This window comes from Notothenia rossii (assembly GCF_949606895.1).
Source record: "Notothenia rossii genome assembly, chromosome: 4".
NCBI lineage: Eukaryota > Metazoa > Chordata > Actinopteri > Perciformes > Nototheniidae > Notothenia > Notothenia rossii.
Genome location: NC_136902.1, coordinates 62,632,773 through 62,704,861, shown reverse-complemented (window position 1 = coordinate 62,704,861; position 72,089 = coordinate 62,632,773). Strand labels below are relative to the sequence as shown.

Here is a 72,089-nt window from a genome sequence, read left to right as displayed (position 1 = left end):
GAGAATCGCTGTCAAGGGGGCTACAACTACAACAAGATGAACATATTTGACCGTGATTTAATTGTAATACACGTTTCAAAATGATGCCGAAGTAACAACATACTGATATCGGTTAGTAAAAATCATGAATTAAGGCTTTGACAAGTCTGCAGACAGACGGCAGGCGAAAAACCTTTTAAAATGCGTGTTTTCTAATGGAGATTTGGCTAAGCTAACGTTGTAAATGCTCCGACCGTCCACACTCACAACAACGGCCTATACAGACATAAATAAACCAGCGACTGTATTCGCCATGACACAGACAGTATGTGGTTTGTACTTGTTTAACTTCTGTCTAATTTCTGAACAGATATGAAGAGCTGTGAGCTCTGAGTGCTAAGAGCTAACGGCTGTGTTGTTTTTCTGGGGAGCTCATTGAAGATTACGTCACGGCTCCGCCTACACTGCGTTACTATAGATACTACCCCAGTTCCTCACGGGTCTAAAAAACAACTCACGTCAACGCACGTAAGCAACGTGGGCGCCAACGTGAGCGCTCTCGTGACCAAAATATTTGACGGAGTTGATTGGCTGAAATTATGTTTCGGCGGCACAGTTTACTATTGAGACTTTTGCAACGTGCTGGTTGCTGCTGTTTGGCTCGGTGGCAGCGCCCCGTAATGATAAACTAATGCTAAGGGCAAGGCCAGGCAGGAAACATGTGACTTATCAGTAACTTTAGACATCGTAACACAATTTTAAACAAGATTTTATTGTAGATTATACATTTTACTGATACCAATTGTATGATATTTACCTTGTTCATTAAAAATAAAAACTATAAAATATATATATTTTTTTAAATATATATTTTTAAATATATTTGTTTTAATTTAATATTTTTTTTAATATTTGTTTTTTTATGTGGAAAGAGGTGGGGCGGCGCCCCTAGCGCCCCTATGGGCTGGCCGCCACTGATTATGTGATCCAACTGAACCGAATCTCCCTGCGGATGTAATTTACAGGCGAATACAGCGATGTCCTCTCACAGTACCATGGAAAAGTGAAATTGACCAGAGAGGAGGAGATTGGTTAACGCGGGGTAACATTTCAGGGTAAGCCAATCAGAGACAGAGTTGGGCGGGTCTTGCCTTATGGGGAAAATACACAGACACACAAACACTTGCTAAGGATAACACACACACATACACGGCAACGCCCACCACCAGCACACACACACTATGGCAGATGCAAGTATCAGCGAGAGCAGCAGCGCATTTACAACTTGGAGATATGACCACTATTTTCAATTTGTGGGGATAAAGGACGCACAAAATATTACGGTCAAATGTAAACTGTGTGCAGGACAGAAAGCATTGTCCACATCGAATAACAGCAATGCCGATCTCCTGAAGTCGCCAAAGACCCCACCGTCTCAACCACCGGCAGTGACCCAGATGGAGCAACACTATCTAAACAGCCAAAAAACGATTTTTTTAAATCGCCACATGTCACCCAGAGTCAACCAAACAGATTGATTGCTGAAAATAGTTTGTTTGTCTTCAGTGTCAGTCTGACCGTTTATTATTTATCTAATTGTTAATGCCAAAAGAGTGTAGTTCTTGTTTAATTGTTACACTGCCAAAATAGTGTAGTTGTTGTTAATGTGTACACTGTGGTGATTGACATTATTCACCCACGGATCTATGGTTGGGGTATTGTTCTGCACGGACATTTTAGTGAACCGGACTTCCTGTTTCCGCCGGTCTTCGCTTCCCGGGCATGAAGTTGTTTACAATGGTTTTCAGATGCTAAATAAAAGTCTAGCTTGTACCTTTGATACCCCGCCTCCGACTCCCATCTCTTGGCACCACAACACTGCCAAAAGAGTGTAGTTGTTTTTATTTCATATTGCACTACTTAGAACTTGATTGTTGTTGAAGCCACAATAAAGATGCCTGCTTTATTGTTATTGCACAGATTACAGGTACTGAGACAACGAAATGCAGTTTAGCTTCTAACGGTGCAACAAGCAGTAAAGTGAAAAGTAATGTACACAATCTACAGAATAAAATATAGAATTAATTGAATGATGAATAAACATTGAGGGGTATGAATACACTAGATATACACAGCAGCCTGTGAGCAGTATTAACCGTGTGTGTGAATATGCTAAGATATATAAAGTATGAAAACGGTAAGCAGTGCAAGTATAGCCTACATGCCAACCTTTCCAAATCCAAAAGAGGTAGGTTTGCGCGTGGCAAATGTGCACGCCCAAATTAGGTAATCAGAAGAAATGGAACCCCAGTAATCACATGTATAAACCATGTATTTAAAATATATTGCATCATTTTATGCATTTTTCTGAAAAAGTTGTAGTTTGGTAAACAGTGACAACAACGACATGTCTGGTCTGTAAAATGCCCGAAAAGTAAAAGAATGGGAGATAAATATCCCAAAGTCTCCACATTTTATTATATTTTTAATGTGTTTCTGGTCCTCTTTCAGTTGAGACAGTGTAGAAGATGAAGGATGTGTCAGGATGTAGAACTCTTGTGTGAACATTGGATAAAGCCAGGTTCATATTCTTGTTTCATGTTGTTGACATATTAGAGTCAAAGGTTTGCACAGAGCGAAATATCTTTGTGTTGCGCCATAAATCAAAATACTGCATTAAAAAAGTCATTTCCTGCATTTTTATACTGATAAAGTGTAATATAAATAATGTACAGGCTTTCAGATTGCTGTAGTTCACTAAACACATTAACGACATGTTTGGTGTTGAAAATGTCAGAAAAAGTGAAAGAATGGGAGATAAATATCCCCAAATCTCAAAATTGCATTATATTTTGTGTGTGTTTGTGGTCCTCTTTCAGTTGAGACACTGTAGGATGCTTCCGGAAAAGACTAAACACTGGATGTCTTTCAGTCGCCAACATGTGTTTTCGAGACACTGATATTAACGGGGAAATCCTGCAGGACTCAAATGCCTCGTCGGGGGTAACGCTGCCTTTCCCGCAGCGTTACCCCCTGTCTGCACGTTGTTTCTCTTTTAGAAACACAGAGGACTACTGTTTGTATGATGCGATCACGCTGCAAACGATGTCCACCAAAAGTCGAGTACAGTGTCTATGGAGTGTCATTTTTATTTGTTATAGTTTGGGAAGATTGAAAATCGGTGGGAAAGCCAGCTAAGTCGGTAGGCGGTAGAAACATGTCAAAAGCGGTAGACTACCGCCCAAATCGGTAGGGTTGGCATGTAGTATAGTCTACAATATATGGATATTAATTTCATGATAAACATTGTGGAACAATTATGAAAAATGTGAATGGAAGTGGCGACGTAAAACTGACACAAAACAACAACAAACTTTTGCCGAGCCAATGGAGAGTTTCATCAGCAGCGGGTACAAACCACCAATGAGCGCTCAGCTCGAGATACCAGCGAGTCGAGAGTGAATTATATCTGCATTTTCTCTCTTGAGAAGCCCCCACCCCCCATGTTGCAAACTCTTTGTTTAAAGCTAATTGGCCATCAGAATGTGTGGAGTAAGTCTCCTAAGGGGGATGCTCACATTCCACAGCTCCCCCCCCCCTCCTATGATCTCCCAACCTCCAGTCTGTAGGTTTGTGTTCGCTGCAGCATGTCTGTTAGGCCCCGCTCCCCGCACACAGAGCGACACAGGGAGATCGCTCTTCTGGAGTGAAGAGAGCGGAAATAATGATATTGCAAGTTAGAAACGTAAGATGCATTTTGACAGACAAAATGGCCAGTCCGCCACTGCACCCATCCCAGCCCACGTAAACTGTCAACGGGGGGAGCCTCGCTGCTGGGGGAACGGTGGACCTAGTGTCCCGACCGGAGTGGGAATAATAATAATAATAATAATAATAATAATAATAATAATAATAATAATAATAATAATAATAATAATAATAATAATAATAATAATCCATGCATTTTATCCATTAATTTCCCCAACATTGTGGTAAAAAAAACACACGTGTAATCCATGTTGGTGTACTACAACTACAAAAAGCATCGGTTTGTTTTCTGATCAGGAAATGCAGACCGGCTCAAACAAACGATTTTTAAATCATCTTCCTCACGATCATTTAATGTATCATATGTTCGCCGAATTGACATGAAAGCACTAATAAATGTAGTTTCATCCACTTGAGTTTACAACTACAAAAATAATCAATTTGTTTTTATATCACATCCTACGGGCGGAAATTCAGCAGCTCTCACTACCGGTTTGTAATCCTAATTTAATCATCATCTTCACCACGATCATTTATGTTTATGTTCCCCGAATTGACAGGAAAGCACTGACAAATATGAATATACTGTAGTCAACTTCATTAAAACGTTATTAACGTGCCTAAACTCAGTAATTCACCATTTCTACGAATGACAACAAACTTTGTCCGTGTTTGGCTCTCTCGCCGCACAGTGAAGCGTTCCCGCATTGACGTCACTTCCGGCTTCCCCCAAAACTTCAAAATGAGTCGAAGGAATTTCCGCGCAATATTCGAAATTATTGATTTTTATCGGAACGGTATCGCACCTTCTTATTTAAACTGACGGTTCGAGATGACTAGTAGCCCAATATTTAATTGCACAACCGTTGTTGGGATGCTGTCACAGGCTCTTTAAACTGTCGCACTTTCTGTTGTTTCTATCGCACATTGCCGGTATGAAAGGGTCTGTGCCGGAAATATCAAACATTTAAGAAAAGTGAAAAACAACGAACAAGACTTAACGTATTAATAATAATTAATTATATTTATTCCGTTTGGATGTAGGATTTTTGACTTTGTTTAGAGCAGCAGTGATCTTCAGCAGAGAGCTAAGACCGGACCTAACCCTGAAAAGTATTATCATCTGAAATTAATCATTATGTTATTCATATTAAATACATATTGTATTTTTAAAACTTGTATTTAGAAATACTCTGTTGTAATTATTGATGCATAAATGTGTTCATCCATTCAATGTGGCATCTGCTATAATGGGGTTAATGTATGATATTACTTAATAATACAATACATTATAATATACGATAATTATATTTTAGTTTTATTCATTTCTTATTTCATAGTTTCTCATTATTATTATTTTTATCGCTCATCTTACTTTTTGATTTTATTAATCTGTGTGAATCTGTGCTATCCTGTTTTTCACTCTTACCCTGTTGCTGTTTGAACTACTGAATTTCCCCACGGGGATTAATAAAGGTCCATCTTATCTTATCCTAATGTATAAATTGATTTACTTCAATCTACTGTACTGTGTAAAAACACCCCATCAATATTACAAAAAATATACTGCATAAAGCAAACTATATACTTTATTTGATCTAAAATATTGATGTTTTTTCATTATAGTAGCCTGTGAAAACCATAACAAATAAGTGATTAAATGCTACAGTATTCAGCAAACACAACTGCAGAGCTGCAAACATTGCAAACAGAATAAATTCTACAACACCCAGTGGTCTTTGTGTATTTGTGAATGAAGCGCCATCTCATGGTTAAATCCTGTAATTGAACAAATGGGGAAATTTGGCAACGCCCTCTAGCAATTTGGCAACACCCCCAGCCACTGGGATCCGCTGGGCTTTTGACTCGGACACACCCATGTAAGTCCTATCTGGAGTGCTACATCTGTAGTGCACTGTATGGCAAGCCATTTGAGTATTTATTCCACATCCTTGATATCAGACGGCAGCTGTCTACACTAGTTGGCTCTTTGATTCCACTTGTTAGAGATATGGTCAAACTAGTTTGGCATTCTGCTTTACGAGTTCAATAAAACATTACACTAGTCAGTCTTTTTCAGCGACTAGTGGCACTTTTGTCCGACTAGTTAGCACATAAGCCTTACTAGTGACGCCAGGAGCAGCACTAGTTGCACCAAAGTATCAACATGTAAGCTTTTTCATGAACTAGTGACCCTCTGACCGTACTAGTGACGCTAAAAGTCTTACATGTTAACTAGTGCGCTGCAAAGGCTCTGACATGTTAACTAGTTACACAAAATAAGCACAACTAGTTAACTAGTGGCATACATTTGTCTGCACTAGTTAACTAGTCGCACCCAGAATCACTCACTAGTTAACTAGTAAAGGCAAAAGGTTCACTAGTTAACTAGTTGACGCGTCTTTTGGCCTTACTAGTTAACTAGTGGGGCTCAAAATGTCTACACGTTAACTAGTGAACCCTTCGCCCTTTACTAGTTAACTAGTGAGATACATTGAAATTCCACTAGTGAACTAGTCGGGCTTAAAATGTTCACTAGTCGCACTAGTGGATCCCAAATGTGCACTAGTCGCACTAGTCGCACAGAATGCTAATGAGGAGGAGGGGAAATAATGCATCGAGGTCTCCTATTGGCCCTAAGATATAGAGCGCCACCCAGCCCAAATTGTTTCTTTAAGAGCTTAAATACACTGTGTTTTAAAATACAGTCATATGACCATATTTACAAAAATATAAAACAAAAGTATTGTTGTAATTATGATCATATGACTGTATATCAAATGAGGTAAGAACATTGAATACTTTGTTAAAATTAGAAAGTTGCCTTAGGACTGCAGACAGGAATATAGATCCTCTTTAAAACATTTTATTAAGCTGCAATTTGAAAGGTGCTGGATTAGAATAGAACTGTGATAACAGAAGGAGGGACATTAGTGATGGATAGAAAGAGGAAGTAACCCTCTTCGGATCACAGCTTTGAGAGATCGCCGTGACTTCCGTAAATATGGAGAGGTTGTTTATCATCATACGGATCTATCGTTACCCTGGTTTTAAGATCTGTCCAGTGTTTCAGCTTTATTCATTTCGTGGGCACCGCTGATAATATGTCCTACGATCATATCCGCTACTTTTGTGTCTCGAGTGCCGGTGTTCTCTCACACAAGCATACGGACACTCGCACCAACAAAAACACTCACAGAAAGCGGAGCAAAGCAGAAACAGAAACATGTATTTTTCTAGGCAAAACACACACTGACTGACTTCCCACGGACAATATTTTAACAGTAGGCACTGAATACCCGACTGATGCACCTCACTTCTTCGAGACGTTGCTAAAAACATTGCAGGAGAACGCCCCCTAAGGCTCTCCCTCACAGAGCTGAACTGACCAATCAGAATCTGGGTCCCGCCTGCTTCATTTGCATATGGCTCACTAGTGAACGTGTATGCCATACACGTTCACTAGTGAGCCATATGAACGGCGACTAGTTAACTAGTGGATACATATTAAAGCTTACACGTTAACTAGTGAAGGCAGAATGTTCACTAGTTAACTAGTTGCCGCCTCCTTTGACCTTTTGCAGCGCACTAGTTAACATGTAAGACTTTTAGCGTCACTAGTACGGTCAGAGGGTCACTAGTTCATGAAAAAGCTTACATGTTGATACTTTGGTGCAACTAGTGCTGCTCCTGGCGTCACTAGTAAGGCTTATGTGCTAACTAGTCGGACAAAAGTGCCACTAGTCGCTGAAAAAGACTGACTAGTGTAATGTTTTATTGAACTAGTAAAGCAGAATGCCAAACTAGTTTGACCATATCTCTAACAAGTGGAATCAAAGAGCCAACTAGTGTAGACAGCTGCCGTCTGATATCAAGGATGTGGAATAAATACTCAAATGGCTTGCCATAGTACCTAGCAAAGCTAAATAATAGTTTTTCGATGATGATTTTTTCGTAATTGTGGCAGGCCAAAATCGTAATTGTGGCAGGCCAAAATCGTAATTGTGGCAAGCCAAAATCGTAATGGCGATTAAAATACGATTAATTGCACAGCCCTAACACACACACAAGCACACACAGAGACACACACACACACACACTTTTTGGCTAACACAGTTCTGTTATGCTGTTATGTTCAGTCATTGTTATTATGTTGAACATGAATACATTTGCTTTGTAAGTAATTATGGGACGTATTTCTTCTTTCATAACAATTTTCCTTCATACTTTCTTGCTGTGAAATAGGTCTTTAAATTCTATTCAAAGTGGTCTTAAAAAGGTCTTAAAAAGTCTTAAATTTGAGTTGGCGAAACCTGCAGGAACCCTGTATGTGGAATCTCAGCTTGCTAATCGATATCTTGTTTGTGCAGATCCGATAAGTAATAAGGGTATTTTATCGTGAATTCTGTGCTAAGTGTGTTAGCATTGTTTCGCTCAGGGCTCATTTAGACGCTTCTTGTGAGACTTGTGTTTTTGTTTCGGTAAAAATTGTTTGTATTGTCAGTTAGCTGAGTTTCTTCCCGTTAATCAGGTATGATTAATTCTTTTTAAATGTTAAGAAGCCCTGAGACACAGTTTTGTGAAAAAAGAATTACAGGTGTATTAGTTAATTTTTGTAATGGTGGTTAGACATGGGCGTGGTTTAGGCCCCGGCCCCACGAGGACGAAAACGGTCGTTTGCGTTACTGTTTAGTGTCATAGACCGTTCGGCCACACGAGGACGACTGAATATGACAGTAAACAACTGCGGAAACAATAACGGGTCCCAAGGTGGATAGAACGGCATACGCAACGCTGTGGGGGGTCCAACGGCTCCGTGTGTGCGCCCTATAGAGAGGCGAAGTCACGCCCATATACTTCCGGTCCATGGGACCCCGGAAGCGAAAAATTATACATTGAATTCAATGGAGAGAGAAAACGTATCTTTTGATCCCGTTTGAATTGTGCCACGAACTACACATATGATGTTTGTCAATCTTAAACAATCATTTCCATGTCAAAAAAGTCACATTTTGTCGTAAAACTGTTGAAATATAAGACTATGAAAAATACGCGACTACAAAGACTACAAATCCCAAATCCCATTCTGGGTCGCGAATGTGATGTCACAGGCGATAATGCTCCAAGTGGTTGCGACTCGTAATTAAAGCGAAGAAGAAGATTTCATAACTGATTTATTCCCTCTAATAAATATAAGAGATTGCTCCAATAAATTAACTTTTACAAGATGCCTGTGTGCTTTGTACCATGTTGTAATCACAAAAGTGATCATACCACTTGCTCGTTCTATCGCTTCCCCTCTTATGAAAGGACCAGGAGTCGCTGGATCAGACATATCAGGTAATATCATAGGTAATATACATGTTGTGCATGGAACATAGTCAAGTTAGCTACCTAGCTAGTAGCGACGAGTAGCGAGCACGTTAGTTAGCATTACATTACTTAGCCTTGTCATTTTTAGTAGCCTTACCATTAAGTTATTATTTTATTACATGAAGTACACCAAAATGTTAAACAGTAAGAGTAGTCATCATGGTAAGTATTTCGTGAAACATTTGAAGAGTGGCCTACTGCGCCCTCCACCGGGTGCTAAGGAAGCAGTTCAGGGAGAGTCGAAGGAAGGCAGGCAGGCAGGGAGCTTTTCATGACATTCTTCTGGACATGTGTCATTGTGATGACAGTGAGGGTGAGTCAATCTGTTGGTTGGAAAGACAGTAGTTGAGTGATTACTGAGAGAAAATTATTAAAATAGATAATTATTCAGTGTTGTTACTTTAAAGTGTTGTTACTGACCTTTTTCTCTTTTATTTTCTTTACCTCACCTGTAACTGCTGAGACCCTGAGGAACATGCACACTGGACTGACCGACTCTGGCAACCTGATTTCCACTGTACGTAATAGTATTTGGTTATGGTATATTATTTATATACATCAAAGGCACAATGCACCCCCCAGAGAGACACATGTATTGAGTGTGATATTTATTTTTTTACACAGTTACAAATAAAGTCAATGTATTGTATGACATGAAGTTGTGCTTCATTCTGAGTCAATAATAAATTCATTCTGCCTTCAACTGCAAAATGATTGTGGACATCCATGTAGCTGCCCCCAGTAAGATGAACCAAGCAAAGCTGACACTCAACATACAGCTGTGCTCTTAAGTTGACATGAAGAATTTGTGAAATATTGGTAATTATTTGGAAAAAATTACTGACGATGCAGAAAACTTTTTTTATTTAGGAACAGTGGTCAGGTGAAGCATTTATCACTACATATGTGTCACACTTAAAAGGCCAAACACACTGGCCAAACACACCTCGTTTACAACTCCCCAGTTGACAGCCATGACTCCGTCTAAATTGTACCCCCCAAGCACCCTCTTCATGAGGGACGCGCATGGAGTGGATGAAAGTCCGACCTCAGCACAGCACCAAAATTGCTGGCTGTCAACCTGCCCTGCCTGTGTAACTGCCACTGAGGATTTGTCCGCTGTCCTACGGTGGCTGTCTAGATGGCAGCTTGCTGGTCTCTGCTCAGTCGCATTGAGGCAAGAATTGCCTCAAGCCCCCGACCCCCACGCTCCTTCACCAGCTCCGGCACGTTGAAAATGGCCTGATGTTGAGGCTGCAGCTCTGGCTCAGGTGACAAAAGCCATGCCATGCCACGCTGCGCCCCTCAGTGCAGACCTGAACAAGTCTACTTCCTCAGTGGCGATGTCTCTGGCCAGTGGGTTGTATGTCTCCTCTTGCTGTTGGTAGAGTTGAGACACCGGCTGGACTACTTTTGAAGTGCCAGGCTTCCTCCACTGGCACTCAACTTCTGTGGAGCTGATCTGCCACATGGCAAATATTGCCAATGCTGCAGCGTGGCTGCATTTGTACATCCCCCGTGCACAACCACAGACAGCGCTCTGCATCACGCCATCCTCTCCCATGTAGATCTGTACAAATAAAGTAAGTACCATGTTTGTTAACATGCTATAATAGATTGAATGAGCAATACAAGGATGGTCCAGATCTGGGGGTGGGAGGGTTTATTTTTCCATAGTTTTGTCCTCTTGTCTGATTGTTGTTGTTTGTTTTTTCTGAATTTTTTGTAATTTGTGTTGTATTGGTTGTGATTGTACATTGTATTTTTTTAAATGTGTATTACATTTTTGAAAAACATTTGATCAACAAAAAAGGATTTGGTCAGGATCTAGACTCAGTGAGTAGTTTATGAATTAATCAATGCTCTCTACATTAGGAAAACATACCAGTGTACCAGAGGGAGTCACACACAGCTGTGCCTAGATAACCAAACAAATTGACAAGATAACCAAAATCCTTTAATCTACACACAGCAAATAAACTCAAATGACACAACGAGATGTAAAAAGGAGATCACACATATAGTCGATATAAAACTGGCCGCTTCAATCTGAAGAGCAACTAAAACAAAACACGGGAGTGTACCTTGTTCTTGTGAACACTAATGTTATCCACAGCATACACACCCGTATACAGTACACCCGTTCTAGGTTCTGATTGGCTCTCTAGGTTAGCATTCTAGCTTCTGACTGGCTGTCCAGGTTGTCAATCACAGCCGTGGTTCATATTATGCTAGTCGACTCGTAACATCGCTAAACTTTTTTTCTTGACGGTTTTCTCAGTCAACTAATGCTATTGATAACAGTAACATAAATTAACACAGCCCTGCACACTGCAGTCATTATATGCCGGGTCTGTGGTTCATCATCTTCTTTTTCATTCTCCTCCTTATTGACTGACATTAACCTTAAACATTGCACTCATATTACTCACCGAAACCTTGTAAAGCCGGTCCCGCATGCTGGCTCTTACAGAACCGACTAACTCCCCTTTCGTGTATGTACAGCTCTCAACGTGCCCAGACTTGTAGTGATTTTCACCTCGTTTTATACTTTTATTCTCATTCTGAAAGAATGAGGTGAAATGTGCCAACGTGACGGTCATCTTTGTGTTGGTGACGCGTATTGTGCGGGACCAGAGACATGTAGTTCACTGAGCGGCTTAACACAAAAAAATGTGTTACTTCACAGTTTTACGACACATTTTAATTTTTTTGACTTGCAAAATGTTCTTTTAAATTGACAAACATCCTATGTGTCATTCGTGGCACAATTCAAACGGGATCAAAAGATACGTTTTCTCTCTCCATTGAATTCAATGTATAATTTTCCGCTTCCGGGGTCCCATGGAGGCTCCCGGAAGGGGAGGGACTTCGCCTCTCTATACGATCATTTTATGATAAGGATGACGCAATAGCCCCGCCTCTGCTGCTCACCCCCGCATCAAAGTAAACTGCACACTGAATTCAGATTATTTATCTTTCTCTCGATATGGACATAAACGCGAGTGAAGTCCAATCTGACAGGACGGAGACACGCACCTCTGCTCACCTTCAGCTCCTCCCGCTGTGATGCAGCGGTGAACGGAGCAAAACACACACTTCAAGTCAGATCATCTCCCTTAGCTATTTTAATTACCTCTCAAACTACCTAAACTAGTTATAAATATGTTTATTTTTACTGTCGGCCGGTTCATTCATTACTGGATCAACTGCTGCATGAGACAGACACTGACGCTGTCCAAAGAGAGGGGGGAAAAAGAGAGGCTCCATGTATTTTATTATTATATTATATAGATTCGTTATTCATTTGTTGTAAAGCTCAATAAATAACAAAGAAGACCTTTGACCGGCACTTTTATAATTTTGTCCGGAAGATTTAAACTTTAATACACGTTGACTGGCGAAAAACTCTGCCCGGTTCCCTCGGCCCCCACCGCGGAGAATAAACAGAAGGGCAACCATGACAACCATGCTTCTTCGCTGTTTTTGTGGAGGAAGTTACAGCGCCACGTACAGGCTCCTGCATATGTACTGCAGCTTCTCCAGCGGTTGGAGCTAAACGGAGCTGTCTCGTGTGGACAGACACTATCCGGTGAATATTGCGTGTGGACGGAAGCTTTTTTGCGTTTGCGTTAATCCTATGCGTTTAGCCCTATGCGTCCTCGTGGGGCCGGGGCCTTAGTCACATGGTAGGGGGCAGGATCAGCACTGATATCACACTTTGAGGGGTTGTTTGCAAACTCATTAGCCTGTAGTGACTGGCCCCTGTCCAGGCGCGCCGGATTCATTTTAGAATTGGGGGGGCCAAAAAAAGTGCGTGTGTATGGCCCAATCCCAAACTACGCCCTAGACACTCCCCCTCCGTGACGGAGTGAACTCCGTGGAGTGACACATGAGGCTCCCTCCTGTCAGATGGAGGGAGTAAATACAGCGGCAAGCTTTGGGACAAACTCCCCTCTCTCCGGCAGAAACAGGAAATGCCGTAACGGCTACAACGGTTTCAAATCAGCATCTCTTTGACAAAAAATGTAAATGAATAACTCAAATAAAACTCCAAACATCTTTAATTGTGTTACTTTTTTGTAAAGCTCTTAGTTTTAAACCTGATGTTTATAAGCTTCTTAGTGTTTGCAACAGTCTGTAAATATACACAATTTTATAATAAAATGCACACATTCACCTTTTTCTAGACTAAACACAGGTATGATCCTAAGTAAAAAAAAAAATGAGGTTATCATGAGGTTGTTAACATCGCAATTTATCACTATCATTTAGTGGTTTTGCAAAGAATTAACCACTCTGTTTTTGTACCATTCTGCATTGAAGTACCTTCTCTTTGCCCAAATAATCTACTAGCGGTCTCCTTTTTTCTGATAGTTAGCTGTACAGCTTTAACCGCCTCAATGTCCCGACAGCAAACCTCCATGCAGTTGGAACCAGCCTGTTTCGGTTCAACAACGGCGGCGGTGGGGTCGGCGGCGGTTTTGACAGTTTCTGCGGCCGCAGACTAGAGCTGCTGCTTTTGGGTTCATCTGGCTTCGCTGTTTGAAGAAGGTCCAGCCTCCGGAGATGTGGTAGTCAGGGATGTGACCTTCCAGTTGTTAAATTTAAGTTTAGATTGACCGTATTTAGTTTTCTTCTGCGCTGGTTCTTCTGACATGTTTGCAAGTGTATATATGCTTTATATCTCTAGGTTAACGGCTGACACACACAGCAGAACAACGTAACAAATAAAGTAAACAACGTAACAAATAAACAAATCTAAGCTTTTTTATTGGTTGTAATTTACATGGATACATTTGAATGGTGTGACAATGTCCTATTTGATTGGGTTAAAATGTACATATTCTTCCTGTTATGTCTGCCTGCTTTATTTTACCTAATGCAAAGTGACCTGCTCCATCGAAATCGTTCGCATTGACCCGAAGACACATTTTGATTCCTAGCTTTCTAATGAGATCAGGATTGTTTTTGTACTCCAAATATTAAGCAAAATATGTCACATTATATAATGACTGTTACAGAGTCATCGTTTTGAGAAAAAGGCCTTTAAAGTGTTTCTCTTCTCTGGAATCCATCGATCTGATTGATTATTAGCGGAGCAAATGATCAAAAATACTACGGAGGGAAGATATTTTCGTTTGGATTACTGCACTCACGGGAAACACCGGCTGTTGTTATGCCTGTTGTGACGTTAAATTACTCAGTTCTCCGCTTGTAATTATGCCATTACAAACTTCAAACCTGTATTTATCATCTGCATTTGCCGAAACAAGTTTAATATTCTGAAAGCCAAGACTTTGTTTATTTGAAATCAGATGAAAACGAACTGTAACGGACCCTGCCGTGTTATCTATGATTACTATGCCTTACATTCATAATTTCAGCGGGAGGGAGGGGGAGCGGCGCTGCGGAAGAGCAGAGTGGCCAGTGAGAGGCGAGCTGTGGTCTTCCCTTTACAAGCTTAAAAAATGCGTGTAGCTAATGAGATTGAATATATGTAGCGTGAGACATTTCTGCAGCACGTTATATCAGTCACCAATGTGGTTAGCTAGCTATATTCACGGAGAGAAATCACACACAACCATCATCTCTTTGGTCGGAGTTCACAAGACCGTTTATTGTGCGCATGCTCGCAACAGCATCCCAGTGTGCCCAGTGTGCACGCAGGCAACACATGTTCCAAATGTAACTAATGTGATTGGCTTAACATGGCTTTGTCATATAACTAAATATGCTCAACACTCCCACTCAAAGACATGTGTATAGCTCTCTATAATGGTAAATAAAACCAAAAATACAAAACTCCAAAAAAAATAAAACATTTGGCATACTGGCAGTGTTCTTAAGACTTCAAAACATTTACATCTGCCAGTTCACATTACTCTCCAAACAAATATCCCTTGAAACTCTCAAACTTAGCCTTTGTCACTGGCTTGGTAAAGACATCCGCTACCATGTTTGCAGTAGGACAGTATTCTATACATATTTTCCCTTCTGTGTGTGCAGACCGTACAAAGTGATACTTTATGTCAATATGTTTGCTTCTCTGTCTGCATACTGGGTTCTTAGATAAAGCTATCGCCCCCTGGTTGTCCTCATATATCTTGACTGGTACATGCTGGTTACAACTATCTATTCCTCTTAGTAGTTGTACAAGGTACATACTCTCTTGAGTAGTGGCTGCTAGTGCCATATACTCAGCTTCGCAGGTGGATAATGCCACCGTTGGCTGTTTCCTGCTCTTCCACGATATAACTGGACCATTCTCAGTTAAGCTGAAACAGTATCCAGTTGTGCTCCTCCTATCATCCCTATCGGCTGCCCAATCAGCATCACTGTACCCCTCCAGCTTTAGAACGCTTTCCTCACATTTCTGGTAGTGTAGCTCTTGATCTATAGTACCCTTTAAGTACCTCAGTAGGTGTTTGGCTGTAGCCCAATGCTGCTGCTTTGGTTCTGCTAGGTATTGAGATAGTTTACTAACCACCCAGCTCAGGTCAGGTCTAGTACATGTCATAATGTATATCAAGCTACCTACTATCTCTCGGTATCCTGTTGAATCAATCACTTCACCCTCACTGTCAAAGTTTAACTTTTGCTCACATGGGGTGGATCTCGGTTTGCATTCAGACATTCCAAATTTTGCTAACATCTTCTCTATATGTCTCTTTTGAGTCATTTTGATCTCTCCATCACTCTGTCTGAAATCGATACCCAGGAAGTGTTTAAGTGGACCCATATCCTTCATCTTAAAACTTTTGTTCAACATTTCTTTGACATCAGTGAGTAAGGTGTTGTCACTCGCTGCTATGATTAAGTCATCCACCCATACTAACAGAATCACTTTCTCATTCTCAGTATTTCTGCTGTAGACACAATGATCAGCATCATTTTGCACAAAACCGTTCTCTGTAAGGTGATCATGCAGTAACATGTTCCAGTTACGTCCGGACTGTTTTAAACCATACAATGACTTGTTTAGTTTACACACTAAGTGTTCCCCTGTTTTTGATTTGATTTCAAAACCTTCCGGCTGCTCCATATATACCTCACAGTCGATTGGAGCATGGAGGTAAGCAGTCTTCACATCCATTTGGTGTAAAGTAAGATCCTCCTGTACAGCCACCTGCATTAATGCTCGTACAGAGGTCATGTTGGCTGTTGGTGAAAAGGTCTCTTTATAATCAATCCCTTCAACTTGACTATACCCCTTTGCAACATATCTGGCTTTACAAATCTCAGATCCATCTGGGCTCTCTTTCACTGCATATACCCAGCGACCTCCCACTGCTTGTTTGCCTCTTGGCAGTGGAGTCAGAGTGAAAGTTTCATTCTCGGTCAAAGAATTAATCTCCTCTTTCATCGCATCAGCCCACATTTTTGACTTCTTAGAGTCCATTGCCTCTTTAAGTGTATTAGGTACACCATAAGCTACTCTGTAGAAATAATCTACATTCTCACTTTCGTCACCATCACACTCAGCTTTACACTGGTACTCATTAAAGTATTCTGGAGCCTTTCTCTGTCTCGTAGGGTATCTCCTTTCTCCCTCTTCTCTCTCAGTACTATCTATCTGGGTAGGACCTGCCTCAGCAGTCTCTTCACCACTGGACTCTTTACGCTCCTTAGGCTGTCCCTGTACCTGGTTGACTCTCTTTGGTGGTGTATCTGCATAACTCTCAAAGTCTTCCCCCATGTCACAATCTGTCTGAGTCTGTCTATCTGCGCTACCTTTGGTGATGAATTTCACCAGCCTATGTTTTAGGACTTTTCCTGTCTCAGGATAATACACATTGTATGCTGGACTGTATTTGTCATAGCCTACAAGGATCCCCTTTTCACATCTAGAATCCAGCTTCTTTTTATCCTGCTTATATACATAGCATTCAGAGCCAAATATCCTCATGTTAGATAGGTTAGGTGTTTTTCCTGTGAAAACACAGTAAGGTGTCTGCTCTAGCCGCTTACTGTAGCACCTGTTGCGGATTTGAGCTGCTGTCTGTACAGCATATGTCCATAATTGCTTTGGGAGGTTACTCTCCAATAGCATGCATCGTGACATCTCAAATAAGGTTCTCCAACCTCTTTCGGCAGTTCCATTCTGATGAGGTGAGTAGGGTGCACTCTTCTCATGCCTTATCCCGTTACTCCTAAGTAGAGACTGGAACTCTTGTCCCGTAAACTCTGTGCCGTTATCAGACCTTATGCACTTTATCTTTCCATATGGCGCTACATCTGCTATGAATTTTTCAGTAGCTTTTGTCGCGTCACTCTTTGCTTTGATAAAGTATGGAAAAATCATCCCACTGTAATCATCAGTAAATGCTATTGCATATCTGTACCCATCTTTATCTGCTGGTTCTATACGACCGCATAGGTCTGTGTGAACTAGCTCTAACACAGTTGTAGCTTTAGCATCTGCTTGCCTGTTTCTGCTTTGTGTAAATTTGCCCTGTGTGCATATTTCACAGTTTTGATTGGACATGTCATGTTTCCCTTTTATAGACATCCCTTCAACCACCTTCTCTAATTTTGCAACATCATCAAAATTGCAATGACCAAGTATCCTATGCCACGTTTGAATGTCATGACACCCATACATTTCATCAACATTTTCATCCTCTACTGTGCTAAGGTAATACAGCCTACCATACACGTCCATTTTGAACTTGGTACCATTCTTGTTGACCAGCCAGTCATTACCGTCCTTGAAGTGGACCTCAGCTCCGTTGGCTGTCGCTGCTTTGACTGAAAAGATGTTTTGTGGAAAAGATGGGATGTAGAGCGCTTGCTTGAGCCTCGTTTTCACCTGTCGTCCTTCGCTGTCCAGCAAACAGACTTCAGCGTCTCCCCTCATCTTCGCCATCCCGCTCACCTTGGATCCGTCGGCCAGCTCGATCATGTGGTCCTCGGGTCTGAAGCTCTTGTCAACTGTTTTGAACTTTGTGGCGTCGTTGATCATGTGTGCTGTGGCGCCGCAGTCGACCATTAGACCTTTCTTGTTCCCTCTCTGTGTAGGGCAGTCACTCATCCTGAAGAAACTGAAAGATGTTGGCTCTGCCTCCGTCTCTTCATCAGCTTTCTTCATATGGTCACGGCCTCGTCCTCGACTGCGCCCCATTCCTCGCTGTGGTGTGTCCCATTTTCGTTCCTCTCTTCTCACGTGGTACCCGTCAGGACATATTCTGGCCATGTGTCCCTTTTTACCGCACGTGTAACACTCAACATCAGCCAGGTCCATTTTCTTTCCTCTTCCTCGTCCTCGTGACCTCGTTGCCCCGCTAGATTTCATCACGTTGTCTTCTTCAACATTCACGTCACTCTTCCCATATTTTTCTGTACTCTCATAACTTCGCAGTTTCGTTTTAAACTCGCCAAACGTTACAGTGTCATTCGTCTGGGTGATGTGCACGACGAATGGCTTGTATGAATCAGGTAGCCCCTTAACTACCATAGCTATCTGAAGCCCATCACTAATGTGCTCTTCTGCTCTTCTCAATGACGTGAATATAGTTTCTGCTCGAATAATATAGTCAGTGACCGTTTCATTGCTAGCCTTATGGAGCGAGGAAAGTTCACAGTACAAACTCACCACGCGGGGTTTGTCTTTTCCTGCATAGTGCTCGCGAAGAATATTCAGTGCTTTTCTTCCATCACGTTTCGCGTCCCTCATTACTAACGACAAGCTCTTGTTGTCCAGACATTGCACTAGCTCTGCATATGCCTCACCGTTCTTGGTTTCATCTTCCGCGAGAGTTTCTTCGTCATACCCATCTATCTCCGGGTCTTCCGAGATAACTTCTCTGAGACCACGTAACTCCATGTGCGCGAGGAACCTCGTCTCCCAGAGCTCGTAACTTTTCTCTTCACCGTCGAATAAAAGTCTGAACCACCTTTGGCCTGCATGACTGGGCCCATAACCTGTAGCGTGAGACATTTCTGCAGCACGTTATATCAGTCACCAATGTGGTTAGCTAGCTATATTCACGGAGAGAAATCACACACAACCATCATCTCTTTGGTCGGAGTTCACAAGACCGTTTATTGTGCGCATGCTCGCAACAGCATCCCAGTGTGCCCAGTGTGCACGCAGGCAACACATGTTCCAAATGTAACTAATGTGATTGGCTTAACATGGCTTTGTCATATAACTAAATATGCTCAACAATATATATAACAATACAAAATAACAAAATATACACAGCTAGATCAGATCGCGTTTTAGATGCGACTTTAGAGTAGAGGGGAATTATTGAAACGGGATTTGTACAGTGTTCCGCGCCGCGTGTATATACGTGTGTGTTTGTGTATTTTTGCGTTTGTGTGTATTGTGTTTGTTTCCCGGGGAAAAGACTCACGAGAAACACCGGCTGTTGTTATGCCTGCAGTGACGTTAAGTTACTCCGTTCTCCGCTTGTAATTATGCCGTTACAAGCTTCAAAGTTGTAGGCCTATTTATCATCTGAATTTGCCGAAACAAGTTTAATGTACTGAAAGCCAAGACTTTGCTTATTTGAAATCAGATAAAAACAAACTGTAACGGACCCTGCCGTGTTATCTATGATTACTATAGTATACACCTTACATTCATAATTTCAGCGGGAGGGAGGGGAGCGGCGCTGAGGAACAGCAGAGTGGCGAGTGAGAGCTGTCATCTTCCCTTTACAAGCTTCAAACATGCCTGAAGCTAGTGAGACTGAATATAACAATCAAAAATAACAAAATGTACACAGCTAGATCAGATCGCGTTTTAGATGCGACTTTAGAGTAGAGGGGAATTATTGAAACGGGATTTGTACAGTTTTCCACGGCATCTGCTGCTGCGAAAATGTGGGGCAGGGCTGAAAAGTGGGGGGGCCAATGGCCCCCTGGCCCCCCTGCTTCCGGCGCCCTTGCCCCTGTCTGACAGAGGCAAGACCTTTTCACCACCAACATTGTGCACACCTTTTTAACACTGAACGTACACCAAGTACCGGGCTGTCCAACCCGACTGAGGGATCTGCCTTCAAGAGGTGTACCGAGGAGTTGCTTGATCCCTGGGCTGGTTTGAGGAGAGCGGTGGTCTGACTGAGAGTCAACCACACTTCCCCTTTAGGGGCACTACTAGAAACATCTCCAGGCTTGCTGGCCATTTAGTATTTAATCGGGTCTCGCTAAGCCAGGGGTTGGCAACCCGCGGACCTCGAGCCGCATGCGGCCCTTTAAGCCCTCTGCTCTGGCTCCCTTGAGCTTAGACAAAAATAAGAAGGAAATAAAATAAAAGTATTTGTAGGACTATTTATATTTTGTTGCATGGTTGAAAATGTTTTGTATCTTGTATTTTGAGGTGATACTGTGACACATAAATAAAAAACAAAACGGTTTTAATTAGGTCAACTAAAATATGCGTCACATCCTGCTACGGTCCCGCGCGAGCGCCTTTTCTTGGAGGCGAATAACCTGACCCCCGGCTCGATGAGCGAACTATGGATAAATCAAAGAAAAAAAAAGTATCGGAGGAACACAGGATTTAATTCTGCGTGGACAGAGTTATATGTTTTCATAGCAAACGATGCTGGTTTATCGGTATGTTTGATATATGTAGAGAGAAGTTGTCAACGGTGCTGCAGCCTTTACGTATTGGGAGAGGAAGACAGCTGACGATCTTCAGTCATAATTCAATGGGGTATGTAATTTATTTCAGAAAACACTTTTTGTTATATTCCACGGAATGCTGTTAACGTCCCGATAGCAATGAATATATTAAAAGCTTTAACAATAAATACATAACAATTTTTATCTCTGGAAGCCGTAGCGCTGTAAAAAGCACGACCAATCATTTTAGCCGGCCCGGCTAAAATAACTGGATGGCCTACCTGCCTGTCAGCTTTCCATCTGTGCACAAACTTATCTCGTGCCCTCATTGGTCATGTGCACGTTCGTGTGTGTTGGAGTAGGGGCTCTGTAAGGAAGTCTGAAGGAAGAGGCAGATTTTTTCCGGTTGTGTATTTTCAAATTCTAGCGCACTCGAGCTGGTTTCTCAATTTTTACCTACCCTACCTTTAACTCTTTTTAGGGTGCAGCTATATGTTTTATTTATTTCAAAGTGGGCCCATTTTAATTATATTTTTTTTCCTTCAAATGTGCAGAGGACTCCCCAAGTGCTGTGTTTAATTTATTTTAAAGTAGGCCTGTGTATTATTTTTAATTCTCCTTTTAGGAGTTCTTTGTTTCTTATTAGACGTTAACAGTTTTATATAATGTAATAAATAGCCTAATAAATGCAAAACAACTGTAGTTTTTGTCTGATATAACAATAAATACAAATGTATAAGCTATCAAGCTATGAAATATGTTTTACGGTTCCAGACAAAAAATGTTTTGGGAAAAAAGGAACAAAATGGCTCTTTTGGTCAAAAAGGTTGCAGACCCCTGGGCTAAGCAGACGTAAGAAACTTACACTCAACGGGTGGACAGACACACCACTGCAAATGGCTTTGATTATACTGCTTTCTGCATGGAGGTTGTGTAGCAGTTGTTTAGTTTTCCTGCTAGTTAACGGCCAAAACTATCAACCATAATTTCAAAAGAAGATGAAGGAAATTGGTTCAAACACAGGAAAGCACTGTCCTTCTTTTTCACCAGATATATCAGCAGAGAAACACAACCACAATCTCACACACACGGTGGTGCTCCGAGACAAACAGAACAAAAAGGCCATCCCGAACAGTTCCCTGATCTAAATCCTAATCAAACATCATTTACAGCTTGTTTTATTTGGGCCCCTGGAGAGAATGTCCCTCCCCGCCTTTGCCATGGCAACCCGGCTCTCATTTCAGAAGTGTCATGCCACATTATCATCCGGCGGGCTCACATACACTCCCGCCTGACAACTTCACCATGGACCCTGCTGAAAAATAGCCCAGCTTTTACACTGCCTCTCCACCTCCCCTCCCTCTCTATTTCACTCCCTGCTGTACCTCCTCCTCCTCCTCCTCCTCCTCCTCTGCGCTCCTTTCTTCTCTCTGCAGGTAACCGGGGAAGATTGGATGCGTGATATATACCTCTTATAATTGGAAACAAGTCCGGGCAGTGGCATCGGTAACAGAAATAGATAAGGATTAACCAAAAGATGGATTGGACATGTATGGTGTCTAATGTGCATGACAGTGTAAAGATTTTTCATCAAGGTCACACTGAAACGGTGATAATCACACAAACATGCATACAATACAGTGCATGTTGTGGATTCATTCATCAATGCTAGAGAATAAATAGCCCACTACAAGCCTGTTTGGTGTTGTCGTATATCAACCTGAAAGTCTAATGCACAATAAACCTCAAATGCATGTGAACCGTGTTGTGAGGTCCACTTTTAATTTAATGACTTATCTAAATATAGAGGCTTTTATTCTGAAATCCCCATTTTTTATCCTTTCTGCTACCAACATAATTTCAGTCTGACTTAAAAAGGGGTTCTCGGAGGTAATGACAATACTCCTTAAGTTTTCTGTCAGACAATAACAAAAAAAACGTTTACATTATGCAATGCCTGAAATCCTTCATCTTTAGTTTGAAGAATTGACACATTTTAATATATTTCAAATGTATTAATGGTGAGCAATGATGGGTTTATTTTTTAAATATTTGTAATGTCATTCACTTTTATATATTCTCGATAACTTTGTGTAACTTGAGGTACCTGTATGTATGGACAGAATATCTGCTCTTACTGACCCCATGTTTTTCAATGTGAAAAACGACATGCCTTACTTTTCATGTATATTTTCTTACATGCTTCCTCTAAGAATATAAGCCTGCCTTCTTCCTCTGGGATTCCATCTTGTGTCTGACCAGCAGTCTTTTAATAATAATCAACTTCTTCTTCCATTGATCAAATATGTAGACCCCATGCCTTTGCATGTTCCATCATGCTAAATGTCCAGGATGATCGAGTGAGAGGGCACAAGATTAGCAATGTGTTCAAAGTATAATATAACATGGCTATGTTCCTACTGTATTGCTCAAATCATTCTGTACCTTCTCAAAGTACATTTGTATTTGAGGCAAAATGGCACAGTCCTGGCAATGGCAAATTTGTGGCAGCATCATTTCGTTCCATCCTTTGAATTGAAGTATATGATGTGTTCACTCAGAATTTGTTCTTGTCTGAAGCAATTTTCTATCCATTAAACACATTTTGGAGCTGTAATTTTGCTCTCCTTTTCCTGTTACATAGTTCCTGCTCCCTACCAGGATGTCTGTGTTCAGTCTGTAATGATGGTGAAGGTGCGGCAGCTTTAACAACCGGTCTTGTTGTGAGTATATAAAGATTTGGGAAAAGCTCCTATTGTAATATATTCCTGCTGAGCTACAATACAGTATATTCCTATACTGTAAGTGCCCAAGGAGTTTGAACCATTTTCTATTTCTAAGACTCAGAGTAACTCACGAGATACTAACCCCAAGTTTTGCCCGCCATAACGATGATATCAAAATACAGTGATTCTACATCATGCCTTGCTAAAAAAAATCATTCTAAATGGACAACTCTGGTATCAAGAACAACAAAGTGGATATTTTAAATAATAGTGCAAGAACTTTGAAGAGACATAAATATGTACACCATCAAATAAGTTGAAAATAGCTAAACTTTTGTCTTTAACTTATTTTCTTAAATACGTCAACAGACCGTCCCCCTAGTTCTCTTTGAACTCTTGAAGCAAGAGTCCCGAAATACAGTATGCATACATTTCAGGTTTAAAGGTCACTTGCTGAGCCTCCCAGTTGAAGAATTTCCTTTTGTGCAGTTGCAGATGATTTCATTATTTGAAATGCGCTATGCAATTTTATATGCCTTGAGCAAGCACCTTGCTGCTTAAAATCAGTGTTTTTAAAGAGCCAAATATTTACGTTTTTTTGCATAAGTAGTTCCGATCTGTAGTCAGCACCTTTGAATGATACGGCACATTTGTATTCTTCATAGCTGACTTATTTTTGCTTTACCTCCTGGAAGAGTGCCCACTTTGAGAATCACTGTTGTTGAGCGGCAGGTATATAAACCAATACTTTGATGGTAAATGGACTACATTTATATAACACCTTCCAGTCTTTGCAAATCCTTAAATGCTTTTACATTTTACATTCACACACCATTGGCCATTGGGAGCAATTTGGTAGTATATTTCCCAAGGACCCATTGACATGTTGACACCAACCTTCCAATTGGTGGTCACCCAAACCGTTCAGGCTTGTTTTGTTAATGAACCCTCAGCTATAGAAAGACTAAGATACTCAGAGCCAAAACACATTTTGTATTAGTTACCAACCCAAATTGAAAAACATATTAAAGTTCACACGCAGAGCTACAGTGAGACAGACCTTCGGGGTTTTATTTCCCTTCTCAGTGACATGTAGAGCAGCTGTCGGCCTAATCGTTCTGACAGGCTTTCTTCACACCAGGCTGCAGCACACAGAGCCAGCTGGGATCTCCATTCCAACAATCATCACGAGCGTCTAACAACGTGGGCCTGTTTGCGTGCATGTAAATAAATAACCATATTCACTTTCAGCTCTTGTATTGGCCCCATGACAAATTTACTGTAAAATCAAGCGAAGGTGCTCCCGGGTCGGCCACAATAAAGCTGGCAAATTGCATCGAGATGCAAACATCCCAATAAAAAAAATCTAATTTCACCCCAAATAAACCACAGGTTCCATTGATTGCAAACCACCACTGTTTTCATATCAAGCAAATCAAAAGATATGACAGCCCCCCTCCCCTCGCTTTACAACCAAAACACAGCACGGCCCCTCCGTTAATGGGCCCGGTTCATGCATTTCAGCATGCAATGCAAATTAGGGGAGGGAAGGACGGAGATGGGCTCGCTCTTCCTCGTCTGCTGTTTTCTAGCATCATTGCAGGTTAGAGCCTGATGAGAGCCAATCACTTTAGCATAACAGTTGCTTGCATGTGGATCAACCACATTGTGTAGCTCTCATTCCACAGTCACGCTGCTGAGCTGAGGCGTGTCAGCATGGCGGCCACCTGGAGGACGCCATCCATCCATGTCCTACCTCAGGATACAGGGTCAGGAAAGAGCCTGGCAGGAAGGACAGAGAGGAAGGAGCAGGGGGAAGAGGGGAAGAAAAGAAGGGAAGATTTAGGGTTAGGGTTCCAGGAGGTGTGTGTGTGTGTGTGTGTGTGTGTGTGTGTGTGTGTGTGTGTGTGTGTGTGTGTGTGTGTGTGTGTGTGTGTGTGTGTGTGTGTGTGTGTGTGTGTGTGTGTGTGTGTGTGTGTGTGTGTGTGTGTGTGTGTGTGTGTGTGTGTGTGTGTGTGTGTGTGTGTGTGTGTGTGTGTGTGTGTGTGTGTGTGTGTGTGTGTGTGTGTGTGTGTGTGTGTGTGTGTGTGTGTGTGTGTGTGTGTGTGTGTGCGCGCGCGTGCGCTCCCTCCCTCCAATCACCCTACCTATAACAATGTCACATCTCATCATTCTGAAAATGCTATTACAATCATTGACATTGTTTTGTCTTTTACACACCAAAAAACCACACACATTGATAAACATACTCACACACGTCTGCGCAGTGCGCACCATATCTGTGTAAACTGTGTTTCAGTGTTAAATAGTGTATTGGTGCGTATATGTACTGTGTGTTTGTCTGTCTATGTTGTATTGGTGTGTGTTTATAATGTGTTGGTGAGTCTATATATTGTGTTGGCGTGTGTACATACAGTCTGGTGTTGGTGTATATGATGTGTGTTAATGTGTTTATATACTATGTTGGGGTGTGTATTACAGTATGTTGGTGTGTATGCATTCCCCCATCATATACAAGGCACGTTGACTTCTTGTGACACCCTTTTCCTTTGTTTTTGTTTATGTCTGATCTTTCCCTTTCAGCAAATGTACACTCTGGCTGCGTTCCTGCTCCTTTGAAAACACCAAAAAAAGAGCCCCCGATCCCCCCCACCACCACCACCCTCTGTCGTGTTAGCAGGTGTGGTCTTACAAAACACCAACATTCAGGTGAAGTTGTACAACATCTTCTGCCATCTCTCTCCCAAGCTCTGCAGATAAAATATTTTACCAAAAAAAACACACCTCAAGATTTTAAAGTCATCCAGCCACAATAAATATATATACGTAAATGGAGGTAATTTTACTATTAAAAAAAAGAACCTCTTCTACACAACATCCTCATCGAAAGGACAATAAAGCAGAACAGCTAATATCCCTGAGCGTAACCATGCACATTTACTTTAAATTAGAGTCTCCATAAAGTTCTACACCATGGTTATTCTTTATGAGACAATTGATTGATTGATTGATTGATTGATTGATTGATTGATTGATTGAAAATTGTATTCACAGATTGCAGAATGGGTACAATATAGTACAGTTCAATACCCACAATTGTTAAGAGGATGCAGACCAGAGAAAGACTTTCGTCTTGTTTACATCCGGGTCCCCCATTTTGATTCATCCTAACATATATGACATACATGACATATACAGATAGATTACATTTTCATTTTAGATTCATTTTCAATTCATCATAACATATATGACATACATGACATACACAGATAGATTACATTTTCATTTTAGATTCATTTTCAATTCATCATAACATATATGACATACAAATAGACAGTACTGTTACATCTAGACATTTATGACATACCAGATCTACAAATATACAGTACTGTTTGTGAGTACAAAAAGAGTCTAAGAAGAGAGTATATACATTGGGGGGGGGGGAACTGAACAATAAGTCTGTAACTTTTGTTTACACTATATCAACCAACCTTTTTTCTCTACACTGTAAAATATTACCATGATTTCACAATATTTAGCTGTAATATTTTACAATAAATTACTGTTTTACTACTTTACAGTCTTTACCTGTGATTTTCACAATATAATACTGTGATTTTGAATTTCACAGTGAAATAAATACATTCACAGTTCGTGAGCAAACGGCTGATTATCAATAAATGCTCATTATCAAGTACCGGTTATTGCGTGTATTCTTTCATGTTGCGGGTCTCAGCATGAGCCACTACCGCGGAGTAGAGGTTTGGGCCATAACAACATGTCCAAGACACTGTGAAATGCACTTTGCACATCAATGGAGTAATAAAAAGTTAAAATGGGCCTTTTCTTTGTTGATTGAGCTGATTGAATTGTGTCGTTATTGTAAAATCCCAGTTAACTAGTCAAATGTACAATATATTATCGTATTATTTACATTTTTATATTTACATTAAATTACTGGCTACTGTGTTGCATTACTTTTACACTAAAAGTGTGAAAATACAGGTAATTACTGTAATTTATGTACAGCAAGGTACCATCATACCACAGCCCTGTACTGCTATATCACATTAATTCCATGGGCATGGCAACTGTAAAGTCACAGTATTTGGTTGTACTTTTATTCTAATTTACTGTAAAATATCTACAGTAAATTACTGTGAAATATTTACAATGAATTACTGTGAAATATTTATAGTAAATTAGTGTGAAATCCATGCAACTAGTAGCCAGTAATTTACTGTAATTTTACAGCCAAAAATTTTACAGTGTATACAGGAGAATATCACAAAGTAATCTTATCTGCAAAATAAATGAGAACTTGTAAATACAAATAGTTTAACTCCCCAGCCTAGGGACTGTCCTTATGAAGTATGTAGTAATGGGAGTTGCTGATAAACTTAGACTTTTTCACATTAATGAAATAATTATTTATTAATTAACCCCTGGATTGTATTAGCTTGTGATTCATTCAAAGGATCTCTGAGTTCTTCATGGTTTTGACGTAGGCTGAAAGACACATTGAGTATCCCAGATTCCCAGTTAAATATAATTCTGCCATTTTTTTCATCTTAAGCTCTGAATAATTTGTGGCTGTATTGAAACATCTTTATTGAAAAAAAGTATTGCTTCGGACAATTTATTTGTCACTGTATTTTGGTAAGGACATATCCTTACTGCCCCTACCCAATTCTACTGAACTTCTCTGATATGAAGTTCAAAATCCATTTAACTCCTATTCTATTTCTTTGTAAGCTGTTTGTTTTTGTTTGTGACATTTAATAGTTCGATAATTAAATCTGTTGGTAGTATACTGATTGGAGATATATTAATATAATAATGATGCTGGACAGAACATTAAACCACAATTGGCCCTACTGTAACAGACACCCAATACAATGCAACATTTTCAACTAAATAATATGCAAAAAATAAGCATTGCTAATATGAGGTTTCTGTATTTGATGTACTTTCTTGCCCACAGTAATGTAGGAAGGCATGTTGTGTTAAAACAAAAGCCACGGCAATTGTACAATACTTAATTACCCAGAGAGCCTTTATCTCTATGCAACAGGTGAGCTGAACATGCAGAAATTATAGAATGTAATTTCACATGTATAAAGAGCATGGAAAATTATACCTGCTTATGGAAGAATTAACAAAATTGCCCAAATGGTGGCGCTAATCTCCTTAAACTTCTATCGATACAGCCAACTGACTGACTCATTTGTTCAGACTGTGTTTGGATTAACCTAACGTTACTATAACCAGAACATGATGATAAACTCCCATTTAGTTTTGTTAGAGATATTCTAATAGGCCTACTACTATTTCTTGTTCTTTAGTTTCAATCTGTTGATACAAAGTATGATGAGGAATGGATCTAGTCTCTAAGATTTATATCACTTTAACTAAATACATTGTGTTCATTTAACATTTCTGCATATCTCCAACCTCACACACATGCGCCTAACCAGTAGGTGCCCATCAAACATCAAATTCCATGCACCACATTTAGCGAACTCTTGACACCTCAGTTCACTCATAGTGGTTAGAAATTTCACCCCGGCAAATTAGCTAATAACTCACGGCCCGTAATGAACCAGGGGGCTATCATGTAAAATGTATTCTGTATTTTCAAGCGTGTGTGTGTGTGTGTGTGTGTGTGTGTGTGTGTGTGTGTGTGTGTGTGTGTGTGTGTGTGTGTGTGTGTGTGTGTGTGTGTGTGTGTGTGTGTGTGTGTGTGTGTGTGTGTGTGTGTGTGTGTGTGTGTGTGTGTGTGTGTGTGTGTGTGTGTGTGTGTGTGTGTGTGTGTGTGTGTGTGTGTGTGTGTGTGTGTGTGTGTGTGTGTGTGTGTGTGTGTGTGTGTGTGTGTGTGTGTGTGTGTGTGTTGGGGGTGGGGGTATTCATTTAGCTCCAGGAGAGAATGGAGGGGTGACCAGGTTTATTAAAGGAGCGTTGTCTTTTAAATAAAGGCATCTTCTCTTCTAGTGTATAACACATAAGAGAAACAGACAAATGGTGAGTCATAGAGGCTGCAGAACATGTCTGTGGTTTCACATACACATTTAGAGGGGGCATTCAGAATCTTGAGTTTGTTTACTGCCATTTAAGCCAATAAGTGGAACAGAAGATTGGAAAACAGAGGTGCCTTTATCGGTGCGTTGAGGCATATCCCCAGAGAGAGATTGTTAGCATATGTTAGCTTCCTGGACACAATTTGGATACATCTATAAGTACAAGGCATGTCGTACACAGTAAACACTTGCACAGTGTGAATTTCTACCATGTAGTGTCTCAAATCGCACACAACTGTGACCGGGTCCTCAGAAGTGACAATTGCGCTGTAAGCTAGCTAGCTAGCTACTGTAGCTAGCTTTTTTAATGGTAGCAAATTAATCCAGACAGCTCAATTAACGGGGGCTCCTCTTTACATCAGTAGAGTCACATGTTTATTAAAGGTCCCATGTCATGCTTTTCCGGTTACTACCCGTCCCCTTGTGTGTTATGAAGGTTTTTATGCATGTCAACGGTCTGCAGAGTCAAAACCCTCAAAGTACACCCTGTAGCGAGTAAAACTCTAACACAGAAAATACCTCCCCAAAACGCCTCGTTGGAGATACGTCACTGTCCATTGATTCTTCCGGGTAACTCATGATGTCATGCGTTACCCGGAACCAAATGGACCAATCCGTGGAGCCGTTACGTTACGTCCACGGAGCCGTTACGTTAAGCCCCCGCTGATTGGTCCAAATTGACCAATCCACGGACTTCCTCACACACACACTCAGTGCATGCAGCTCTGCTGATCTCTCCTCCCTGGCTGCAGGCTGATAACAGACAGTTGGGATCGCGGCGAAATTTTCTCTGCAGACCCATTCTCACAGCGTTTATCAATTTTTTTCTTACTCAATATCAAGCCACACTTATTGTTTTTACTTCGGCTGTGACTTTGTGTGTGCTCAGGGTGAGTTTGGCTGTGTTTGGCTGTGTATTGGTAAACAAGGAAACAACACCTCCACGGAGCTCAGCGCGATTCACAACGTTCCGACCAATCAGAGCACACTGTGCTGACAGGGGAGGGTGGGGGCTGGAGCTATTGGAGCTACAACGAGCCGTTAAAGGCAGAGAGTGAAATTCAGTGAATACACGTAGTTTACAGAGATGCTGTATGAGAAACCAAAGTGATTTTGGAAAATTGTACAATATAAATCTATTCTAGTAGACCTCAACAATGGAATTATGATCAGTGGAAATGGCCATGAAATGGGACCTTTAATGTTGTACAAGAGGGAGTTCTGCCAACCTCTACAAGACAAGAATTCCGTAATCTTTACGCTAATACTAGCTATTGATATTGTAATTTTGTTTATATTTGTCAATTTCATTATTAACCAGATTTCCCGAATTCAGTCTTGTATGACAATATTTTATGAGACTTCATGATCCAGCTGGCTGTCATTTGGCTGTATACAAGCTGATGCCCTAAGTGAAGGGATTTAATGTAAGTCAAGTCATACTAATTCATAGAATAAATCATTATATTGATTATAATAACTAATCAATATTTGGATATTTATTAATTCCTTCTGTTCACCATTTGTATGTACTTTGGTTATCAAACTTTTTTAACTCTAGTGCCAGTTCTCGACAACCCCTATATATGATTTTCCTATATAAATAATTGTAGTAATATGAATTATAATTATTTCATTACGAATAACTAGATTTTGACACCGAAAGTGAAGTGTAAAACCCCAACACAATACTATAGCATGAATGCTGCTAAATGGCATTGACAGATGATGGCTGCTGATTTGTAAAAGAAAAAATGGATTAATGTGGACAACAGATGCAATCCTCCTGAAATATTACTTTTCTAACTCATTACCCTTACAAAGAACCTGACTCCCGGAGAAATGTGGACACCTTGTGTGAGAGTGTTTATGTTTAAGGACAATACTGTCTGAACTGGGAAGCAGATTGTATTGTTCTGTGGCTGTTTCTGCCCTTATAGTGTTCATCAACTGGCTGATGCACATTTACTCCGTCTGAGAGCCTCGGACAACACACAGTATATCAGTTTGAGAGCACACAGACACACACACACAGACACACAGACACACACACACACACACACACACACACACACACACACACACACACACACACACACACACACACACACACACACACACACACACACACACACACACACACACACACACACACACACACACACACGCAATGTATAACTGTGCTTATTTCAATCAGGTGACATTTGTTAGCAACTAACATGAGGGAGGAGCAAAGCGCACCACTGGCTAACCTTTCAGCTGTGAATTATGGGAATTTACCTTCACGCTTCAGTGCGTTTGCTGCCGCTCTGCCTTTCGTGTCTAAATCAAAGGCGGGGATCTGCAACATCGGCACTTTCCCCTTCCTACAAGGGCACATGCTGCACAAACGCCTGATGACGGGTGACATTTACAGCATGCCGGGTCTCAGACTGCCACCGCAAACACTATGCACAAATAAACACACACACAAACACATGCACACAGGTACCCACAACATTGTGTGTTTCATACATGGACCTGGTCAGCTGATATTTTTCTTTACCACGTATCATTCAGAGATTACTTGTTCAATCTTAATGCAAACATTTACAAACATGCTAATATTACCATAAAATAAATGGAACATTTTAAACATAATGTATGTTTAAAGTTGAGTTGTCAAATTTGATAAGCATTTTAGCTACAAATGTCACTAAACCTCCAAATTTGGAATAGCACAATAATGTATTATGCTGGTTAATAAGCACGTGTTGTCTTGGTGTTGCTTCACGCTTATACCAATATATTTTCAGAAATGTCTACGATAGAGAATGGCATTATTCTAATGTTCTGTTCAAGACATTTGTAAGTAAGGCAAAAGATCACAGTTTATTTTTTAAATGATGCATTGATGACCCGTGTAGCTCCTTTTCAACATTACTAAAAGTAATCCACGACCAATGATTTCAAGAGGAGAGCTGTGAGTCTAATGTGTAAGGCAGAACAGCCTCATTTTTTACAGCATCAAAAGGTGCTAAAAAAGCGAGTAAAGCCATAAATGAACAGTGTTTCGGGGAAGGGGCGGAGGTAAAGAAAGAGTTCCACAAACGCAGGCCGAAAATAGGTGAGATGATTTCTTTCCCTCGCGCCGCCTTGGGAAAGCGAGGCGACCGGTGAGCCTGACTTTGCAGAGCTCTGCTTTTCAACCTCCCCACTTCAAGACAGGGCTCACATTTATTATTTGAACAGCTCAACAGGTAATTTTCCAGCTAAAATCCTGATTTGTGCAGACGTCTGCTTCTCTTCAGCATGTATTCTAATTACCGGTGGCTTGCTTTGATCTGAGGCCCCTTTGCCGCTTCACGACTTCCCGTCCAATCGCTTTTCATCAGGCCTCCTAATTTCTTTTTGACACAGTTTTTTTTTTGTGGTAATGGTGGATACGGAGGTACGGTTACATGGGTGAGGTAAAGACAGGGGGGTGGGGAGATAACCAGCATCCCACTAGACGTGGACTTACGACAACAAGAGGGTATTAGGGTTTCAACTAATTAAAAGTGTGTACTCCAAGCTTCTGTGAAATTAAGCATCTTCCTTTGAAATCAATCATATGACTTATTTTTCCGGGTATGATTGGCAATGAAGGAATAAATTATCCTAAGAGCCAACATGGTTTTGTTTCCTTTGAGGTCTTCTCTGTCAGTTCAGGGGAAATCCTTCCAGCGGTGGATCTTCGCTCTTAGTGTCGAACATCCATTGTGACTCTTTTGTTTTTCATCTGCAGGCAAGCCCGGGATAACAGGCCAGATCAAAAGCTTAACCTCAGTCAGAGTATTGGGCTCTCGGTGCAACGTGGAGATAAAGCCAGGTTAGACCTTGTCTGGAGACTGTAAAAGGCTCTGAGGATGAATTCCTGTGCATACTTATTTCGCTCTTGAGTCATTAGCTCCGTCTTTTCTCTCTCCAGCCTACAAGCCGGACGGCCATTGTCTGAGCACAGTGTCCACTGTCTCCAGCCCCATGTCAGGCCGCGCTCTCTGAGGAACGGCTTATCTCTCGGGGACAGTGCCGTTGCCGAGCACAGCATGCCACAAACCTACGACCCCGAGCTCCCCCCCCCACCACCACCACCACCTCCCTCTTGCTGTGCACCCATTAAGGCAGAGTTAATTAAACCACAACTCATTGCCTCAGCAGGAAGGGGGGGTGGGAGGAGGAAGAAAGAAGGTTGGAGGGGAGCACAATTATACATTGGCATTTACTTACCATTTTCTATGTAAAGCGCTCAGCTGGCGGTCACTTCTCAATGCACATGCCTCACTTTTCCCCTGTGCCGCTCGGCGCCAATGGAAGTCAGCGTGCTTCGCTTTTAACTGGACGTGGAGAGATGCAAGTGACGATGGGGAGAACCATTTTCTGTTGAACGACAATATGTGGAGGGACTGTCCATCTTCCTGTCTATCCATACAAGGTCATCAGGTGAGGAGTTGGTGTGTGTGTGGGGGGGGTTCAAACACTGTTACCGTGGCTGGCGACTATTGCGCTTCTCCATTCGTCAGATATGCAAGCCCGCCTTTACCTGCTGCGATTTCCATTACCCGGCTGCCTGTTCCGGCACTCCAATGTTTCTGTAGCATATTAAACAGATTAATAGAACAATGCTCCAGGGAGAGAGCAGCCTGTCAATCTCAGCTAAAAACACAAAAGCAGAAAATTAAAAAGGCCCATGGCTGAACTCCAGCGCTGATAAAAAAAAAAAGTGCTGGAATTTTGCATGGTGGAGAGAGAAAGAGGGAAGGGAGGGGGAAAAAATAGATGGTAAATATTTATTCTCCTATCCAGTTTACAGAACACGCACACTCGCACGCACACAAACACACACACACACACACACACACACACATATGGGCCACAGTGGTAGCTGAAATGACAATGGGGGAAATTAGCTCTGAAATTATCACAGAATGTCGAAGCAAACACAGAGCGCTTTGTTCCTTTTGTGTGACTATCTCTATATTGAGGATCAGCTATAAGAAGTCCAATCTAGAAAACCTGCTCTCTGAGGATGCTGCGTTTCATGCCAGATGGACTTTCTTTTGTTTATCTGCGAATTCCCACTGTTGACTAGATGTAAAATCGAAAGCGAATCCAGAGCGTTGCTGCTTTACGGCCCGCGCTTTCGTTCCCGTCTGGGGAGGGATATCTGAGGCGTCCATCTATAGGGCCACAGCAGGAGGCGTGGGGAGGGAATATCCTCCAGTGACGTCCGCCCGCATCCTGGGAGACTCCGGAGAAAAATTCAATCTGGTCTTCTGCTTGCTGAGATATTGGGAGATTGAGTAAGGTCTGCAGACGGCTGGCTCTTTACATTCATGCTTGTGTTGCTTGATGGTTAGTAAAGGCTATGAGACGAGGCCTGCATCACAACAGCTTCAGCACACGACCCGCTGGAACTGACGTCTGGATCTTTGGTAGATACATAATGTCATGCACAGAGCTTTGGAGGTTTTATTTATAAGGAATGATTAAGAATTATTGTGATGTTTATCATATTATTATTTATAATCCTAACTTTAGGGTTTTTCCAAGAGGAAAAAGGAAAGCTAGGGATTTATTCATGAATTCATGAATAAATCATAAAGTATACCTTAAGTCAAGTTCATTTGGTCGAACTGTAAAAAGGATGTGGATGGGGCAATCCATACAACTCAATTTCAAATGTATTTTTCTAGTGCAGCATGTTTTAACAACAGCATTACTTATTTATTTTTACCTTTACCTAAAAATGCTTGGACATTGTTGCCTCGCTTTTTTTAAGTTTCAATGAAAGTAATAGTTGTTTGAGTACAGGTAAACCACATTAGTAAGTTCACCCAACTCAAAAAATGAAGAGGTTCAGCCTACTCCTAAAATTGCATGGAAGTTGTTGCCTCAATTTCTTAAAGTTAAAGCTAAGGAACAATTTTATACAGTCAGTCACTTCCTTATCCACAATATTTTTACAACATGACATTTTGCACAAAGCATCTTATATTTAGAATGTGCATACACTACTGTTTCCATTTTACAGCCATCATATCAAATTAAATCAATCGGGGAATAAATTACATCAAAGGTGGCAGTCAAGTTGCTTTTTTGTCCTTTGAAATGTCTAAATCTCAAAGACATTCAAACAGAGAAGAAAATAATCTTACAATTAAGAAATTGTTGAAGATTTTGCTTGGCTGACTCAGCACTAATGAACATGTAGCCTACCGTGAGAGTTATTTAAGCAGCGCGCATAAAACATTTAGAATGTTTTCTTTTATAAAGCATTACTTATATTGTACACTAAGAATACACATAATTAAAAAGAGTTATAGGGGAATATAAAGAAAAAAGGAAAAGAACATATACCATATATATAATCATACTGTATACACATACATACATATTTTAAGTAATTACATATCACTACAGTAAGCACCCGTACTGCATAATCAGTGGCAGAAAAGTGGGCTGAATTTCTAGGTTTTAATAACATATTTTGAATAAAATATTTGATGAAAGCTTAAGATTTCAGTTAAAGTTTTTACATGTTTTTTCACAAATATTTGTTCACAAATATTTTGTATGGTGTGTAAATGTATAAATGGGAATATTTTGTCAGTCCATAGCAGATGAATAATTTGAATCCCAATAAAGGAGGTTCTAACATGTGTCAACACTGTGCAACAACCACTCATATTTAAACAATTGTGTCCTTCTTGTCTCTTCTATTGTGGAAGTGACTCAAAGGTGCATCAACAACCCTCAGATGCATGCTGGGAAAGTATGGGTTATTGATCTACAGTAATGTAGCATTTCTCCAAAAACAAACTGCATGCTTCAAAACTGTGCGGATCTACTTGCTCCACTTATCAAGTCCTTCCTGTCTGAGAAGGAAACGGGCCTCTATGTTTGAACCGGCCAACGATGAAAGAATAAAAAGTTAAAAGCCAGACTCAGGTGTCTCTTCCTGGCTCCTCTCTGCACTGGAACACTGCAAATCATCTTTAATAGTCGTTATCTTGATTCTTCATTACGTTAAACTGTCTTTGCTAGCATCGTCTAATGCAATGGCTCTCCTATGGCCTGAGGGAGTGTGTGCTTGGGGTGTGTGTGAATGTGTGGAGGGGGACTTGTGCTCATTGTATTATTAGCAGGTTAATTGCCCCGGTGCAAAACGGATGGCAATAAGATGCTATTTTAGTTGAATTGTTAGCAGTGCTGTACTGTAAACCCAGAGTTCTGCATCAGAAACTGGCAGCTGTGTCATACTGTATATGATGCAAGGCACATCATCATGGTGTCAGAGAGAGGAGCTGGCACACAGCGCCACCTAATGGCAGCAGGAGAGGACAGCATGTCTGCCGGAGCACAGAAAAATCCTCTCCAAGTGAAGAGAAGAGTAACTTCTGAGCAGCAGTGTTCATCTATTTTGACATCTTTTACTGATGAAAAAATAGATGAACACACACATTTTACATGTAATACCACTCTGTTACAACTTAGCTCTACATTTAAAATGTTGCAGATGTTTCATATCAGCGTTATATTATACATTCAGTATAAAAGGTCGTCGTTTCTGATTGTTAGCTGATATGAAAATGAAAATGATCTGCTGCAGCTGTATGTTGGGAGGTTAAAAGCACAATATGTCCCTTTAAATCTTAGAAGCATAAAATGTAAAACTTGAGTAAAGAATTAAAATCTCAAAGGGTTAGGGTTTTAAGGACATGCATACATATCTTAATGTATTCATGTCCTAGACAGAACAGCGATACGATGGCAAAAATGTTAGAGGTTTGTATTAATACAAATCTGCAAAAAAAAGTCTTCACAAAAAAAAACGTGTTTCAGAAGAAAACACATTACACCATCTGACGATCATAGACTACTGACAAATGTTTGCAAAAATTAACTTGTAATAGAGTTATTTGATAGTCAAACTCAGTACGATGTCGAAAAGCCTTCAGAAGGTTGTTGAACATTAAATGTTGCAATAGTTTTAACGTATTCATCAAGTGTGTCTTGCCCTTTAGAATACAACAAACATTTGGCTGGGAAGAAATATAAGAATGTTCTCTTATTTGTGTCCGTATCCACAATTAATTACTTTGTAATTGGTACCCACTTAATTTTCTTTTAGTCAAGAGTAAAGTGTTAACATAAGTGGGTCTATTTTGACCGGTGAGGTGGTTTTCTTGAAGTATCTTTGTAATTAAAATGTTTTATCATTTCATATTCCAGCTATTCCTCAAAAAACTTGTTTTGGATGTCATGCCATTCACATTTTTTATTTACATTTTAAGAAATTGTAGTTTTTGTATTTCTACCCCAAGCTTCCATAAGAGGGTCACAAATGACCAAAATATAATACTAAATATTATACAAGTGATTTTTCTTAACCAAAATGACAAAAATGGCATGAAAACACATATTATTCTAATACGGATCCTTTTTGACCCACTTATGGAAGAGTGTAGGGTCCAGTCACTCGTGCATCTAAGGGTTAAGGTTTCCAAGTGTTCAGAAAAAAATGTTTCAGATATTCTTCATGAGGCCCATTTTGTGTAGCCTTGGATGTGCTACGTTCACTGGTAATTTTACCGGAGGAAATACCCTCTGAACTTTCTGAGCCACAACTGATCATGATACAGAATAGGACTTGATGAGGAACCTGAGAGAGAAACAAACAATGTAAGATGCTGTTTTTATGTCTCATCAAATTGAGAAAAAAGAGGGTCTCTAGAATTAAGCACAGCAAATTAAATTTGACAAATAACAGAGGGTCAAATGATGAGAACTTGTCAAATGTAATTTTCCTTTACATTGTGCCTTTAAAACATCATCCCTAAAAATTACATGTATTTATTTAATGATACGCGAAAATGTATAACCACAAATCACAAAATAAAGCATGCATGACTGGTGTTATTTTAAGTCACTAAACATCTATACTAATCTCAGAAACACTTTCCGTCACTAACTTAGACTTGATTGATGTTCAGTTCTAGTGTATTTGTATTAGACACATGACATAACCATATCAACATTGTCATCAGCTCAGGGCTTGTCTCATCAAGATTAGGGCAGTGAAAGAGATGTGAGTGTCTTGTTGATCTCCGTAATCATTTATTGGGTGTATTCCATGTGATAAGCTGTCTTAGTTTTTCCTTTCAGCCATTGTAGGGATACTTCCTGGTAGTTGTAAGCCTCTTTAGCCAGAACCGGCTGACTACAAGTCTAGAACTTTCTTACAGTGGAGTCTATTCCTACCTAAAATAAAGAACAGCTACACTTAAATGCATGAAAGGTGAATGCTCCTTGGGATTTGTATGATCAAAAAAAATGTACTGCCTCTTGCTTATTAGTGAGGATTTAAAATGATAATCATGAGACATGAGAGCCTGTAGACCAGTGACCAGGCCACATCGGGCCCGCCAGACATTCTCATCCGGTCCCGCACAGCGGGGGTGACTGTGGCGTAGGCGGAGTGGTTATTGCGTTCGCCCCCTACTCATCTTTTTTTTTACAACGTCTCGTGAGTAATGTGCAGTACCGGAGTCCAACAGAGAGGCAGCAGCTGCGGGACAGTAGACTGAGTACTGAGTAGCCTTCCCTGCCCTGAAGAGTCTGCTAAGCTATATGCGCTCCACAGTACGTGAGCGTGCTCAACTATCACCCCCAGTCAAAAGGCAGGGGCGGACTAGGAGGAAAAAGTGGCCCGGGGATTAATTGACAGAACCCACTTAATGCGCGGCATGTATCAGCCGGCCGGCGACGAAAGTATGTTACTTAACAAAAAACCCTATGCATTTAATGTTATTTTGGACCATTATTCATATAGTAATCACATTACCTGAGCCCTTGAGTTAAATAGAGCAAAATAGTTACAGCATATATTTATTCATTGTAATGTTAACAGATCATTGATGCAATAACATTTGGACCCAATTTGCCTGACTTGGCGAATGGAATTTAACATGGACTTAGGAAGCATCCTCAATGTGGGTGAGATAATTGAACAGTGGGTGTGGGCAGGTGGTGGACCTCACATCCTCTAGGGGGGTCCGGAGGCATGCTCCCCCGGGAAGAGTTTTTTTTTTAAATGTTGAAGTTAAATGCATCAATCTGGTGCACTTTGAGAGCAAAATTAGGGACTAAATCTATGGATATATCTCTCAACACCCATATGAACAGATTTACTTTTTCTTCCAACATTTATTTGAACAGCAAGTGGGGGCGAAAGTGACTGCACCCAAAACAATAAACCTGCTAGCTAACTAGCCTAAACTCAGTAGCAGAATGTGGGCAACACGTTCTTCTCCACAGCCGCGCGAACTCTGAGTCAGACGTCACTTCCCCCTTTTCTATCCTACGGGTACAGCCACTCCCCCTGAACCCTGTTTCCCTGCCAGCCAGCCCCCCCTCCCCTATGCAAGCCCCTCCCTCTGAACCCAGGGCTCGCTACAATACTGTATACTCCTGTATACACAAACTATACAAAAACGCCTTTACGCTTTGGAGCTTGTTTATCCATCTGTAAGCAACTGCCAACTAGGTCTCTCAGTCACTCACTCCTGATCGTTCACTGCGCAGTGACAGCTGCTATGGGCCTGATGTGTGAAAGTGAAACTATCTGATAGATAGAAGTGGGGCGTACAGCACCGGCCCACCGGGAAAACTCCCGGTATTCCCAATGGCCAGTCCGCCCCTGGCTAAAGCTAACGTTAGGAGGGCCTAGCTAGCTAATTGGCTAGATTAGCGTTGTATTACATAGTACGCCCAAAAAGTATTTTAACACATTCACTTCACCTCGTGTCCTGCTGCTAGCGTGCACATATTACATGCTGAATAACCACATTTTTCATTCCATCAGTGCCCCGAGTTTATGAAGGGTTCAATTTGTGCCAAGGTCCGCAGCGAGGGACTATTACAAACGCACCTATAGAGACAGAATCACGTTTTTAACCAAGTATTTTCCAGAGTGTCTTATATGTGTGCCTTACTAATGTAAATGTGTATCTTATATTTTCTTTAACGGGTATAAAAACACATAGATACATTTTCTCACCATAGATTATGATTCGCAGCTGAGCTTCTGTCACGGGCACACAGCGGATATGAAACCTCCATCTTGCATTGAGATGCTCAACTTTTATCTTTGGGACCTACAGTAGCTTGAGTTTGACACCTTTACCAGCTCCTCTCTCTCCTTCTTTATATTTCAGATTCTCAATCCTCTCTGGGTGGTTGGCCGGCCCTCCCAGGCTCCAGGTGCCGGGCCGGCCCTGTCTGTTTTCATTCCCCTCCTGGAGGACAAGTCATTTGGGGGAGAGAGAGGGAGAGCAGATGACCACTGGCTCCTGACCTTTTCTCCCTCAATTCAACTCCTCGCCGCCTTACCCGCCGAATGTGGCAATCAGGCTAGGCAGAAGTGACAACCTCATCTGAGCGTGGCCAGGCCCCACACACAATCAAAGTGTCACTTTCCATCTATATGCGGGGGCTGCAGGCAAGTGGTAGTACTGGAATAGGGGAAGATGAAGGTGAGGGAGGAGGGAGCTAAATCCAAGCTACATCCCTGTTAGCATACTTGCTTTCGTAGCGCTGCCAGTCATGCTTGAAAACACGCTAAAATATTTAGGGGTTGTTTTTTATCTCACTGTCACCAGTTGTACTAAGCTATTTTTCCTTTTAGCCATGTTTGTGTTTCATTTAATCGTTTATTTGGCAGGGACAATGCACAGTGATGAACATAAAATATGTGTCAAGCGTAACAGTGCCAGATTTAGCTTTGAGCTAATTTCCATCCACAGTCCCTCACATAAAACATTTAAGAAGTTTACATTTTACAAACATAGCAAAAACAAAATACATGATATGCAAAAAGTGCAAAGGAGCAAGAGCAGCATATACAAGTATGTACAACATGGCAGTACAATATAGCAGCAACGACATAATGTGCAAGAGAAGATACCCCTGTGTTAAAGTGCATTTAGCGGTGATTGCATGTTTGTTTCTCAACCATTCTTTGAGTTGTCCTTTAAAACTGTTCAAATTGGGACAATCCCGTATCTCAGTTGGGAGGTTATTCCAGAATGAGCTGCCTTTAATGGAGAGTAAATTTTGACCGAAAGTTGTCCGCCTACGGTGGACTACAGTCTCCTCTGGTTTCTGACCTAGTGCAGCGTCCAGTGTTTTTTTTTTGGATGAATGTCAAAACACTGTCAAACACCTTGATAGCTCTCTTGTACAGCTGTTCTATGGGTTTCAGGTTTGTGGCACAAGCAAACGACCAGTTTATGAAACAGTATTCAATGTGGGATAGAATCATACAGTGGAGGTATGACTTTGCAGCATTGACAGTTAAGAAAGGTCTAATTTGTTTGAAGTTGAATTTAATGGTATTGGATAATTTCTTAATATGTTTCTTAAAAGTCAAGTTCGAGTCCAATATGAATCCAAGATACTTGAACTGGTAGACTATATTTCTGCTCCGTTTAAAAACACATTGGATCCTTCGATTGTGACTGGTCGTTTACTGAACATCATGCATACTGTTGTTTTTTTACGTTTAACTGTAAGCAAATGTTGTTCAGCCAGTGTTGAACCTTGTCCAAAGCTTTTGAGGGACAACCTTAGATCATTTCAGTGTTATTCCCGTGTACAAAGATGACCGCATCATCTGCATACATTTGCACATTCAACTCAGGAGATACATTAGGCAATTCATTAATGTACAGAGAAAACAATAACGGTCCAAGAGTGGAACCTTGTGGAACCCCAACAGGGTTCACAAGGTAGGGGGATTTGGCACCGCTGACCAAAACACACTGTTTTCTGTTAGATAAGTAAGACTTAAACCAATGTATAGAAACTGCAGAAAAATTGAAATTAGTCAGCTTTGTAAGGAGCACTTGGTCAACTGTGTTAAATGCCTTCCTCAGATCAAGGAAGAAAGCACCTACATATGGGCTTGTGTCCAACATACATTGAACCTTTTCCACAAAGACACAGTTAGCTGTCTCAGTGGAGTGGTGAGCACGAAAACCAAACTGCATTGGGTGGCAGTGTTTTGATGCTGTTAGCTTTCATGCTAAATGGGACGTTAGCTTCTCCTCAATCTCAACTAGAGGAGGATTCTTTTCCTTCACTCTCCAGCATTAGATGAAAGTGTCTATATCTATATTTTACACATGGTTATTTGAACCAATTACACAAACCAAGAGAGAAGTATTATTTTGTATGGACCTGCTCAATGTGAGGCAGACTGTTAGCGTCAAGCGATTATAGCCGGCGTAAGCCAGTGTGAAATACAGTGAAATGTAGAAAGCCGAGGAACATGTGTTGGAACATGAGCTGCCATGTAATAGACTGACTAAGAAGGAGGTTGAGAGTGGAGGATCACTGGGAGAGGCGCTTGGTTTGGTAAGTTAGCGGAACAACCAGGCACGTGCACTCATAGACATCAAAGTGGGCTTGAGCCCCTGCCCTTCTTCTCCCTCCAGAGAAAGTGCCCTTTTCATGGGGTGCTTTTTTTTCCCTCCAATAAATGAATATATGTCTACTGCTGTTTGCGCAGTTTCCCTTTCCAAAAATATATTGATTGAATAAAAAATAAAAAATATCAGGTCAGGAGATTAGACTGTGAAGTTTCGTTGCTCTCTCTACCATTCCTCCCTCCCTCCACGTTTCGATGCTCTCTCTACCATTCCTCCCTCCCTCCACATCGGCAGTCACTTCAGACAGACAGGTAGCAGCACCTCCCACCTTACAGTCCCACGTTATGCCGGCTTTTCTTGGCTTGTTTGAAGTTGAGTGGAGATGAACAGATGACTAAACTGCCAGTGCCTCGAGTTTACAGCTAATTAGCCAAAAGACAAAAACAAATATAGTTAACTACTAGGGTACTAGCTAATGGATAAGTTAGTTCAAGGTTTAGCTAAGGCAATTTATCATGGGCATACAGGCTAATGTACTTTAGGCCTACTTAAGGGGAGAAACTACCGGTGAATACAATAAAATGTGTATCTAATAACGTCATCACAATCGCCACATTGATATGAAAATTAGGCGTTTACTAGGCCTAATTAAAATGCTCACATTTGCATGCAGTTACCAAGGCATTGCAGGTGAAAAGGGTAAAACAAAAAACAAAACAAAAACATAGCACCTCACAACTTCCCCAGATAGTTACTAACGTCAAGTCAGTAGTTTCCCCGGAAATGTTATGTTTAAATGCAGATTAGTTTTATATCTATAGATTAATTCAGACAGGGTAGTAAGACGAACACTATTTAAGTCCCTTACACACCAAGCCGATTTCGGCCGTCGATAGATGTCGGGCCGTCGATGAGCATTGTGTCGCCCTACTCAGATTGGTGTGTCTGGTGTGTCCCGCACCGTCGTGTCTTTTCGGCCGTGCCGACACCTTCCACCGTCGATTCGGCTAAAGGCCGTCGGCCAAAGAAATCACTCTTGGCTGTTCAGCTTAGCGAATCAGTGCATGACAAGCTAAACGTAAGTGAGGGACACAAACAAACTATTAAGAAGGCAAATCTGAGATTTCATTTAACTCCAGCTCTTGACACAGGTTCGGGAAAGCCCCATGAGCTTCTCGCTGTAGAGTGAAAATGGAACGCACACGCTATTTGTTGTTTGTTTATATCACGCAGCCTGTTCTTCTTCTCTCGGTGTATCACGCTTTCTGTCTTCCGGTTGTTGCCTCTTTTGAATGACGAATACACACTACTGCCGCCTGCTGGTAAGGAGAGTTATTGCCACTCACGCATGCGCAGTTCGTACGTGCAACTTGGCCGCCGGCTGAAGTCTCCATGGGAGCCTGCCTTCAGGCGCCAGTCTCAGTACACCTCCATTCTGAGAACACCTCCACTCTCAGGACAGGAAGTGCACGCTAAGAATTACAAAATAAAATCGCCACTATCAGTACAGCGCCACTTTTCCGAACAGGAAAAGCACGGAAATACAAAAAATCGTACTGACACTTATTATATACATATGTATATGTATATATATATATATATATATATATATATCAATTTATATATATATATATCAATATATATATATATATATATCAATATATATATATATATATATATATATATATATATATATATATATATATATATATATATATATATATATATATATATATATCAATAGGGACACCTTACAATGTATTGTTTACTGCTCTCAGTAGCCTACAGCACCATTTTCCAAACAGGAAATGCACGCAAATACAAAATAAAATCGCACTGACACTTATTATATCGATATAGATATATTTATATATATAAATAATGACATCTTGTATTTTAGTTACACCCGCTAGACAGCAGTGGAGGGTTCGAGAAACAACCGTGTTTGCCGGGTGCACCGCGGCGGTGGTGGGGAGGTTCCAGCCGGGAACCTCCACCCCGCTGCGGGACCCGTGGTGGGACCCCTGAGTCAGACGGTGCGTCTTGGTCACGCTTCATATCGGCCGGCCCGGGAAGGAAGAGACACCCAGAGTTGGGGAAGTCCCCGACCCCAACGCAGCACGCCCAGTGGCGGAGCCAGGACATTTTCAGTCGGGTGGCCAGGATGGAACCAGTGATCACTTTGGGGTGGCCTTGAAATCACTATTATATGAAAATAAAAATACATCTCACTAGAAAAGAAGGAGTTATTTAAGGTACCTACAACACACCTCTACATTATTTGGGATTAAGTGGTAGAATAGATCAAATAATATTCAGTATATCTAACATTTTTTTTCATATTCCCGCAACAAAGCTTACATTATACAAATGTAATGCAATATACAGACTGTTTAGCTTATGATGATCAGCAGCCCTATGAGCTCATTCTCTCAGTGTATCATCAGGAATACAGAGACACACACACATCATTTAAATAAGAGTTTTTTAAATTGAATGATAGGTTAAGAATAAATATCTTAAAGTAAATAACAATAAACAATAGCCCATAACCCTGTAAGGCCTCCGGTTGTACTTGAAGCTATCCTAAAGAAGTCAGTAAATGTTTATTTTTTTTAAAAGACTACATTTACATAGACAAAAGGTCCTTTTGTTCAGCCTCACAATGCTATTGGGTAGTAAATTTGTTATAGGTCCTGCCCTCTGGCCATACACGCCAGGGATTTTGGGCCCCATGGAAATATATCACATTGGGCCCCACCACCAGGCCCAGGCCACGGCAACCAAGCACAATTGCTGCAACCACACCTCCAGAACCCAAACCACTTATTTATGCTTTAAATAACTCTACCTGTACAGGCTTGCATCTATCTTGTAGTCTAAAACTAACTGCACAATGTTTACTGACTCTGAGCTGTGAAAATATAACACTTATGGGGGGACAGGGCTGCTAAGTCTAGAGATGGATCTGTTGGTCCTGGCACCAGGGGGAGGGACTACTGATTTAGTATGAATAGCTGCTAAAAATGTACCTGCATTTACTAAATGTCAGCTAAAAGAGGAGTGAAATTAAAAACCTGTATAGATATTAACATTAGGCCTACTTAATGTCAGCTTACTAAAAAAAAAAACATAACAATTATTATTTACAATGGACTACGCGTAGGTAACAGAAACATTTCCACCACTCATAGACCACACCCACCTTTTCTTTGAAAATCTGGGTGACATACTGTCGCCCTTAAGTCCCTCTCTCATGTGTTTCTTTCCTTTCTTTTCTCTTTTGAAAGCCTGACTTTCTGAGTCGTTGAGACATGGTACACATGTAAGTACTAGCATCCCTGCTCCTAACATGCTCTCACTCTCTGCTAGAAAGTGCCGGCGGTGCTGCACCGCGTTTGGAAGCAGGACCAAACCATTAAATGTAAATAGAAGGGGGTGTACAGAGGCTTTGGATGATGAACTTTTGGAAGAAAATAAGTTAAACGAATTGTAGGTTTAGTGAGTACATTATCAATATAACGTGCTAGTATTAATGTTAATTATTGATGAATGATGAAAGGTTACGAAACATTTTTTTCTTAATGTTCTAAAATAGTTTGGGCCCCCGTGGTGAGGGTGTTTGGGATGGCCAATAGGGTGGCCAGGATTCAGCTGGGGGTGGCCCTCCGATGGTGGGTCGCGTTTGCCATTCGATCCAAAATTGTCGTTAATATATGTGACCCGCTCTATCGAAATCAGTCGGAAGTCGCAACGGCTAATTTCCAAATAAACGTGGATTTGCGTAAAACACTTTTTTACGTTCGGGTGTTTTGTTTGATTTTAAACAAACAAAGTCTTGGCTTTCAGAATATGTACATTTTATTTCCAAAATCACACGATAAATACATTTTTGAAGCTTTTAAAGGGAAGATGACAGGCACCTCTTACTCGCAATCTGCTCTTCCGCAGCGCCGCCCCCCCTCCCTCCGGCTGAAATTATGAACGTAAGGCGTATAGTAATCATAGATAACACGGCAGGGTCCGTTACAGTTTGTTTTCATCTGATTTCAATTAAACAAAGTTTTGGCTTTCAGAATATTAAACTGCATAATTACAAGCGGAGAACGGAGTAATCTAACGTAACAGCAGGCATAACAACAGCCGGTGTTTCTCGTGAGGGTTTTCCCCGGGAAACAAACGCAACACACACAAACACAAAATTACACAAACACACACACACGTATACACACACACACGCACACGTTTACACACACACACTCGCGAGCTTCCCTGAGGCAAGTAATCCAAACGAAAATATCTTCCCTCCCTAGTATTTTGATAATTTGCTCCGCTAATAATCAATCAGATCGATGGATTCCAGAGAAGAGAAAACTTTGAAGGCCTTTTTCTCAAAATGATGACTTGGTGAGTCATTATATAATGTGACATATTTTGTTTAATATTTAGAGTACAACAACAATCCTGATATCATTAGAAAGCTAGGAATATCCTCTTTCCAACAGTGTATACAACTCAAAATGTGTCTTCGGGTCAATGCGACTGATTTCGATAGAGCAGGTCACATATGGATGAGTGGGGGGGAAAACGGCTGGACACAGGCTGTGGGGGGACACCCGAGACCGGGCAGTGTCCCCGGTAGAAGGAACCGGGTGAAATAGCCAAAAAAATTGAAATGTATAAAACCAGGGAAAATAGGGGGGAAAGCGAAAAGAAAGTGTCCGAAAATAGGCACTCGTGAGGCGGGCAAAGTCCCCTGTCAACTCCCGTTACATTCCTCCATGGTCAATGGAGTCAACTTTTACGAGAACCAGGCTGGGGAGGTCAAAAGGGCTTGACCAAGGCCGACCCAAAGTGCATGGTAAGCGGATTTATCACCTCCGTGATGAGTCTCCATTGTGATTTGAAAACTTCCATCAGACGAGTCCTTCAGGGGGCGGGAAAAAAACAGAGTTCGTCAGAATCGTCACTTCCTGTCCTGACAGTCGAGCCTGCACCGGAACTGTCCTGAGAGTGGAGGCCTGCAAGCAGACCCCTCTCGAAGTCTTTGCGGTGTGTTCCAGAAACATGGCCAAGACGCAGGAGACGTGAGACGACGTGAGACGACGTGAGACGACGTGAGACGACGTGAGACGACGTGAGACGACGTGAGACGACGTGAGGCGACGTGAGGCGACGTTCCATCGGGACGTGTTCTTTGGTGTCAGTTTGGTGTGTAAGGACCTTATATATATATATTTTTAAGTTTTTCTTCCATTAGAGTGAAAGAAAACATGGAAGCAAAATAGACCAAAATAACGTGTACAAGTACATGAAAAACTATATTTGTGCCTGTAATGTCCTGCCTTAAACAGTAACTTCATCATTTTGATTGTTAGCTGCTCATTTAATTACTATTAATTGTAATAGTTTGTTGTCTGCTCTTGTGCTTAGTGAATACTAAAGAAGACCATTGTCTCTGTGTTAACTGATTATTTTTGTAGAATGCTGTTGAGTATTAAACAATTGTGTGAGTGTGAGGGTATTAAAATAAATTGGTCAGTAAGTCAGAGATGTGCAATTATATTTAAGTTTTTGTTTTAAAAATGTTTTTATAAATGATTATGGGAAGTGCCCTTTTTCTCACTTGAACTCCTGCCCCCCAAAATGTCTTTGCACGTCCCTGGGAACAATCATGGTGGAGCCTCGTCTGCAGAGAGAGCGAGCTACAGCAGGGCCAAAGGAACAAAGGTTAGAGAGTGGAGACAAAGCTGGAGACGGATGTGGATAAGAGCTGTTGTTAGCTTAAAATTGTAAGACAGAAGCACTATTCCTTTTTTGAGTGATTTTGTTGAAACCAACACCAAGGGGAAATAAAATAAAGTAAAATGGAAGAATATAAGGGAAGATACTCCGATATACTGTACTAAATGTATGACTCACTCGCTGAGTGTTTAAAGGACAATCCTTAACAATGTAACCCTGCTTAATTTAGCATTTACACAAAGTGGGTTTAGAGCAGGGGTGCCCAACCTTTTTTTAATCAAGAGCTACTTTTAAAATGGCCAGTCTGCCGAGATCTACCAGTCCAAATAGAGAGGGGGGGGGGTGCTAGCGACCTGTCAACTGGGGGGGGGCCTCCCTGCGGGGAAACGGCGGACCTCTGTCGGTGCAACTTCAATGATGCCTTTTAAAGACATAAAAAATGAAGGGCGGTGACGGCCGTCAGCGAATCGAGCCGGCCCTTGACGACCGGCTGTTCTGTGATTCTCTAGATTCTCCAGATGGCCAGTCCGCAGAGGATGGAAAATACATACCGGAAGTTAAAAAAAAGACATGCAACGGGGCGGTGTTCCCACGGGAAACAAAACTTAACATTTTAAATGAAACAATCTCATCTCTTAAAATGCACAACTTATTATGAATTACAAATTCACAAACTTATAATTATGTATTCACATGTTTAACTCTGTTATATGCACGCAACGAACAGGGCAGAATTAGGAGGGAATTCCGTCTCGTAGCGTTTGTGCACCGTTTTGAAATTCCGCTCCTAAATTACCCTTCTTCGGTAAAGCCACGCTCGCATTGCAGATGAGACAGATGGACTTTGAATTGGAATAAACAAAAAAATAATCATCCTCCCAATCTGAGTGAAAATGATATATTTTGGGCTTTTTTGCTTCTGCCATAATTGCGGTCTTGCGTGTGTGCGGACTGTCACTCCTGTTGACACGGGCCGTTTCTCAATGTTGAGTATACCTGCTGCAGAGCCACTATTTCAAGTATACTATGTCATCGAGTGGCGCCGAATGCTGTGCATTTGAAATGGTGTCACTACCCGGGGCCCTTCTCACTTCTCTTATTTTTCATTTCCTCACTCCTCGGTCTCGGTCTCACCGGAAGTTGATTTGTCTGCGCCATCTTGAGTAGCGTCCCAATGGCCTTATATTTTGTCGGAGGAGCGAGGAGCGATAATGGAGGAGCTATAATCGAGTAGACCATCCTCCGATGAAATCCTCAGACACTCGCCCCTCCCCTTACTGTGTATCGCTCACTGATTGGACGATGCAGTGCATGCACTGATGTGATGCTTCTTGACATGAGAGCAGTTTCCCAGCGGAGTGAAGAAAATACAGTAGGGCCTGGCTCATTTCGTGGCATCTGCAGGCAGTGGCAAGTACTTCCGGCATCTGCCACAGAGGCCGCTACTCCGTGGTATCTGTGGCAAGTATATGCCACAGATGTGGTATCTGTGGCAAGTATATGCCACAGATGCCACAACTTGCCGTGGCAAGTATATGCCACAACCATGCCACAACTTGCCGTGGCAAGTATATGCCACAACTTGCCGAGGCAAGTAAATGCCACAAGTTAAGAGAAGGTTTATGGTAGCTGCCACTCGCCTTCCGTGGCAAATGCTGATATTTAAACCCGTATTTATCGCGTAAAATGTCGCTGTTTTGGCATGACTTTATCGGACTGATCTGTACACAAGACTGATGATCTGTTACTGATGGTCCGATCTCTATTTTTCAAAAAGATTAAACATTATATGTTCTATAGATTTTACTTGGAGAACGTGGTTTGTTAAAATAAATAAACGTGCTATTTTTATGATAATACTCAAGATATATTATTAGTAAGTTGACAAGATCTAACATTGTTGACCAGAGGTGGGAAATAGGCTAACTTGTATACTCAAGTAGCCTACTGTACTTGTGATTTAGAAATAGCCTACTTGTCGGATGAGATTGATGAGCATGACTCAGCGTTCTGTCAAGAACTCGAACAATATAAATTGTTCGCCAGTTTCAAAACGCAATAAAAGGGTGGATAAAAAAGCATGCATTGTGTCTTGATTTTTAATATACTGTCATGATTGTCTTAACGGAATAACATGGTTTGTTTAGATTCACTGATATCAATATAAGAATAATAAGAATAAGAATAATCTGAATCATTTAAATAAAAATGTTCAACCAGAATTAAAATATTAAACAACAAAACAGATACAATGACATTAATCTGTTTATTAACAACGAAAATAATACAAATTAAGTACATATGCCTGGATTTAAAATAACACATTTATACATGTGTACAATCAAATATAACTGTCCTTTGCCCCATTTATAAAATATAAATCTTAGCATCTCACTAGCATTGGCAACTGCAATCAGTTACAGCTGCCCTAAGTCTGTAGCCAAGTCTAATAACACCATTGTACACGTTGCTGTGTCAATACAGATATTTATTTTTTAATTATTTGTCTTTACTAGTAACAATACACCTGGTTATCGTAGCAAGCAGTGGAAACTCTCCTCAAGAAGCGACAATTGCCAAGAGCTTGCGTTGCAACGCTCACTTGCCAATATTTCTTTTTTTATTACAATATAGGCCTATGTTTAGCCTACTATCATAGATATAGCACGTTGGTTTATTTTAGCAAACCACATAGGCTATTCCAAGTAAAATTGAATATAAATGATATTTTATTATCTTTTTGAAATATAGAGATCGCACATCAGTCCTGTGTACAGATCAGTCCGATAAAGTCATGCCTAAACAGCGACATTTTACACGATAAATACGAGTTTAAATATCAGCATTTGCCACGGAAGGCAAGTGGCAGCTACCGTAAAACTTCTCTTAACTCTGGCATCTTGTGGCAACTCCCGTTCAGCATGCGCAAATGCCACGGCAAGTTGTGGCATATACTTGCCACGGCAAGTTGTGGCATATGCTTGCCAAGGCAAGTTGTGGCATCTGTGGCATTTACTTGCCACGGCAAGTTGTGGCATATACTTGCCACGGCAAGTTGTGGCATCTGTGGCATATACTTGCCACAGATGCCACAGAGTAGTGGCCTCTGTGGGAGATGCCACAAATGCCAAGGCACATGCCACGGCGAGTAGTAGCAACACTCATTGTGTTGTAGTATGATAAATAAAATAACATTGTACCTTGAAAATCAATGCATTCGTTCATTTGACACGTTGGTGGTTTTAGGTAGGCTATACAGCGACCCCTGGCGGTTCTAGTGTGAAGTAAAAGTAGAAGTAGCCAACCTAAATGTTGGAATACTCTGTTACAAGTAAAAGTCATGCATTAAAACAGGGGTGGGGAACCTCCGGCCCCCGGGCCTTATAAGGCCCGCGAGACCATTTGCTACGGCCCTCGAGGTAATTTATAAACACACGCAAAAGAGAAAAAAATTAAGGAAATCTAGACCGCAAAAAAATTAAACAAGCGAGTGCCTGTTTTTCCTGGCCAAGGTCAGGGTCCTTGAACACAACACGAGCCTAAGTGTCATCACGTGGTATATGTCTCGTCTGACAGGGGTGCAGTTCTTCTGACGGAGAGCACCAGAGCATCGTACCCATAAGGAGCCGGACACATGCCGCAGTATTTTCGTGGCTGTGTCTTTAGTTGTAATCCCAGTGGCGATCTGTTCATCTGTCATACTGATCATACAGTCAATAACTTTGTTGTTATTAGCATCTGGTTAGCTAGCTATGCTAACGAATATAAGAAACTTGTTCTACAACCAGTGAGGTAAAGGCACATCTTTATATGACCCTTATAGTTATAAAAAAACAAGATAATAAAGTAAACAGGTATAAAATACTATATGACAGTAAAAACATTTTTGTATTAATAAACAAGAATACAGTTTGAAAGGGGAGTGATTTGTAAAATATCCATAAAGAAAAATAAATCTGCTCACAGTTCTGTTTCATATTGATGTTGAGAGATCTATCCATAGATCTCCTAATGTTGCTCTCAAAGTGCACCAGATTGATGCTTTTAACTTCAACATTTAAAAAAAAATCAGTCTTGTGTACAGATCAGTCCGATAAAGTCATGCCAAAACAGCGACATTTTACGTGATAAATACGGGTTTAAATATCAGCATTTGCCACGGAAGGCGAGTGGCAGCTACCGTAAACCTTCTCTTAACTCTTAACAGTGGCATTTACTTGCCACGGCAAGTTGTGGCATATACTTGCCACGGCAAGTTGTGGCATATATAAATTGTGGCATATACTTGCCACGGCAAGTTGTGGCATCTGTGGCATATACTTGCCACAGATACCACATCTGTGGCATATACTTGCCACAGATACCACGGAGTAGCGGCCTGCGTGGCAGATGCCGGAAGTACTTGCCACTGCCCGCAGATACCACGAAATGCGCTTGCTGTCTCTCAGAAAATACATGAACCTCACGGGAGTCACTCCTCAGTTTATACCGTCTTTTGTTTCAATTAATGTATCATTTAGTTACAAATATGTGATATATCTGAACAACAAAGTGGTCAAAAATCATTTTATTCATTTTTTGGAAACATTTTCATGATTGCTTTTTTCGTTTTATATTTTCATTTATTGTCATTTCCATTCAGTCAGTCATTAAGTGCTATTTAAAATGTTAATTTGCTACATATCCAAACAAACAAAGTGTGCAATCCAATTAATGTTAATCTAACTGGGTTTTGATAGATAACATACTCTTTTTCTTCTCTCAATTATTTTATTTATTTTGTGCACTCTAATCAATATTAATCAAACTATTGTTCGTTTATACATTTTATGAATGGCGTTTATCTTTTTTGAGAATTAGTTCTTATTTTATTTATTTGGGTCTACAACAGATGATACAAATATTTGTGTCAGTAAATGTGTACTAACAGAGGCGGGGGTGTGTGTTGAAATAACGGGGACAGAGCTGGCTGCTGTCAGACGATCAGCTGTGCAGCGTCATCACAAACGGATGTTGCTTCACGTGGCGCTCCGGAGGAAAGGACGTCCCATTGCCCATTAAAACTCATTTCCCTGCTTCTCGTGGTTTCCTTGCGTCTCTCCATGCTTCCCTGGTGGGAGGGACTAGTCACAGGGAAACTACGCAAGTGAGGGACGCAAGGAATCCATTTAACCAAAGTGAGAATCTGATCTGTCCCCCTGCCCGATCTGTACTGCGCATGTGCGAGATGGTCCGCCATATTGGACAACTCCGGACGGCTAGGACACTTGACACAGTGGCTTTTGGCAAAGCACAAAAAGAAAAAACGAGAGAGAGAGATTAGTTATTGTTATTACAACGTGACTTCACTATTATTTAACAACTCTTTTTATTGGGTTCTTTTATTTGGGGTTGAGTACATTGTCAGAATAAGTGAGAAATGAATTTAACTTCTGTTAGACAGCTATCATACTCAGACCCGGCGCCAGAACAAATCTAAAGGGAGGGCATATGATTTTCATGGGAGGGCACACAAAACCGTCATGTGCTGCGGGCCTGCGGCACAATATATAACAGCAAGGCCAAAAGCATTGCGTAAAGACGCACACTTATTGCAAATACATGCGCAAATAAAGGGCAACATAGAAACCACTTTTGAAACATTGTGTGCGTGGCAGCAAAAACACTGGTAAATCACGAGCAAGGCACACTGGTTGAGGATGGCAGCTTCCTCATCGTTGCACTCGGAGAGAAATAGTAGAGACGGAGACGATTAACTGTTTAGTTGGGCATGGTTTATTTTCCTATGCACTGCAGGTGCATCCTTTCGCTCAGCCGAGCTAACTTAGAACATTATTTTGGCCAACTCTGCATCTTTGTGCAGCGTATACTCAAAAAGCGATAGGAAGAGCCCACTGCCTGACTCGGACATGCTGTGGAGTGAATCTTGGTCACCTCTAAGAGGGAGTTGGTAGACAGCTAAAAAAGCTATAATATCAACGACAGCTGACACGTAATAACGGTTCCGTGCCAGCTGATCTGCACCAAAGTAATAATTTCCTTATTTGTTTTCTCGCGTATCTGTCTCTCTCTCCACAAACTCTCACATGAAATGTGTTCTTTTGATGGTGCATGTCTTAGCAGTCCTTTATCAGTCTGTAATGCGTGTTTCCAGTCGCAAAAACCTTTGACAGTAAAAGCCGCATCAGATGAAGACGTATTTACTTTAAACTGTCTACAGGGAAAACAAAAGGTTTTAACGAATATTCAAGCCATGGTCTGTTGTTGTACCATGCAGTGGCAAAAGTGCACTTCTTTCCTGAAAAAAATCTCCCTGGATAACGATCCAGTTTTCACCTGGTTGGGTTTTAATTTTTTTTTAAATATAATATTAAATATATTTTTTAGATGTTATAAATAATAAAAAACGTGTTAATTGGGGGAGGGCAGGAATGTCAAATGGAAGGACCTGGCCCTGTCTAACAGAAGTTACATCCATTTCTCACTTATTCTGACAATGTACTTAACCCCAAATAAAAGAACCCAATGAAAAGAGTTGTTAAATAATAGTGAAGTCACGTTGTAATAACAATAACTCATCTCTCTCGGTTCTTTTTGTGCTTTGCCAAAAGCCACTGTGTCAAGTGTCCTACATGGATTGCCGTACGGAGTTGTCAAATATGGCGGACCATTTTGCACATGCACAGTACAGATCGGGCAGGGGGACAGATCGGGTAGTGACACATGCATTCAGGGCCAATCCCAAACCACGCCCTACACCCTACCCCTACACACTCCCCCTCCGTGAAGGAGTGAACTCCGTGGAGTGACACATGAGGCTCCCTCCTGTCAGATGGAGGGAGTAAATAGAGTGGCGAAGTGGGACCTTATTGAAGTCAATAGAGTGAAAACGTATCTTTCGATCCCGTTTGAATTGTGCCATGAATTACACATATGATGTTTGTCAATCTTAAAAAATAATTTCCATGTCAAAAAAGTCACAGTTTGTCTTAAAACTGTTGAAATATAAGACTATGAAAAATACGCAACTAGAAAGAATATAAATCCCAGAGTCGCGTACATTAACGTTACACATTACACTCGTGTTACTCACCGAAACCTTGTATAGACAAGTTTACGCGCCAAAACACGGGTAGCGCCATAACCCTACACAAATGCACTTCATTTCCGCCGGAAGTCTTTTGCACAGCGTCTGTCGGTGTAAACCGGTGTAAACAGTCAGACAGGCACTGGTGTAAACACAGCGATTTCGATGCTAACAGTGATGCTAGCTTGGGAACATGATTCTACTTCTTTGACTGGAGATGGCGTTACTCTCCCCCACCCGAATTCAGTGCAAAACTGGGAGGATAACATGACGACGTGGCCCAGCATAACGTACAGCAAAATTTGCTCCTACTTCGTTCAATCCATGGCAATAGATGGAAAAGCAATGGACAGTCTGAAGGCATATCATAAGGCTGCGCACATTCTACTTTGCCCACATGCTCCCGAAAATTGTTGACGATTTTGTTGAGGGAAGGTTACAGTTCTGCAGTAAATATCTCAGCATTTTAAAACCAAAATAAACTGCCTTATTTAGGTCATGCCCACAGGAGCCAACAGTTGTCTGTTGTTTACATAATGCACAATTTACATGATCTCTTTATGCTGTGCAATATATCATATGTGCCTGTACTGTTTGAGTGAAAATAAAGTTTGATGTAATTTAATTTCATTATTGCACTGTTATTGCATTATTGCATTTCATATGTTCCTTAGAGTGCTACAATTTCTTTTAACACAGTTCATCATTCATATTAAGCTCATACTGTACATAAATAACACTGAATTAATTAATTGTTGAGAGGAAACTAAAGAAATGGCTTCAACAAGAAAGATCACATGTTTAATCCTAACAGGTATTACAAATTAAAATATAAAAGCAGCCCACACAATTACATCACTATGAAAATATTCATATATAATATTAAAAAATACAATGCATGCAGTATTTGTTGTGTTTATCTGTATTTAATGAACAACATGGCTGGGTGCTGGGTGCTGGTTTGTGGTCGTAGCACTCTCTATCTAACCACTCGTTCAGGTGCTTTCTCGAGTGATTGCAACCAACTACCGCACACGTAGTTCCCGAACCACTTTTCTTCATGTTGTAATTGTTATATCCTCTTTGTCTCTGCGATATCAGTGCTTTGTCGGCACAACGGAGCTAGCTAGCAAAACAAACCCAGTCCGCCAAAACGGAAGTGCATTGCATCGAAGGGAGGAGTTCAGGATGTAGAGCGGAAACGGCTCAATAACTTGTGTATAGTCGGTCCGCAACCGACTAACTCCCCTTTTGTGTATGTACAGTTCTCAACATGGCCAGACTTGTAGTGATTTTCACCTCTTTTAATACTTTTCACTTCATTCTGAAAGAAAGAGGTGAAATGTGCTAACGTGACAGCCATTCGTGGCACAATTCAAACGGAATCAAAAGATAATCTTTCTCTCTCCATTGACTTCAATACATGATTTTTCAGAAATAAGGTCCCATGGAGGTCTCCCATGGAGGGACTTCGCCACTCTATACAGCGGCAAGCTTTGGGACAAACTCCCCTCTCTCCAGCAGAAACAGGAAATGCCGTAACTGTATGTAACAACGGTTTCAAATCAGCATCTCTTTGACAAAAAATTCAAATGAATAACTAAATTAAAACTCCTAACATCTTTAATTGTGTTACTTTTTTGTAAAGCTCTTTTAGTTTTAAACTTGATGTTTATAAGCTTCTTAGTTTTTGCAACAGTCTGTAAATATACACAACTTTATAATAAAATGCACACATTTACCTTTTTCTAGACTAAATTTAGGTATACGATCCTAAGTTAAAAACATATGAGGTTATCATGAGGTTGTTAACATCACAGTTTATCAGTGGATGTTTGCTGGAACTACTTGTAAACAGCGTGTTTCCTGACGGACACATACAGCGTTGAGACCGGTCAGGTAGAGACCGGTCTCAAGTCAGCACCGATGCAGACTCGCTGTTTGAGGGCTTGATAGCCCACTCCCCCTCCACACCGCTCTTAAGTACTGTTCCAAACTCGTTGGTTTGGAACAGTACTTAATATGGGGGACTGTCCGCGCAAACGCGCAAACTAAGGGGTGGTGTGTAGGGGTAGGGTGTAGGGGGCGGTTTGGGATTGGGCCTTAAACAGTCCTTCGGCGCCACTCAATGACGTAGTATACTTGAAATAGTGGCTCTGCAGCAGGTTTACTCAACATTGAGAAACGGCCACGGACAATGTCAGCTAACTAGTGCCCACTGCCCACCAGCCACGCCCGACACATGGGGTCACGCTAATCTTAAAGCTTTGATGCGTTCAACTGCATTATTCTGGCACAGGAAGATTATGTCATAGGACATTAACGATAAAACAGAATATTTTTTTTCTATTTTTAGACACATCTCGCGATCGACTGGGAATCCCCCCGGCACCCCTGGTTTAGAGGATTCATGGTGCCTTGTACTATCATATAAGACTGAAAAAAACAGTCAATGTATTGTGTACGTGCAGGGCCGCCCCTCCCTACATTGCCTCATCTAATGCTCAAATACGGCGCAATTATGTGCTCCGCGGTTACCCCCCTGCAAGGCTCCGGCTAACTAACAGTTCACGTGCATATAATGGCATGAAACACCTTTGCGTGGAGCCACAAGTTGGCCAGGGGCAGCCCTGTGTATGTGGTAATACTAAACTCATGATCCAATGATAAAATACATTTTGAGGAAAAATTGTCTATTAATTGTATCAAAAACTGGGGTGTATTTCATACAAGAACAAGGATTGACGATTTAACGTCATTTTGCAACACAAGGTTGCATACAGTATGTTGGTATCATTGTCCATTATGGTACACCAAAAACAAAACATTACATAATAGAACAGTATAGAAACAGAAGTGCCTTTATTCACTTTAAATTTGCAACAGGATGAAACAAAACAAAACGGCGAACTATGTTGAAATATAACAACATTGGCACATAAAAAGGGATATCGGGGAAACATTGGCAAACAACTTAAACCAATTGCAGCGCTCCCCTGTGACCGCCAGTTCATGCATTTGTACTACACATGATGATGCAAGTAACTCGCATTTATAGATCTAATGGGCTCATAGCCGCAATGCACTCATAGTGCCAAAAAAGAGAGGCGCTTTTAATCCGGCCTGAGTTTACATGTCAACCCAGAGTAAGAACATCTGAATGACGATCCGCCTCTGAGGAGGGGGCATTATCGTCTGTGCAATGCGTCCCCTCTGTGCTGAAAATGAAATTGTCTGATGAGCAAGATTTACCTTTGTGGTGTCGCGGCCCCTGGTCGGGCGCTGAGAGTCGGGGTGGCAGTGTCATCTGCCCATGCTGCCGGGGCGCCTCCAATTTACACTCCGAGCCGCTCTGCATTTCAAAGGATCGGCGCCGGCCCCCTGTTATGGCGTATTTCCACAACACGGCCTCGCTCGGCCTCGCTCGGTATGGCTAGGCCTCGTTAGGACTGGCTCACTTTATGGCGCATTTCCATTACAGTTTAGGAACTGGGGTAGTATCTATAGTAACGCAGTGTAGGCGGAGCCGTGACGTCATCTTCAATGAGAGCCCCAGAAAAACGACACAGCCATTAGCTGTTTGCCCTCAGAGCTCACAGCTCCTCATATCTGTTCAGAAACTAGACAAAAGTTAAACAAGTCCAAACCACAGACTGTCTGTGTCATGGCGAATACAGTTGCTGGTTTATTTATGTCTGTATAGGCTGTTGTTGTGAGTGTGGACGGTCGGAGCATTTACAACGTTAGCTTAGCCAATTTCCATTTAGACAACACGCATTTTAAAAGGTTTTTCGCCTGCCGTCTGTCTGTAGACTTGTCAAAGCATTAATTCATGGTTTTTACTAACCCTATTTAGAGGCAATGGATGTCCACTCTCGGGAGACGTCCGACAGTGGTGTGGTTACCCAAAGTGACAGACCTAATTTTAACCAGGAAAAGGGTTTGAAACGTTGGGAAAAGTGGTGTAAATAGAGGCAGAGTGAACCCGTGAACCCAGAGAGCAGGCTGTGCAGAAAATGTAAAAAAGTATCTGAAAATAGTGCCTCATAATGCGGGTAGAGTCCCCTGTCAACTCCCCTCACATTCATCCAGGGTCAAAATGTGTCAGAGTAATTTTTTTGAGAACCATGAAAAAGGGCTAAAAGTGTTAAAATGTATCCGAAAATAGTGCCTCATAAGGAGGATAGAGTCCCCTGTCGACTCCCCTTACATTCCTCCAGAGACCAGTTCAAAAACTTAAAATTTGGTAAGAACCATGCTGGGGGGTCTTTGGGCACCAAATGTATCCGAGCCAGAGTGCACATGAGGTGGATGCATTCCTCCATGAAGTGAGACAGCCGTTTTTTTTCTGAGTCAAAAACCGGGTTTCCGATTTCGTGCAGACAGTAGTCTGAAATTGATGAACACATTTTTTTGATGGAGAAGGGGAGGCTTTGATTCCCCTCTCCGTTGTAAGTTGCAACGGGGGAGTGGAAAAATGTCCGGGGCTTCGGCCCGAAGCGCCGAATGGTTGAGCACTTTTGAGCCCCTTCTCCGTTGGCACTCCGTTTTTTTTTTTAAAACTTCATGTTTGATTATTTTAACATAATTGACCGTTTTATTTATTTTGTTCTTCTTTCCACAGGTGGGGGCGCATGGCAGGCCGCCTATGAGTTCCCAAATTCGGCCTGGAACCTCCAGGATTTGTGGGATAAGCTCCATAAACTGACAAAGTCACCCAGAAATGTCCCTTTTATAGCCCAAACATATATAATACAAATACATTTAAATCGTAAAAGGTACAATGGTGCTCCCAATTACCCGGAATTTGATTTATATAGCCCCATGATCCATCCATCCATCCATCTTCTCCCGCTTATCCGTGGTCGGGTCGCGGAGGTAGCAGTTCCAGCAGAGAGCCCCAAACTTTCTTTTCCCTGGCCACATCAACCAGCTCTGACTGGGGGATCCCAAGGCGCTCCCAGGCCAGCGAAGAGATATAATCCCTCCATCTGGTTCTAGGTCTACCCCTTGGTCTCTTCCCAGCTGGACGTGCCTGGAACACCTCCCTAGGGAGGCGCCCAGGTGGCATCCTAACTAGGTGCCCGAACCACCTCAACTGGCTCCTTTCGACGCGAAGGAGGAGCGGTTCAACTCCGAGTCCCTCCCGGATGACCGAACTTCTCACCTTATCCCTAAGGGAGACACCAGCCACCCTGCGGAGAAAACCCATCTCGGCCGCTTGTACCCGCGATCTCGTTCCTTCGGTCATGACCCATCCTTCATGACCATAGGTGAGGGTAGGAACGAAAATGGCGCGGTAGACAGAGAGCTTTGCCTTCTGGCTCAGCTCCCTTTTCGTCACAACGGTGCGGTAAAGCGACTGCAGTACCGCTCCCGCTGCTCCGATTCTCCGACCCATCTCACGCTCCATTGTTCCCTCACTCGAGAACAAGACCCAGAGATACTTGAACTCCTTCACTTGGGGTAAGGACTCATTCCCTACTTGGAGTGGACAGTCCATCGGTTTCCTGCTGAGAACCATGGCCTCAGATTTGGAGGTGCTGATCCTCATCCCAGCCGCTTCACACTCGGTTGCGAACCGATCCAGTGAGTGCTGAAGGTCGCAGACCGATGAAGCCATCAGAACCACATCATCTGCAAAAAGCAGTGGTGCAATCCTTAGTCCACCGAACTGCAGACCCCCTCCCCCACGACTACGCCTCGAAATCCGATCCATGTATATTACAAACAGGATTGGTGACAAAGCGCAGCCCTGGCGGAGGCCAACCCTCACCTGAAATGGGTCCGACTTACTGCCGAGGACCCGGACACAGCTCTCGCTTTGGGAGTACAGAGATTGGATGAGTAGAGACCCCCTCACCCCATACTCCTGCAGCACCTCCCACAGTGACTCCCTGGGAACCCGGTCATACGCCTTCTTCAAGTCTACAAAACACATGTAGACTGGATAAGCGTACTCCCAGGCCCCCTCCAGGATCCTTGCGAGAGTAAAAAGCTGATCCGTCGTTCCACGACCAGGACGGAATCCGCGTTGTTCCTCCTCAATCTGAGGTTCGACAATCGGCCTGACCCTCCTTTCGAGTACCCTAGAGCAGAGGTTCTCAATTGTTTTTCAGCCAAGGACCCCTTACAAGATAGAGAATACACCAAGGACCCCCTCATTCTGATTTGTGATTTTGGGCTATATAAATAAAAATTGACTTGACTTGACTCGACATGTATGTCCCTTGGAATAATCTGATGTTGCCTATTTTTTACACTTCTATAGTCTTAGTTATGTGAAAGAAGAACACAAGAGCAATGTATTAGAAATATATTAGATATGTATTCAAAATATTTGCACCATCTCAACACAGAATACCCATAAAACAATCAATCAATTAGCTGCAAGTAATACTGTACCTAAACAAAATATCAAAGGGAAATCAAGAGAAAAGTGATCATTTGAAGTGCATTTCAGAACACACACACACCACACACACACACACACACACACACACACACACACACACACACACACACACACACACACACACACACACACACACACACAAAGATAACACATCAAGTGTTTCACTCTTAGTTAAAATTAAATGATTTATAAAAGTCTAATAACAAAATAAATGCAGGCTATAAACAATTGAACACATGCCTGCATTGCAACATATATCAAGTAAATTGCAAAACAACTGCAACTGCATTGCTACAATCCCAAACCACTACTTGTAATGGCAGCCAGCTCTGGACACTATTGGAGTGATGCAAGGCAGTCCATGAAGCTGATTGCTTCTCTCTGCAAGTGAAGACACACATATCAAACTAAATCAATAAATGCAACATACAGTATCTGACATTTCTGTTGCTCACACACACACACACACACACACACACACACACACACACACACACACACACACACACACACACACACACATGGTTTAAAGTGGGCGGGAACGATCCAGAACAGCGTTTCGGCACCTTCGATTAATAAGTAAATAAATCTGATTGGCAGTTTCATACATAATAATGTCAAGCGAGTTCACAGGGCTGCCAACTCTCACACAATTGACATTTTTCACACGCTCTCAGCCACAAGTCCATTTTCTCAAGCAGTGAAAAAAAAATTCATAACTGATAATGTCATGGTGCGAAAAGAGGACACTACTGCACATTGCGCAACAGCAGCACCAGGCAGCAGACCATCTGAATAGCGAGAAATATACACAAATGTATTATATTGTAACTTATTCCCATGCATGTTGCTCAAAGTAATCTCAGTCAGTCTCACTTCTGCGGCTCTCCCTCTCCTCTCGCGCCAGTGCGATGAGCCGCGCAGAGCCGGACACATCAGTGGACTCATCCAATTGAACCGCGAATTTAGACCCTCTCAGTCTTTCCAGCAGTTGTGATTTGATATCAGCAGACATGTCCTAAATTCGTCATCTGCTCTTTAGCAGAAACAGACGTAACATTAACCATCCGTTGTTGTTGCTGGCTGTAGTCCTCGCCCTTCCTCTCAAAAAAAGCCCGGTCTTTTTTTACATAATCTGGATGCTTGGTCTCGAGGTGCCTCTTCAATTTGGCAGGCTTCATCGCCTCATTGGCAAGAAACCGCAGGCATATCAGACATTTCGGTTTCCCTTCCACTTCAATAAATCCTTATTGGAGATACTCCTCATCGTATTTCCTTACTTTTGTTTTTTGTTTTTCATTTACTTCATTTGTAGCCGTAACCTGTCGTTTTAAAAATCGGTCCATCTTCGTAGTATGCTAGCCGTGTTATATCTCTATGATGCTAGCAGTGGCGCTCTATGACTGACGTACCAGTTATTGTTGTTTCCATGGTAACGAGTGACGCGCTTGATTTTTAAATGTATAGATTTGTTAGATTAGAACGTAATCTATGAACTATTTTAGATTAAAAAAATAAAATATTATTTGTTGAACTATGAAGCCTTTTGTAAAAAAAAAAAAATGATATCATGATAATTTAAATTAATGAATCTGAAAACTTTTCACGGACCCCCTGGCAGAGTGCCACGGACCCCCGGGGGGTCGCGGACCCCACTTTGAGAACCACTGCCCTAGAGTAAACTTTCCCGGGGAGGCTGAGTAGTGTGATGCCTCTGTAATTGGCACACACCCTCTTATCCCCCTTTTTAAAAAGGGGAACCACCACCCTGGTCTGCCACTCCTTCGGTACTGTTTCCGACTTCCACGCAACGTTGATGAGACGTGTCAACCATGACAGTCCCTCAACACCCAGAGCCTTCAGCATTTCTGGGCGGTTCTCATCCACCCCCGGGGCTTTGCCACTGTGAAGTTGTTTGACGACCTCAGTGACCTCCCCCCGGGAGATTGGTGTTGATCCCCCGTCATACTCCAGCTCTGCCTCTAACATAGAGGGCGGAGTTGTCGGGTTCAGGAGTTCCTCAAAGTGCTCCTTCCAACGCCCTAACACTCCATCAGTTTAGGTCAACAACGTCCCATCCTTACTGTACACAGCTTGGATGGTTCCCTGCTTCGACCTCCTGAGGTGTCGGACAGTTTTCCAGAACAACTTTGGTGCCGCCCGAAAGTCTTTTTCCATGTCTTCTCCGAACTTCTCCCACACCCGCTGCTTTGCCTCGGCCACGGCTGAGGCTGCTGCCCTTCGGGCCTGTCGGTACCTTGCAACTGCCTCGGGAGTCCCCCGGGATAACAAATCCCTGAAGGCCTTCTTCTTCAGTCGGACGGCTTCCCTGACCGCTGGTGTCCACCAGGAGGTTCGAGGGTTACCGCCCCTTGAGGCACCTAGGACCTTGAGACCACAGCTCCCCGCCACGGCTTCGGCAATAGAGGCTTTGAACACCGACCACTCTGGTTCAATGTCCCCAACCTCCACAGGAATGCCCGAAAAGCTCCGCCGGAGGTGTGAGTTGAAGGCCTCCTGAACTTGGGCCTCCTCCAGACGTTCCCAGTTCACCCGAACTACACGTTTGGGCTTACCAGGTCTATCCAGAGGCTTCCCCCGCCACTCGACCCAACTCACCACCAGATGGTGATCAGTTGACAACTCCGCCCCTCTCTTTACCCGAGTGTCCAAAACATACGGCCTCAGGTCCGATGATACGATAACGAAATCGATCATGGACCTTCTGCCTAGGGTGCTCTGGTACCACGTACACTTATGAGCATCCTTATGTTCGAACATGGTGTTTGTTATGGCCAATCCATGACTAGCACAGAAGTCCAGCAAACAAACCACCACTCCGGTTCAGATCAGGGGGGCCGTTCCTCCCAATCACTCCCCTCCAAGTGTCTCCTTCATTGCTCACATGTGCGTTGAAGTCTCCCAGCAAGATTAAAGAGTCCCCTTCAGGAGCCCCATACAGGACTCTTTCCAGGGTCTCCAAGAAGGCCGTATACTCTGAACTGCTGTTGGGTAAGCACACACAACAGTCAGAGTTTTCCCCCCCATAACCCGCAGGCGTAGGGAGGCAACCCTCTCGTCCACTGGGGTAGACTCCAACAACGAAGCACCCGCCCGGCGCCTCACAACTTGAGCAACTCCGGAGAAGAATAGAGTCCAACCCCTATCCAGAAGTAAGGTTCCAGTGCCGTCGCTGTGCGTAGAGGTGAGCCCAACCAGATCCAACTGGTAACGCTCCACCTCCCGCACAATCTCCGACTCCTTCCCCCCCAGAGAGGTGACGTTCCACATCCCCAAAGCCAGCTTCTGTCGCCCGGGTCTGGTCCGTCGAGACCCTCTGCCTTCACTGCCACCCTTCTGGCAGCGCACCCGACCCGACTTCGACACGAAGTGAGGATACCCGACCCCGGGCTTCCTCGGGGCCGGGTATCCTCACTTCGTGTGTCGTCTTTCATGAGGTCTTGGGAACCAATCTTAGTCTGGCCCCTTGCCTGAGACCAATTTGCCATGGGAGACCCTACCAGGAACACAAGGTTCCAGACAACACAGCCCCCAGGTTCATCAGGGCACACAAACCTCTCTACCACAGTAAGGTGCTGGTTCTTCAGCCCCATGATAGTGAATACAAATCATTTTCATGGAAAAAAGTGTTAAAACGCCTGATTAAAGCATATGCAGGACCCCAGTGAGCTCCAGACTATGTGCATTGTGTTAGGGAACGATATTAATGATGGAATAAATCATTTAAATGCAAAAATAATGATTAAAAATCATTTTAGGGGGACAACTGTGGAGAGGACCCTGAAAATGACTCTCCAGCACCCCGGAGAAGCAGGCTGAGAGACCCACATAGCGCACCTAGAGGACAGGTTGCTTCATCTCACTTTATTACCCAGGAAAGGAGCTTGAATCCTGGGTACATGAGTGTTAAAAGTGCATTAAACTGTTTTAATTCAACAGCCGCTGATATGAACAGAAATCTGTCCATTTCGTCCACATTTGACTCACAAAATGGACAGAAATCTGTCCATTTGATCCACATTTGACTCACGAAATGTACAAGAAGGAAAAAAACAGCAGAGTCACTGCTGTTAGGGTCTCAGACTCACAGGCACACATGCAGAGATCCAGGGTGATGCACATGGCTTTTCTACCCAGCAATAAGTCTCTGAATCCTGGGGAAAAGTGGTGTGAATAGAGGCAGAGCGCAGCCAGAGAGGAGCAGGCTGCGAGACCCACAGAGCACACCCAGAGGACAGGCTGCTTCATCTCACTTTATTACCCAGGAAAGGAGCTCGAATCCTGGGTACATGAGTGTTAAAAGTGCATTAAACTGTTCATTCAGCATTAAACAGCCGGCGCTTCACAGCACTTTATAAACCAGGAAAAGTGATTGAATCCTGGGTATACATGTTTTAAATAGTCTGATACCTCCAGGGCGCATCATCGCATTTTACAAGCCAGGGAAGGTGCCTGAATCCTGGGTAAACATTGCTTAATTGTTTAAGTGTTTTTAAATGTGTGGAACAGTGTTTTGTCACTTTCGAAACTCTCCCGTCATTGACCGGAGAAATTGGGTCGATGTTGTATTCAATATGACCGTTAATATTCCGGTGAGACGAAGTACGTACAATGATCGGAGTGATCCCATGTTAATTTGTCCCAAAACCAAAGCATTCCCTCACCAGTATCAGTATGTTGTTACTTCTGCATCATTTTGAAACGTGTATTACAATTAAATCACGGTCAAATATGTTCATCTTGTTGTAGTTGTAGCCCCCTTGCCAGCGATTCTCTCTAGTTTAGCAGACTCAGCCTGGTTGTTCCTGGCCCAAGAACCACAATTGTATGGGGCCAGAACAACTGTGAATTAGGACCCGCTAGCCGGTACTAGGCAAAGTGGAAACGCAACCAAAAGTGGGCCCCGCACGGCTCGGCACGCTTAAAGCGAGCTCCGCGCTGCTGTGGAAACGCGCCATTAGTGATCACTATCTGGGCCCCGCCTCGGGAAGATTAGGGCCAGCTTGAAAAACTGCTAACAACTTCCCTCCCCTCCCCATTGAATTTACATTTTCATATTAGATTCGCCTCCTCTGCTCGACCTCGCCTTTCACATCACTGTTTCTCTTCTTTATATTCTTCCCTGGACCATAACAACTCTCTCTGCTTCCTCATTGCCACACCAATATATACATACATACATACAATATATATAATACCAGTTCATCATAAATGAGGCTGATATTGGCATTGTTTTCAAATAAATGTAGCTTGGAGACAGGTATGATCCTGCGCTGGTTTCCCTTAACCTGAATTTGAACGGATTACAATGACACAACTTGATATGAAAGAGTGAAGGAATATGTCTCTAAGGGTCTCATAATTGTACTGGGTTTAAAATGTTTCCATCAGTTCTTTAGAAACCATAATTCAACAATCTACTCATGACCATTTATTTGCTCATTTAAGCATTAATTATCATTAGCTGTAGCAAGTTATTTTAGTTTCGGTAGTCAGAGCAAAAGTAAGCACGTCATACTTGCCTATATACTCTACTCTACTTTTGCGTGTTTGTTACAGTTGAATTTATGATTTGCAACATAACAGTTTGTGTACCTGCTCAAACACTTTTATATAAGATCTGTTGATACCAAAATAGAGTTATTGAACTCTTACCCATGGCTACAATAACGCAAGATGCTATGATTTAGCAACATTTTGGAAGGAAAACGTAAAGTCTTACTAAACAAGCTCCAAATATGGCGCTTAAATAAAACATTAAATAAAACGTGAGAGACAAATAAATCAGTGGAACAGCAGTGTGGGGGAAATAAAACATTGTGAATCACAATTCTTTAGTGGGGCTTTATTTATAAGGAGGCTGATCACATTTTAAGATGATTGACATAGAGTTTTGTTTTGAAGGAGTAATCTCGTGCTGTAAATTACCAATATAACTGGCTAGTTTTGAAAAATGTCTCAGTCAAATGGTTTCCACCTTTGTGTATAGAAGATGAGGAAAGGCAGTGGGCTCAAAAACATTTGATTTAAAACAAATATAATAATGTTGGTTTTGCTCATACAAGTATTCATCTGAAGGAGCAATTAAAGTGTTAATAGTGTTGAATAGATCAAAAGGTTTCTGAAAGCGTGCATTTCAAAAAAAGAAAAACATTTAGAGAATAGGGTGGAATGAAACAAGCTACAGGTTTTTTTGCACCTGGGAGGAATGGAAAGACATTTAGAAACAAAGAAGCTAAAGAGGATATGAAAGCTGACAAGCTGCAACGCTCCACCTGGACATAAGTTGAAATGCAAAGGCAGAAAACATGAGGGACCCTGGGCCCTCGACCCCTGCAGCTCTGGGCGGGGGAGAAGCTGTCAGCATCTTCCACATTGGTGATCTCCACTCCCCCCTGGGACAGACACCATGCTAATTGAGGTGAGACAATCCTCTGTTCTGTCTCCCTGCCAGGTATGGTTTACTCTCTCTAGTAGGAGATCTCATTCAAAGCAATGGATAATAGACTTAAATACAAGCCAGGGAGGGGGAGCACAGACTGGGAGAGCTGAGGGGGAGACATATATTTCATGTGGAAATACACCGGCATAAGATTGTGCTGAATTAAAGGATTATTACCCCTTATCCACTCAAATGAGTACTGTTTTAGTCTACTAGCTGCGTCACATTTCCTCTCCACACCTGACACAACTGTTTAGCCAGACTTCTTCTGTGGCTCCAGGTGTTTGAACGGGTCAGAGGCAAAGGCCCTGAAGAGGTGGGACTCACATCTCCTTGAAATGCATGCTGTATGAAGACAAAATACTGCATTCAACAATACATTCTATATTATGGCTGACCCTATTGGAATTTTGCTGGACAGGTCTACCACCGCACGCAAAGAAAAAAAATACGAATAATGCGAACATCGTGCAAAATATAGACACACACACACACGCACACTCAAAGCCAGCTGTCTGTGGATTATGCCTGAGATCAATGCTCGAGAAGAGAAGAAAGATGCCGACTAGAGAGGGAAAGGGAGGCGATGGAGTGAGGGAGAGCTTGATTTTACATTTTGTGCATGTTGTCGGAGGCAGACAGCTGACCTTCAGCGCAGACACGCTCGGCTGGGTAACAACGGCAGAATGAGGGCCGTTCCAAAGGATTACATGAAATGGGCCACATGCTTTAAAGTTGTTCAATTAGATCATCCTTTTCATTTTCTTACTTGTGTGCAATCAAGGGCAGATAGAAAGAGCCGACAAGCAAACATCACAGACACATATGTTCCTGAGCACACAGAGAGAGAGAGGAGGAGACAGACAGAAGAAGAGAGGGGGGGCATAGCGGTTCTTATGGATGGACAGAGGCAGGGACTCACAAATAATGTGACTGGTAAGAGATGCATAATTTCTAATGTAAAGTTGGTTTGGCAATAATATGTTTATATTCTGTGGTACATTTTTTGTACATGTTTTTAACATGTACAAAAAATGGATGCTATTCACTAGTTGCCGTATGAATAAAGTAATTTACCTTGGTTTTGATACAGGTGCATTGAGGAAAATAAGCTAAAATGGCTAAAGTTTATAACATAAAAAAAGGAACCAGCATTAGCCTACAGTTACAATGACGTCTCAAAAACGTCTTTGTATTGTGTTGCAGGGATATTTACAGAAATTAGCATGCTAACTGAAAAGCAACGGCCCGTTCTGTCTTGTAACAGTTGTTTATCTAGACTAGAGGGAATAGTGAGTCACTAAAGCGCCAGTCGTGGGAAAAGAAGTGGAGCTGGTTCTACAGCCAAGGTATATGACTTTTTTTTATAGAAAAATAGATACAATTCAGTGTGGCAAAAACTAGAAAAAAAACCTCACCCTTACTTTGTCTTTACAGCCAATGTGAAGGTGTTTCATCTGGCTGAAAGCTGTTGGCAGCCATAGGAAACGCCTAGTTTAAGTTAGCAGTTAGCTTGTGTTTAGCCACAGCAGCCATGGTCATTTTGTCGTTTCTGCCCTTTTATGTCAAAAAACACGATATTTACCAAATGATGAGGTAAAAGTTGTAACTTAGAGATACAGATTTGCAGATACAAAGTATACCGCATCTATTTGTCCATTGTGTTAAACGAATTGCATAACTTGACATTTGCGTTTGAATCCTAATGAGACTATGTTAACACCAACGTTCTTATGCATTACATTCATTTGTCCATACATCTCATAGAGGGAATGTGGTGTGTGTGTCAGATCAGAATCAGAGTGTGTGTGTGTGTGTGCGTGTGCGTGTGCGTGTGCGTGTGCGCGTGTGCGTGTGCGTGTGCGTTTGCGTGTGTGTGTGTGTGTGTGTGTGTGTGTGTGTGTGTGTGTGTGTGTGTGTGTGTGTGTGTGTGTGTGTGTGTGTGTGTGTGTGTGTGTGTGTGTGTGTGTGTGTGTGTGTGTGTGTGTGTGTGTGTGTGTAGGGAGGCTGCTTTCAGGGGATTTGCAGTAATTATATGACAAAACGCTGGCGAGTCTCTCCGGGTGCTGAGCAGAGGCTCACGGGTCAGGGGACCGAGCACTCTGGGCCGGGTAATTTGTAAATGTCATTCAGGTGGAGTCCTCTGTCAGCCCACAGGGAGGGGTGGAGAGCAGTGTGTGTAGGGGGGCTGCTGCAGTGGTCTTTTCTCATGTAGATTATTCTACCACAGAATCCCTCGTCTGCTTTTGTCTGCAGTGATGGCCCCAGATTTCCTGATGTGTGCAAAACATATTGTTTGACATCTTGTCATGGTCACTGATGTGGCTGTTACCTAATATGCATGAATATTAAGCAATATTTTTCCCTGATGTTGTTAAATTCGTTTTGTATGTGATATGTGAGGTGACAGTCCGGTGCAGTGAAACGATTGGTTGCTATCTCCATATAATTGTATGTGCAAGTAACTTACAATACTAATAAATGTATTTGGATCATTTTGTATGAAATAAAAATGTGCTTATGTGTATTTATATTTGTATATATATATATATATATATATATATATATATATATATATCTATAAATATATATCGGTCTATATGCTTTTGATCAATATATCAAATTGTTGAAAAATTACTATTTTGTGGGTGCACAGGTGTGTATGTATGTATACCTGTATGCATATATACATTTATTTTATTCCTCGGGATTGTGAGAAACAGCATTTCGATCTCCCTCTCTGTATCACAAAAAAGTAGATTCACTAAAAGTTGAGTTTGATGCTTTACAGCAGCTTCTTCTCCCAATAACAATTGATTTTAAGGTTTTTGTGTTCACGTACAGGTCCCTGCAGGGTCCGGCACCTGAGCACATCTGTGATCCGCTCCATCCCAACATTACTGTGATTTTTAAAGGAGTGGCTGTGACAGCACTGCGTTCAGATGTTTTGGAGAGGCTACAAGGCCCAATTAACACTGCTTATAACCCTGTACAAGTGACATTTAACCCAGGTACTGTGGTGTATATAACATTTTGATTCTTCAGTTAAACTAACCGAGATCAAACACTACAAAGCACAGAAGTCCGAATTGTATATATCACATTGTGCGCTTTGCTCATACAGAAAAGCTATAGCAACAGTAGGTACGAGGGGCAGGGCAAATTGACCCATTTTAAATGTTATGTATAATAAAAATGATACGAGGATATTTGTTTCAAGCTGAAACTTCATGGCCCTATCTTATTTTCTTTTTTTAACTTGTAAAGGGCACTAATAATTTACTTCACATGCTAAAATGCCAACTCCTATGTTCTTCAAACAATGAAAATCAATTTTGTTCTAAACATTAGTGGAAAGAGATGTTTCATTTAAAAATGTCCAAGAAAAGAATCCACCTCGTTATTATATAAGAAATATTTTTACATAA

General features: G+C 41.8%; 2 long non-coding RNA genes across 2 annotated transcripts; both read left to right on the top strand.

Annotated features, from left to right (window-relative positions):
- The first annotated feature begins 19,344 nt into the window (after window positions 1–19,344).
- Window positions 19,345–27,117, top strand: LOC307035977. The gene is made up of 3 exons (XR_013807254.1): window positions 19,345–20,788; window positions 23,342–23,420; window positions 26,007–27,117. It is a non-coding gene; the product is annotated as an uncharacterized lncRNA (long non-coding RNA).
- Window positions 27,118–33,267: 6,150 nt separating this feature from the next.
- Window positions 33,268–62,363, top strand: LOC307035976. Its single transcript, XR_013807253.1, has 3 exons — window positions 33,268–33,350; window positions 33,450–33,961; window positions 60,408–62,363. It is a non-coding gene; the product is annotated as an uncharacterized lncRNA (long non-coding RNA).
- Window positions 62,364–72,089: the final 9,726 nt, after the last annotated feature.